The following is a 72,089-nucleotide window of genomic DNA, read 5'->3' as shown; positions in this document are numbered from 1 at the left end:
TCAGATATATGACCACAAGTTTTATTGTACCTGTGACCTAAATATTCCATAAGTGACATAGTTACAAGATCACATTTGCGAGATAAAGTGTGCATGTAATGTGTTATTTGGGTGTATCTAAATTGTTCAGAGTTCGGCATTTGGTGTTTGTCTATTAAGGTTTGTTTAGACATCATTCCCCTGTGATCGCATAGGTCTGCGATGCGCAGGAAGCCCTTGTTGGACCACCATTCAACTACCAAAGGGGTGAGGCCCGGGGTGAAATCCTTGTTTCGCAACAAGGGAGCCAATAGACTATGTGGCAATTTGAAATGAGGCTTAGACAATCTGTCCCATATACTAAATGATAATGATAGTGGGTGGGCACAAGATCGGTGGGCAGTCTTTTGTTGGCAATTACATAGCATGGGAAATTGGACTATTCTTCCGTAAATATAACTTCACCGACAGCCACAATGGATAATGCTGCTGAGAATGGAATTTTAGTGAGCTGAGAAAACTCCCAAGCCCTCCTTCTGTTTTGGGGTAAACCGTATTGGTTTATTCACCCTAGGCCTCTTGTCTCTCCAAATAAATTGAAGTTTTTTTAATACATTTAGATCAGATCTAACCAATGCCACTGGTATTGTATGAAAAAGTATTAAAGTCTTGGTAGGACATTCATTTTTACCGAATGTAGTCTGCCTAACCACGACGGAGGGTGTCAATCCTATCTAGCCATGTCCGCCGTTAGGCGTTTATACAGTGCAGGATAGTTCTGAGAATATAGGTTGTTTAAAGAGTGTTAAGTGGATGCCTAGGTATGGGAGAACATCTGATTCCCAGCGAAATCTACAAGATCGTTCAAGGGCCATTTTAGTGCTATCCTGTAGAGATCTGTTAAGTGCTCGGGATTTGTTCTGGTTAATAGTAAAAGGCCTGAGATTCTAGAGGAAGGCCGTAGGATTGCATAATAGTTAGGAAGGTTGGTGATGGTCGACGAGATGACCATCAGGATGTCATCTGCGAATAACATACATTTGTGCTTCCTATCCCCGCAATCTATTCCCTTCACATCTGGGCAATTGTTAGTATTTTGAATTTAATTTTCTGGGTGAGTGGCAACCAATAGGGGGATTGGCATAGAGGGGTAGCGGACGCTGAGCGGTTTGTAAGGTGGATGAGTCTGGCAGCAGCATTCATGATGAACTGAATAGGGGATAGGCTATTTTAAAGGTAATCCAATGAGGAGGGAGTTGCAGTAGTCGAGGTGAGAGATGACCAGGGAGTGAATTGGGAGCACAGAATACATGGTACACATCTGTGCCTTTATTTTAATTGTTCCACAGCACATAAAACTTATATCCACTAGAGAGGACTATGAACTGAAAAGGATAAGTCCAATAGGCTGTAGAAAAGCCCAGCACACTCGGTGCAGCTCAATAGCACTTCATGCCTTTGATCCCTTGGTCTTTCTATGTGTCACGTACCTGGTGATAGAGCCTGACGTGCAGAGAGCGGCTCCTCTTGCTTCTCTGACTCCGGAGCCCCTGGTAGTGTGGACAGGGAGCTCAAGAGTACAAAGTCGCACAAGCGCCTGGCAGGAACGCTGTGCTGGAGCTGAGGTGGACTCCTGTAGACTCCAGGGAGATGTCAGCGGTGCCGGGGATAGCAGGACAACAGACAGCTGGAACTTGGTGCAGGAAGCCGGGATCAGCAACAGGAGGGAGGTGTGCTGTAGTACAGGCACAAGCAGGGTCAGGCAGGCCGGGTTAGACACTGGCGGGCGGATCAGGTACAGGGTAGAAGCAGGAGCAAAGTCGTAGTTCAGGCCAGATCAGCAACAGGCGGGCAGCAGTCAGATTAGAGGAGCAGGCAGAGACAAGGTCAGACAAGCCAGAGGTCAGAACAGGCGGAGGTCAAGGATGATCAGAGGCAAGCCGGGTCGCAGGAACTGTAGACAATCAGGTAACGTGTGTCAGGTGGGTAACAGGAGGCGCTGAAGACCGAACAGCAAGAGGACGCAGGATCAGCTCCATTAAATAGCCTGGTTTGTCGCCAAAATGGCGTCAGCACGTGCCCGCTCGTGCGCGCCAAAGTGCCGCAATTGCGCGTGCGCGCCGATGCACTGCTAGCGCAATCTAGTGGTCTACTTTGTCCATGACACTATGCAATCAGGGGTGGGAAAGCAGAAACTGCAGATCTGCTCTGTGCTTAAAAAAAAAAAAAAACACACGTGGAAAAATTATAAAAATCTGAAACTTGGTTTATTTTAAAATAAAATCACGCATGTTCAGAAAATACTAGTTATTACATCTAACATAAAAGTCAAAGACCAAAGGACTTGGAGAGAAGTTGAGGCCATCTGTACAGCCTTGGGGTCCCCCTCCCTCACTAGACACCACAAGCAAGTAGTGGCGCCTTCAGTTTAAAAACAATATTTGCTTCTACATTGTGAACAAAACGGGTCCACTTTAAAAATGGGACTACCAGTACTTTTAAGGTTTTAAAGGGTTTATTTCTTAGTGTTGGCAGAATCAAAGCAGAATGAGCTGAATGTTTCTCCAGGAAATGTGGCTGACCACACACAGTATCTTCTTGTTACATGTATAATTTCCTGATGGAAAGTACCGTTGCTTGTGGTTTTTCGAAAGTTCTGCAGCTGTATGCATTTCTTTATCACAATAATCCCTGCACCAGCAATAATTATGACAAGAACGTTTAAACCAATAAATAAAAAAGAAAGCAAAATAATTTAACAAGCATGGCCCTCTGATTTCTCCTGTATTGTAAGTGTACTGTCTGCCCCTATGTTGTAAAGCGCTGCGCAAACTGTTGGCGCTATATAAATCCTGCATAATAATAATATAGAAAATATGCAAAACAAGCAACTCTACAGTTTATAGTATAAAGAACAAAAAGTCCAAAGAGCACACCCTAATCATGGTTACAAATCCCAAGTCCAAATAATGTCCAGACCACTTGAATATAAGGAAGTACCCCATTCATATCTATAGAATTATTTAGAAAATGGACTTTACAAGACACTACTTCATCTTAGTGGGCTTTAAATTGTTTCCACAACCAACAGAAAAAAAAGATGATCATAAAGAATAAGTTCACTTAAAGTGGAGTTCCACCCATAAATATAACATTACATCAGTAGTTTTAAAAAAAATTCATTAGTCCTTTACGAAAAACATTTTTTTTTTTTAGATGCCTTCAAAGTGTTGTTGCTAGGCAGAATAGTTAATCTTCCCACTTCCTGCACCTAGGTGCTTAATGCTTCCTAACCTACACCGCACAGACTCCTGGGAATGTAGTGGGTGTAACTTTCCAGGAGTCTGTGCACTCCCCAGTGGACAGCACAGGTGCTGAAACCTGATCTGACACTGCCTGTTGCAGCACTGAGCATGTGCGAGATCTGCAAGGCTGGAATCCAGGAAGTCATACAGTCTGGCTTCATGATGCCCACACTTAAGATGGCCCCAGTCAATTTCTATTTTATAAAGTGTCTAAATGCTGTAACAACTTAACAAAACGGACCTTAGTTTACAGACTAACTTTACTAGAATACATTAAGCTTGTGTATTACAGGGGTATTTATATTTAAAAAGTGAAATTGTGGCCGGAACTCCGCTTTAAAAAAACATTTTGTAGCTAAAAAATGTGCATCAATTTATTTTTCTCTTAGTGCTTGTCGTTTTTTTGAGAACTACAAGCTGCCGAGGCGCCAGATTGAATTTTGTAATTCATGCATTCATAGTTCTCTATGAATGAATGGTGTGGGTGGAGCACAGCCGCACTGCTTTTAAATTGTGACAGTGAATGTGGGGAGAGGATCCCCACCTAAGGTAACAATGGGGGGGGGGGGCTGCGGGCAGGTGCTTTAGTTACATGTTACGTGTTAAACCCTAAATACGGGTGTAACATATTACTAAAAGTGAACTTATCTTTTAACATACCTGCAGCTAATAGGTAATATATCTAATAGCTTTAATGCAAGTCGACTAGGGTTCAATGTTGTTTGTCCACCCTCTGCAGCTATAACAGCTTCTGGGAAGGCTGTCCACAAGCCTGAAATATCCGCACATAATTTACATAGAACAATCTGGGTTCCTGCTAGAAGTGTTGGATATGTGCACTCTCATTGGTACTGGAGGGTGCAGTGTGTGTACAAACCTTTGGGGTATAGAGCCTAAAGTGAACCCGGGTTTTGCCCATTTGTAACAAGTGTGAAATCTCCATTTGGGAGACGTTGCTGTAGTGTGGATGGGTACAAGTATACCTTGCTGGGGGGGGGGGGGGGGGGAAGCTGTCCCTTTGTCCTGAAGTGCTCTGCTAGCCCTCCAAAGGGTGAATAAAAGAAATAAGGAACAATATTGGGCAGGGAGACTTTAGGGAGACATGAGGCCAAAACGGTTTCATAATAAGGACTAATCAAAGTCCTTTGGTAATGGTCAGTTCCTTTTTTGGCATTATGGAATTATTGTGGTCACTGATCTTTTTCACTGAACATTGCCAAGGTTGTTCTTGATATTCCCTCAATAATCCTTGACCTTAATCCCTACATGGAATTATTTTTTCTCTTGTAGATGGAAATGCAGATTCTGATCTCCGGTCCACACTGACAGCAGCAGTGATTGGTGTAGCTGTGCCTCTTGGTGAGTAATTCCTCTGTGAAATGATTGAAATGGGCAGCTTTACCGCTTTTTGCTTTTGGGAAGAGTATGGAATGGTTATCAGTCCTCCGCTTTTTTTTTTTTTTCCCCTCTATGGCCTCACTGAAGAGGTCAACCCTTTTCCATTTGTCCTGGAAACCATTGTCACAAGAACTGAAAGTGAGGGAAATGCAGCATTTTAAGTTGTCACTGGAACAGGACCCAAAAATCAACTTTCTGCAGTTAGATCCAGCATACTGCTGACATCTGCAGTATGCTGGTCTTTTTTTTTTTTTTCTTTTGGTACTTATCGTTTTAGCAGTATTTCTTCTATGGCTCCGAGCGGGGAATCCTGCGGGGAATGGGCGTTCCAGAAGGCAAGCAAGTTGATTGACGGCCTTCGATAGCGCGTCACGGCTTCCGAAAATAGCCGAGGTGACACTTGGCTGTTTACAGTGCCTGCGCCTGCCGTGTAGAGCTGACTGCGCAGGCGCCGTAAATTGCAGAGTGTCACTCGTGTGTATTTTCGGAAGCCGTGACGCGCTATCGAAGGCTGTCAATCAACTTGCTTGTCTTCGGGAACACCTATACCAGGAAGTAATCCCCGCTCGGAGCCATAGAAGAAATACTGCTAAAACGATAAGTACCAAAAAAAATGGATCTAACTGCAGAAAGTTGATTTTTGGGTGAACTCCCGCTTTAATAGAATCTTGCAGCAGGGAATGCTGGAGTATTTTCTTGACACTCCTCCGAACTGGAAAAGTGGCTTGGAGAACCTGCAAACATTTCCAAATACAGTAATATTATGGAGCACAAAATTCCTGAACTCTTCACCTTCCCAATAGAGGGCAGTTTAAATATGTGTGAGAACCTCAAGTAAAAGAGTGCACATTAAAAAGTTCATAAAATCCCATATGTATGGCTATGTTATTGCTGGCAGCTCCACCTGGGACAGGAACAAGTCTCCTGAAAGAGCAGAAAAAGAACACAAGGGGATACCAGCTAAGTGTAACATAAGTAAATATTTTACCGGTACTAAATGGCCAAATGCAGACTCACATGACAATAGAATCCACTTGCTTATCTGCAGCCATCTGTTAAAAGTTGAGGCCCATATGCCTGGGGAACCACATGTAGCTGCTAACAGGGTGCAGCCAGTGGATAGATGAATGGAGAGCAGAGTCCCAACAATCCCGGAAGTGAAGGGAAACCACCCTGGAGCGCAGAAATCGATATGACGTCACACCTGGGCGGAACTGTATTTTTTGGTAAAGCTCTGTTGGCTTATTTGTCAAATCAATGGCTAGATAGTCAAACCAATGGCTACATAGAGTACATAAGGATCCAATAGATTCTACTTTGGAAGAATTTTTATGACTTTTTTTTGATACTACTTGAATTTATCACTATTTTTAGCATCCCAAAACTGGACTGTAAATGTTGCACATTTTTTGTTATTGTATTATTTGTAGCGCAGCACTGTGTTGGAAATTGGTAATAACTGGCATATTCAAGACTTTGGATATCTTTTTATATCCTTTTCCATCTTTATAAAGTTTCATTACCTTGTTACGCAGGTCTTTTGACTGTTCTTTTCTAGCTCCTCATGGCTCAGTGTCTAACTGCTTAGTGCATCCGTGTGAGAGCTAACAAACTCATTGACTATTTATACACAGACACTAATTGTGATTTAAAAAGCCACAAATGTGGGAAATTAACCTTTTAATTGCCATTTTAACCTGTGTGTGCCACCTTCTGTGTCTGTACCAAGGCCAAACATTCCGGGGTATGTAAACTTTTTATCACAGCCATTCCTAGCAATGGACTTTTACCTTTCACTCTGCTATTGATGTTTTTCCATAGCGGTCCTCACTCTCCTCTGTCTGTCGGGTTATCTCATCTGGAGGAACTGGAAGCGAAAGAATACGAAGAGTATGAACTTTGATAATCCCGTCTATCGAAAAACTACTGAAGAGGAGGAGGAGGAAGAAGAAGAGATTCACATTGGCCGAACAATGCAGATCGGCCATGTCTACCCAGCTGTAAGTATTGGAGAGCAGCCTGCAAACATAAAATGTTGAAGACAAGAGGACTATTGTGGCTTTCGGCTTTAAGAGACATGACTAGTGTTACTTTAGTCTAAGAGGTGTCCCTGTCACAGATTTGGTTTCATTGATGTATAATTCCACAAAATGAATAATGCCGGATCCCTCTATTCATGTTGGTCAACTTGTAATGTAAAACATTTGAAGATTGCTGTTCCACTTAACATGTAAGGTATTCTCTCTGGATTCATGCTACAGGAGATGACAGGAACTGAAATAAAGGTAGGTGGAGCACAGCCAGAGCCAGTTTCTAAAAAACATTAGTACCGTATTTATCGGCGTATACCGCGCACTTTTTTCCCCTTAAAATAAGGGGAAAATCGTGGGTGCGCGATATACGCCGATACCCGCTTCCCGTGCTCAGTTTGAACACCTCCGACGACATATACCGAGCGCAGTACACTCGGGTACATTCGGCCAGGCTCGGCTTTGCTCGTGTTCACGCTCTGTGACGTTTATGCGTGAGAAGCCGAGCGTGGCCGAACGTGCCCGAGTGTACTGTGCTCAGTATATGTCGGCGGAGGCGTTCAAACTGAGCGCAGGAAGCGGGGATTCGACTCGGAGACAGCGCGGGAGAAGCCGGGAGGACACCACCGAGGCCGCAGACGGATGCCGGACCGGACAAGGCCGCCGATGGACGCTGTGCAAGACACCAAAACTGTAAGTAATAAAAAAAAAAATTACAGGAATTTTGGGTCTACATTAGGGATGCGCGCTATACGCCAGAGCGCGCAATACCCCGATAAATACGGTACATCATCAATTTGATGAATCCTTGCATTTGATTAGTTTTTCTTTTTTGGCCATTGCATAGATCAGTTTACTTAAAGCGTAGTTCCACCCTAAAGTGGAACTTCTGCTCATCTGATTCCCCCCCCCCCCTTCCAGAGCCACAATTGGCACCTTTTGGGGGGAGGATACCTGTCTTTGACAGGTTTCCTTTCCCACTTCCGGGAGTGTTTCGTCAGATATGGCGACCCTTTCGAATTGTTAACAGAAGTGACGTTCTGTCGCCGCCATCTTGCTATACCCCACAATCCTCCATAGTAAGGATACACGGAGAAGGGGGAAAGCGGACATGTTGTTACACCCACTGGACTTTTGCATTTTACGCTTATATTTAAAAGTAAATTGAGTTTATATACTGAAATCCAGAACTCGGTCTGACTATGATGTTGAATTTTAAAAGCAGCGGCAAACCTGCTCATCTCACAGGTTTGCTAATCTGACAGAGGTTTGCTGCTAAAATTCAACATCTAACCAGTCGCACAGAGTTCAAAGTACTGTATATCAGTATATAAATTCACTTTCCTGTTAAAAATAAGTGTAAGATGCAAAAGTCCGGTAGGTGTAACAAGATATCCGCTTTCCCCCTTCTCAGTGTATCCTTGCTATGGAGAAGTGCGGGGTGTAGCAAGATGGCAGCGACGGAACGCCACTTCCATTTCTGACGGGTCGCCTAATCTGACGAAAAACGGGCCGTGGCCCGTGACATCACTGCGGGGCTCCCTCCACCTCCCACGGCTGCCGGGCCAATAGGAGAGAGGAGCGGGGCCTCACGCATAAGCAGTAGAGTTCCCAGCGTGAAGCCGAAAGGCTACACTGCCGGGTTCCCTTACCCGCAATGGTGACGGCAGCACCTGACAGCTGATGAATTATGAGTCCCGGATTCACGTAGATGCGCGTAACTTTGTGCGGGCGTAACGTATCCTATTTACGTTACTCCTCCGTATGCGCCGTCCGTGGACATATCCCAGTGTGCATTGCTCCAAATACGCCGCAAGGACGTATTGGTTTCGTCGTGAACATAAATGACGTCCAGCCCTATTCACGGACGACTTGCGCAAACGACGTAAAATTTTCAAAATTCAACGCGGGAACGACGTCCATACTTAATATTGGTACGCCGCATATACGCCTCATATAGCAGGGGTAACTTTACGCCGGGAAAAGCCTAACGTAAACGGCTTATCTGTACTGCGTCGGCCGGGCGTACGTTCGTGAATTCGCATATCTAGCTGATTTACATATTTCTAGGCGTAAATCAGCGTGCACGCCCCTAGCGGCCAGCGTAAATATGCAGTTAACATCCGACGGCGTAAGAGACTTACGCCGATCGGATCTAATACAAATCTATGCGTAACTGATTCTATGAATCAGGCGCATAGATACGACGGCTCAGACTCAGAGATACGACGGCGTATCTGGAGATACGCCGTCGTATCTCCTTTGAGAATCTGGGCCTGAATGTTTATAGTAGAAGAAATCTGCATATAGCATTGGTTGCAGAAATATATCACCGTTAGGCCCCTTTCACACGGATGGATAGAATAGTGCTTTTAGCTGTGGATTTACTAGTATTCTACCGCAGCTAAAAGCACACAATGCTTTCCTATGGCCCCATTCACACACAGCATTTACCTGCGATTTCGTTACATGCGGTTTGGTGCGAATAGAAAAAATAGATTTGAATGCATCCAGGTGCATTTAGCCCAGCTATATGCACATAACCGCAGGTAATCGCAGTCTTTTGTGTCAATTGTGGATAGCAGCGTGAGGAAAAAAAAACAGGAAGCACATCATAATCAAAAAATAAATAAAAAGGGTTTCTATGGGAATGACTACAGCAGCTAAATGCGGCCGCATGTAACCGCACGTAATCGCAATGTACAAATACAGCTAATCGCAGTGCCTGGAGCCTTGAATTTCACAGAACATTTACATGCTTTTAGCTGCGGCAAAACAGCCGTCCGTGTGAAAGGCGCCTAAAGGAACGTTTTTGTTATATAGAAACAACATGTTTTGCATACAATCAGCTGAGTCAAAGAAGCCATCTTTTCTAGCTAAGGATGCTTCATTTATTTTTTATATTAGTCATTTGCATAACACTATTAATAAATGCAGCACTTATACAGGTTTATTATACTCACCGGCGTTTGTTTGTTATATACCCGGGAACCTCGAATACTTGTTTTAGATGTGAGATGGATTTTGGTACTTTTATATTTTCTGGATCTGCCCCACAATGCTATTGGAGTGGTGGATACTGTTAATGTGGTGGGTAACCTTTCCCTCCCGTGGGCTCCTGCTCTGTGATTACTGGGCTTTGTGTAGGGAGTGGTGGCTACTAAACATGAAAGATTATTTGTTATACTCCACTTACTATGCATGGAGAGAAATTATTTTGCAGTCCTCTGTCCCCCCCTACAGTGAGTAGCTGGAAAGCAGCTACCACTGAGATCTTACCTCTCTATGAACTAACCTCTTATTATACAGGACTGGCATTATACTGCCAGTGGGCAGTGTCCTTACATGGTTGACAAGGTTTGAAGTTTTGGGTTCATACACCAGGTATTATTGTTTAATCCCAGTCCCTGCTTGCATGTTTTCGACTGCAGGTTTTCTTAATAGTCCCTCCTGTTATTTTCTTTCACCTTGCTCCCCTCCTCCTCACTTCCCCCCTCATTCTACTGTCCCCCTAGTTTAGTTTATGTTCCTCCCTCCCTTTTTTTTTTTGTTGTGCTTTTTTTTTGTTTTTTTTTCTTTATACTTCTTCTTTCACCCTCCTGTTGGTCAGGGCCGGCCTTTGGGGTGTGCGAGCTGTGCGGATGCACAGGGCGCCATGGGCAACAGGGGCGCCGTGCGGCCATCGCAGCTCGCAAAATGTGAGTCGCAGCAGGGCCGGGCGGTCGGCGCTACCACTAGGCGGATTAGGAAGGCAACCTCCTAGGGCGCACTGCCACCTAGGGGCCCTGCTGACTCTTACCTCACCTCTTCCTCCTCATTGTCACTCCCCAGGCTCCAGGCAGAGGATAGAGGGGCCCCGGACAGCCTCTTTGTGTATGTTTAGGTGACCAGGGGGCAAGGGGTAATGATGGGGGGGGCGCCACAGGATTAGCTCGCACAGGCCGGCCCTGCTGTTGGTGATCGGGACGGTTACTGAGTTCCGATGAATAATGGCCATCGTGTGATACGGGTACCCTATATTAGTATTATTTAGTACTTTATGTCCTAGTTCTTTTGGGAACCTAAGATACCATTTGCTGTTGTAATGTTTATAAGTCTTTCAGTGCTCTCTTTTGTTTTCGTACTTGTACATTTTGCAGATTTTGATAAAAACTTTTACACTATATAGATCAATCACAGTAATACTAATAGAGACATATTTTGTAGATGACATTCAAACAATGCCATGAATTAATAAGCAGAGATTAGCAACCATATTGTGTGTGACAGTCACGGTTGTCAATTGTAGGAGAGCAGGAAGAGACACCAGCTGTGCTACTGATGGATCGTAGAATCTCTTCCTGGATGCTGAAATGTGTTTGAGACTTCCCTTTGTTCTATACCTCCTGACTCCTATGCCCCCATCTTCCTCACTTCATATTCTCATTCTTGTTTTTGCAGCGAGTGGCATTGAGCTTGGAAGATGATGGATTGCCTTGAACACCGAATCGCGGTATGACCGACTCTGCTACACACTGAACACGACAGAAGCCATCACTGGTTTTATGTCTCCCAGCTGGAAACACGTCAAGGATACCGTACTACATGACATTCCACAAGACCCGACAGCTCCGCTACCAACATGGGACCACACAAAATTTGTCACGAGTCGCAGCTCTCGCCTGACACGGGACGACCAAATTCCGCAGGCCCAGGCAACGGAAAACAAAAACGCACACTCTACAAACAGCCCAGACCCTTTCTTTTATTTATTTTGCTGATGGACAACCACAAAAATGTAAAGTTTCAAACATCCAAAGGATGTAAGGGTTTCTATGTATAATCTTTTATACAGATTTTTACTTGATCTTCACCCGAGGCATGCCCTTCTCGCTCTCTGTATATAGCCGCCTTCTGGCACAACCTACAGTTTTTAAAATATTATATTTATAGAAGTTTTTGTTTTCTTTCTTTTTTGTTTTTTTTGTACATAACAAAACTTTGTGGTTCTCCATCAACATATGCATTAAATTAATGAGGAAACTTTAGAATGTTCTTTTTTTTGTAGGATATTTATTAACCTGGGTGTGTTTGGGGCCATCAGGGAGGGAAGGGAGGTGCACACTGTAAATACAAAGGGTGAGAGTATTTATTTTTTTGTATGTTCTGGGTTTATATGTTCGCAGTAGAACTCGCCTTCTGCCTAGGTCCACCTGTTTTGTTAGTCGAAGCGCATTTTCTTGTTTGTTACTGTTTCAATCTAAATGACCTTTCTCAGCCTGCGTCCAGAATAATGTGAAGATTATAATCCAGCAAATGAAAAAGTGACATCGCTAAAGCAGAAAAAATATTTAGAGCATAATTGTGAATGAAACGAAAGTAAAAGGAATCAATTCTATATAATCTTGTGAGCCATAGATTTAACTCGTAATATTGTGGGTCGTAATTAGCAAAGACGCTTGAGGTTTAATGTGTCAGTGTATCCAAAGCTGAGTTATCAGTTATGGTGGGATGAATGAACACTGGCCTATTTCTCAGGGATACCAGCGGGGAGATCGACCAGCAAGAGATTCTTGTCTTTTCCCTTCTTGCCAAGGAGTCTCATGCGTGGCAAGATGACCAGGCTAACCACTGAAGCACCATGGACTTGGATACAGTCCTTCATAAGGCTGCATTCACACCTGAGCGTAGGTCGTTCCGTCGTTTTTTCCGGCGTTTTGTTGCGTGTATTCATGCTTATTTGCGCGTTTGCATACAGCGTCGTCAGGTTTTTGTACTTTGACGTTTTTTATTTTAGCCAATATGAAAAATTATCATCTTTTCATCACTTTTTGCTATGTTGGTAGATTTTTTTTATCTTCTGCCTGGTTGAAATGTTCTATTGATTAAAGCGACAAAAGGCCTGTAGCAAACGCTCGTTGTCGCACTAGTCGCTTGAATCAAGCGTTTCCATTACTTTCTATGGGAAATAGAAACGCTCAAAAACGCCCAAACCGCCCGATTCGCGCAAAAAAGGGTCCGGAACTTGTTTGAGCTTAAGGCGTTCGGCGTCAGGCGTTTTGGAGTGGAAATGTGAACCATCTCCATAGGGAATAATGTATTTTTTCCCCTCTAGCATTTTTGAGCGTCGCGCTTCAAGCGAAAAAAACGCTCAGGTGTGAATGCAGCCTAAGAGAGGAGCCAATAGGTCCTGCATCAGGGAGCAATAAACAGTGGTGGGGTTGCTACAGAAAGCCCAGTCACCAGTCGTGAAATGTACGTTAGCATTTAGGTTTTAAACATGAACTCTGCTCTTTTCAGGACAGTTTTGGTGCCATAAATTCTGCACCTGAATTTTATGGTGTTTATATTTTTTTACTGCATGTGTTATTTACTTAACAGTGCAACAATTTTATGTATCCCACCCTAAAAAGTAATAGTCACAGTCCCTGAACCTCAATATAACCTAAAGTCCTAAGCCCTTGACCTTTAAATTCTAGGTTCACCTTTGAAAAAATAAATGCATGTTTTTGCAGGAAAATAATATGCAGTTATATTTTTTTTTACATGAGCCTGCAAAGCATTGCACCCACGATCAGCGTACCTCTGTATGGGCTGTCTGTGGGAGAGCTGGAGGAAGATTCAATAGATTAATAGTGTGGTGATTACTGCACTATCAGTCCATTGAAAACTACAAGTCCTTCTGGCGCAATGGCAGGTGGGACTTGAAGTTCATTCATTCACAGATCCATCCATTCGGGCAAAGCCCTGCACATCTGTGCCAGCTTTAAAGGAGAAGTACAACCAAAGCTTGTTCTGCACTCCTGTGACCTGTTTTTAACAGACAGCACGCTGTCGGCTAATGTAAAAAAAAAAACAGTCCTGGCTGTGGAAAGATTGCGACCATATGGTATGGATCCACCCAAATGCCTGGACTGGGACCCGGCTCAGGCCCCGTACACACGACCGAGGAACTCGACATGCCAAACACATCGAGTTCCTCGTCGAGTTCAGTGTTGAAGCCGCAGAGGATCTCGGCGGGCCGACTTTTCCCATTGACTAACGAGAAAATAGAGAACATGTTCTCTTTTCGGCCCGACGAGTTCCTCGCTGAAAAGTGTACACACGACCGAGTTTCGTTGTCGTGTGTACGGGGCCTAAGCCTCTTGGCGAGCTGCTGAGAGCCTGAACCAGCCACTCCACAGCCCAGTGCTCAAGTGAGCGGGGGGGGGGGGGCGAGCAGAAAGCCAGTGACTGACAGTTACCAGCTCTTTGCTAAGGGAGCCCTGAGACCGGAGTAATCTGTGGTGTTCGATCGCTCGGTTCTCAGTCTTGGAGTTGGCGGGGGACAGGTGAAACATCGGACCGATGCTGCATTCACTTAGATAAGTATTCCAAAATTAACAACATTCCCATACTTCTCTTTTAAACGTGACAGTGGCTGTGGGGGAGAAAACCCCCTGCCAAGTGTCATGGAGGGGGAGGGGGGGGGCATTTACACCATGTTACATTTTAAATATGGATTAACATGATGCAAAAGGTGACCTTTAGCCTTTAACTTTTTTATTATGAACCTAACTCCTAAAGTTAACTCTGACTTGAAGTTTATACTACCTACAAATCATAAATTTCATATTATCATAGTGATAGTATTTATTAAAGTAATACCAGTAGTAATTACACTGTCATGCCAAACATGAAACATTTGGCATCTGTATTTTCAAAGCAGAAATACGTGTTCCCAAGTCAAATCATCCACCAATTCTTCAGGTGCTCGTCTATATGGACCAATTGACTTCAGTGATGTGACAGTAACATCAGACAGGAGATGGATAGGTCATATGGGGCGATATGTAGCCCAGAGTGGACGGCTTATGAAACGTTAAGCAAAGATGCTTGAATTTGACACCACTAAATGTAGGAGTAGAACCCCCTCAGCTACTTTTTTTTTTTTAAGGATCCCCATTTGTGTCCATGCATTTGCCATAATGTAAAATCAATGAAAGATCAGAGAACTAGAGAATCATTTACAAAAGTCGAACAGGTGGGCTGGGAACTTCGGTGTAGTGATCTCCCCTCCAGTGTCCATGAGCAATCTAAGAAGCTGGTGGGTATTGCACCTGAGAGAGATCCGTTTTGGATGGACTGACATTGAAAACCTTATTGGAGACATTTGAGTAGTTTAATATTTGTGGATTAAATAGGGACCCGTAAAAGGGTCACAAATTGTAATTTGTAGTTTTGAGGGAGTGGATGTCTGTTTTGAGAGTTATGATTATACTTGAAATTGGCTGCAGATCCTAATGATCACTTTCCTTTAGAGACTGTTTAACAGACACTTGCTGACACTGATTTTGGAAGTTATGTCTGTACCATCATCTGGCTATTATGGTCCATATTTAAGTTTGTGTAAGAAAACCTCTAGTCCTTAGCAACCATTCATATTGACTTTTTTGAGTGCAGGACAGACAGGGATAACCTGATTACTATGGGCAACTCCGACTCCGGAACTCATTCATCACACAAGTTGTATCATCTGCTTTACCAATGCGAGGCCTTTTTTAGTGATGTAAAACATTATACTGAAAATCAGTGCTAGACAAGTAGGCCAACATAAAACACAAGCATTGGCCGCCATAAAACACAAGCATTGGCCGCCATAAAACACAAGCATTGGCCGTCATTAAACACAAGCATTGGCCGCCACAAAACACAAGCATTGGCTGCCACAAAACACAAGCATTGGCCGCCATAAAACACAAGCATTGGCCGCCATAAAACACAAGCATTGGCCGCCATAAAACACAAGCATTGGCCGCCACAAAACACAAGCATTGGCCGCCATAAAACACAAGCATTGGCCGCCATAAAACACAAGCATTGGCCGCCATAGAACACAAGCATTGGCCGCCATAAAACACAAGCATTGGCCGCCATAAAACACAAGCATTGGCCGCCATAAAACACAAGCATTGGCCGCCATAAAACACAAGCATTGTCCACCATAAAACACAAGCATTGGTCGCCATTTTTGGGAAGTTTTTGAATTCTCTTGGGTTTTACTTAGGTCTGTTTTATGCAGTTTGGTTTGGAGGACGCATCAAAATAAGCAGTAGTATTTCAACTACTTTGAACATTCTGTTTCCTAACGGTTTGTTATCCGTAGACATTTATCGCTGTGTACACAGACCTCCAGACTTCAATCATAGGACTGATATCCTGGTATCATTTATGCTGGCAGTAATAATATATTGTACAAGATTTATGTGGGGGAAAAAGGCTTCAGAAAGACACCACAGACTCTGGAAGTAAGTGAGACAAGACTCCATGCAGTCTGTTCATTCTGTTTTTAATTCTGAATGTATCCTATACTGAAGTGCACTCCAATCCACTTCATCCCAACTGCCTTGTGCAAAAACAACATAGCCCAATGGCATAAATTGCTAAAACAATTCTCCAATTTAATAAAAAGTAATTTGCACTGAGGATCTGTATACCGCAATGTTCAATTCATATGACTAAGTGCAAAAACAGACAGACAGCAGCATGTTAGAGTGCATAATAATACTGAATGACACCCTATATCAGTGATGGCGAACCTTTTTGACCCCTAGTGCCCAAACCGTGACACAAAACCAACTTATTTATTTCAAAGTGCCAACACAGATATAAACCCAACAGCGGCTCTGTACAGAGGATGGGACTGATTATCCTTCTTAATGACGAAGGGACCAAAAACGTACGATTCTGCCAGATTCGCTCAGAATACAGGGTTTAGGAATGCGTTGTGCTCAGAATGCACTGTGCAACATGCACTAACCTACGTGACGCATGCACTAACCTACGTGACGCGTGCACTCACCTACCTGACGCGTGCACTAACCTACCTGACGCGTGCACTAACCTACCTGACGCGTGCACTAACCTACCTGACGCGTGCACTAACCTACCTGACGCGTGCACTAACCTACCTGACGCGTGCACTAACCTACCTGACGCGTGCACTAACCTACCTGACGCATGCACTAACCTACCTGACGCAAGCACTAACCTACCTGACGCAAGCACTAACCTACCTGACGCAAGCACTAACCTACCTGACGCAAGCACTAACCTACCTGACTCATGCACTAACCTACCTGACTCATGCACTAACCTACCTGACTCATGCACTAACCTACCTGACTCATGCACTAACCTACCTGACTCATGCACTAACCTACCTGACTCATGCACTAACCTACCTGACTCATGCACTAACCTACCTGACTCATGCACTAACCTACCTGACTCATGCACTAACCTACCTGACTCATGCACTAACCTACCTGACTCATGCACTAACCTACCTGACTCATGCACTAACCTACCTGACTCATGCACTAACCTACCTGACTCATGCACTAACCTACCTGACTCATGCACTAACCTACCTGACTCATGCACTAACCTACCTGACTCATGCACTAACCTACCTGACGCAAGCACTAACCTACCTGACATATTACACTTCCCTACCTGACATATTACACTTCCCTACCTGACATATTACACTTCCCTACCTGACATATTACACTTCCCTACCTGACATATTACACTTCCCTACCTGACATATTACACTCCCCTACCTGACATATTACACTCCCCTACCTGACATATTACACTTCCCTACCTGACATATTACACTCCCCTACCTGACATATTACACTCCCCTACCTGACATATTACACTCCCCTACCTGACATATTACACTCCCCTACCTGACATATTACACTCCCCTACCTGACATATTACACTCCCCTACCTGACATATTACACTCACCTACCTGACATATTACACTCACCTACCTGACACATGCACTAACCGAATTAACACCTTTTATTGTGCAAAATTTAGTAAAATCTGTAACTGTACTGTATATGTCCACTCCACATTGATCTTGCCTGTCTCCAGTCTCTCTGGCAGCTCATTCCTACCCGCAAGTCTCCTCTGATCCCAGCCACGTGTTCTCCCAGTCACGCCCAGCACGTCACCGCTGATTTGTTTGATGGTGGGTGCGGTGTGGATGAGACAACTTCTACGATTTGATTAGCGTGCGCATACACACGTCACCCCCGGGCGCTTATTCTTTGTCACGCCCACTCGGACACATCACCGCTAGCCTACAGAACTGTGGGAGATGTAGTTCACAGTGCGGTGTGGAAGATTCGATTTTTCACTTTGTGCTTTTCTTATTTCATGGCGTGCCCACAGAGAGGGCTTGGCGTGCCATGGGGTTCGCCATCACTGCCCTATATAATACTGAACAAACCTTCAAAAAGTCTCTTTTGTAAGCATGAAGTTTAAAAGCAGCAGCCCTAAACCACCACCCTTTAAATAGTCCCAACAGAATCGCCAACAACGAGTCATAACTAAAACAAATCCCTGCATCCAATCATGAGAGCGGATAGGGGGTCCTAAAATACCACATGGACATGTAGGCCTGATGGGAAACTGCATTGAATATCATAAATTATCAACACTAAACCCTAGCCAGGTTTAGCCATGCATTCAAATCCCTTCACATGGTGGAGCCTCCCTCCTTGTGTGGTCTACATGAGCTAAGGATCAAGTCGATCCTGTAGGATACAGTCATATGATGGCAAGGCACTGACCCAGTCGGCTGCAAACATGGAATTTCCCGCCACACGTAATAAAGGGGTGGGGTTGCTGCTGACATTATTGACCCAATATGGGCACACAGTATTTGGTCAAGGTCATTGTCCAGATATGGTCATATATTCTCAATGATGCAACCAATATCCCCACCCTTTTGTTACATGTAGCTGTGAGGAATTACACATTCGCAGTTAATTGAGCCGGCAGCTCAGATTCTGGCTGAACTGAGTTTGGTCCTTACCTTAGAACATCCCTGTTCTGCGTGTGAATGTAGAATTTTAGGTCCTCTCATAATCTCATGATGACTGCTGTAGGACTTTGTTTTTGTTATGTCTGGTTGTTGGTGATATGGTTTGCACTGTTTAAAACAGGGGTGGCCAACCAGTGGCCCGTGGAGTCCTCTGATGTGGCCCGCGACCTCCTGCTCTGGAATGGCGAGCTGGCAAGCCCAGATCGTGGGTTGCCAACCCTCCATACCACAGCATCCGTGTTGTGAATAAAGCTGGTGGTAGAGGAAGAAAGCAGCTGCGGAGCAGAGCCCCATAAGCCGATGCTTCCTCTACAGCCCCAACTTTTGCCACAGGCGGAGTCTATGGCAAAGTTCTGCTTACCCACAGGACCGACACAGGTGCACTACACTGCACCCATGGTATGGGTAAACTGCAGCACATCAGTGTGAAAGCAGTCTTGGGCCCTTTTCACGGGATCAGCCCGACCAAATGGGACCCTCAATTCACCTCTACAGAGCGGCAGATATAAACAGACTTGTGTCCGTTTACGCCCACCTACCTCCAATCCGATCCACTAAAAAAGAAAACAGAAGGGAATTTGTCCTCCTTCCATCTGGACGGATCGGATCGGAGGGCCTATTGAGTAGCTTTCAACCTATTATCCGCCTGCTCAGCTCATTCTGGCCCGCAACTGGGTACCAAGTTGCTTAAGTGGCCCTCGCTTTTCAAATGGTTGGGCACCCCTGGTTTAAAAGGGGATTTAGGGCTGCTGCTTTTGTACCCTATGCACTCCATGGGGGATTGTGCATTTGCCTCTGTCTGCTTGTTTTTTCACTTTTAACAAAGAGTTTCATAGTTTAAATATTCAGACATACAAGTCCTTAGTACAGACAACTTTTTTCTACAGTAGAGTTTAGAATTGAACTCATTAACCCACAATGTAAGACATGATAGGGACCACAGCAAGTTGACACCATTTCCTGTTCCCATCAGGACATCGATAAACTACTCTTTTGCTTGTACGATTATACCAATGCCCAATGTAATATAAAATCCTAATGATGTATTCAGCCTATTACAACCCTCATAAATTGGGGGGGTTCAGTATATGTTGTCCGTAAGTGTTTCTGCTGCAACAAATGTCTGCTCTTCATGTCACATTGCCATTTGTATATTGTGATCAGGATTTATCTCCACCACCACCACCTCCTGAGCGTTTCAGTCCTGGTAGTTTCCACAATGGTTTGTGCTCGACATCCTTTGCTGGTAACAGTTCTTAAAAGCCATATGTATGTAAAAACCAGAAGATGGGATACCTTTGCCCATTGTACCCTCATAGACCTTCCAGTAGGCCTGGTCAACATGGTGCATCTGGGGACTAAGCTCAGGGCAGAAATAAACAAGAATGTTTTATGTCTTCTTCCAGTAGACACTCTTATAAATCTCGCTGCTCACAAGTCTATCTGACTTTTTCCAGTCAGTTGGATATTCATAGTTTGCGGTACAGGTTTCAGTGAGTCAGGACAAAATGGCCGAACCTTTGCTAACTGTATGTTGATGGCTATGAAATGGCCAAACCTTTTCTAATTGTAGAATGTCAGACGTGATTGATGTCAAACTCCTTTAAGTAACTCAGAGCACAGATAGAATTCCAACTACTGCATGTTGGCGTATGTATATTTATCTACCTTTTGTGTGTGTATGATTGTGTGCGTGTGTGTATATGTATGTATATATAGGTACACACAGCACATATCGTGCAAGTCTGTGAGTGGATGCATTGCAGGCTGGCCTAGCATTGTATAAGGGCACTTTACATTAAATCTAACCAACATAGATACAGATCAACCAAAGCTGTTCATATTTTTTAAATAAGGGTTGAATTTCTTAAATCAGATTTGTGTTTTATGTTCTTTTTTTATGATATAAATATATAAATACTGTTAGCCTGAACTTTGGCTCATGACTTAAACTTGTACTCTTGGTATTAAGACACTGCAAGGTTTTCTTTCATGGAGTTATGATGTGCAGTAACCCATGGCAACATGACTTTAGGCATATAGTCATACTCCTAGATGGCTTACATCTGGTTGTCGTGGGTTGCTGCACTTTGCGGCCTAGAATGTAAACTAAAGTGGACCTGAAGGATAAAAATGTACTTTAGGTACAACTTTTATCATTGCTACTCCCATGAAAAATACGTGGATGTGGTCTGGTTTCCCATGAAAAATACGTGGATGTGGTCTGGTTTCCTCCAGCCACTTATTGTCCAATATCTGTGGTTCTGCACCCCAGCTGAAGAGCAGGTCCATTTTCAAGCAAAGGAACTCTCAAAAAACAAACCCGCTCTCAGTCCTAGCACAGAAGTGGATAAAGAGATGAGCATCCTCGGGTCAGATCCTGATGATGGTACCAGCTCCAGCAAATGGCACAGTGTTCAGCACCATAACTTCTTTTTTGATGGAAGTAGCAAAAGAGGGAGCAATGAACTTTAGGTCTGCATTATAGGGCAGTTCCACCCAAACTGAAATTTCACTTCTCGAGCGACAAAAGTGACAGAAGTGTTGGGATGTCCCCTTTGTGTCTTGGTGTCTGCCCCCCACTCCCACAAGGTGCCACTCTTCTGCAATTGTTTTTTCCTTAATTATAGATGATCAAGCAGGAGAGTGTCACGTGATCATATGTGTGGAGTTGGGCTTCTACGTAGGGATATCTCATCATTCATCATATGTAGAGAAATTTCAATTGGACAGCCAACAATGCAAATCTTAAATAATAGTTTTAGGTGGAATTGGCCTTGAGGTCTGGCTGTTGGCCTGGCATGAGCCATGGTTTGGGGTGTTTTGGTTTAGGAAAGACATCTGTATATAAATGCCATGTCTTAACCCATATTTTTAACTTGTTGTACAATTCTGACCTGTTTCTACATAGACAAAATAAACTTTTTCTACCCTATGCTTGTGTTGTAATTACTTGTGTTCCCTGCACTGACTTAGGCCTCTTTCACACTGGGGCGGGAGCCGCGGTGGCGGTATAGCCCCGCTAAAAATAGCGGTGATACCGTCAGATTTGCCGCGGGATTCGGCCGCTAGCGGGGTGGTATTAACCCCCGCTAGCGGCCTATAAAGGGTTAATACCGCCCGCAATGCGCCTCTGCAGAGGCGGATTGCGGGCGGTATTGCCGCGGTTTCCCATTGTTTTAAATGGGAAGGAGCGGTATAAACGCCGCTCCTCTCACCGCTCCAATGATGCTGCTGACAGGAGATTTTTTTCTCTCCTGCCAGCGCATCGCCTCAGTGTGAAAGCCCTCCCGCTTTTACATTGAGGTTTCTGGGCAGGAGTTTTTCAGGCGGTATAGCAGCGCTATTTTTAGCGCTGTACCGCCTGAAAAACTCCTCAGTATGAAAGGGGTCTTAAGGTTAACCGTACACTCTAGTCAAAAAAATATATATACCCACTGAGGTGACTGGCCTCAGGTGATACACAGAGATTAAATAAATCCCCCCACATAAGTTGTAACTGTTTATCTGCAGTAATCCCTCCTCTACGGCTTAGGAACTTGTGCATAATTGTACGTGTTTCTGACCCAAACCTGATGCAAAGGCCTTTTTACAGGCAGGGACCACAGGCCCCTTTGGTGTTTAAAAAAAAAAAGTCCAGTGCCCAGCTACATTCCTGTGGCTACTGATCCCAGCACCAACTCTTTAGGCACTGTCAGCCCACCTGGCTGCAGCTGCACCTTTCACTAGCCCTCCTGGCTACTTCCCACAGTTCTCCCAGACTGCCACACTCACCAGCCACCAGGATGTGCTAGCTGGCTCCTGCTGTCCTCACTCTTGTTCCCGTGCCTCTGGACAGGACTCCTCCTAGTGTTGTTAGAGGATCTCTCCAAGACCCGAGCCCCAGGACCAAGGTAACCCCCTCCAGACTAGAGGGCTACCCTCAAGGGCCTCCGACAGCCTCCTCTGCACTCCATATCCAGCTTCCACCTGAACTCCACTCTGCCACTGCTGGCCTGACTCTTGAGTATTTAGGAGGCGCCCGTTCCATGCGAGCCCATTTGGCGAGGGATTGGCTGGGGGCCTTATCAATGCTCCAGGCAGCTCCTCCTAGCCTCCCTCCCGTTCTTCTGGAAACTTCTCCAAGGTTTCAGCAAATAGGGGGAGGCACCAGAGAGTCATTCAACCTCCCTGGATCACTCACCCTGACCTAGATTAAACACAGCCAGGCCTAAATTTACCTGTGCTACAAAAAAACGATGTACATCCTAATCTAGCACACTGGAGGGTGCTACATATGATACAATTGAAAATGTTCTTGTTTAAAAGTTGGTCCATATCAAAATGATAAAAATGCACAAAATACAACTGTAGAGCTTAGTGGACCAATGTTTTTGCATACATCCAGTGCTTCAGGAGCCACATGCTCTCTATATCAAAATATGGATACAATATCTACAATACAAGGAAAATAATTCCAAAATACTACAACACATTAATACATATTACAATTGTACATTAAAAAAAAAAACATTGTGGAGAGGTACCAAGCCACAGATGAAGAAAAGGAGAAAACAAAACACCGCCCAAAACAATCATTGTACTATGTTGCTAACTGAGCAGCCCTCGCACCCTGAGTTTTTGTGACAGCGGGGCGGGGATCTTCTCCCCACACCCTCTGTCACAATTTTAAAAACCTGTTGCTGGCGGGGCTCCACCCACCCAGCCGCATCATTCATTCACAGAGTTCTGTGAATGGGAGAATTACAACTACCATCAGCCATTGCGGCTGATAGCTTGTAGTTCTCAATGAACTACCAGGGCACTGTTGAGTGCTCTAGGTAGTTAAGTGATCCTTCCTGTTATTCAGTAACTGTCTACCCATGTGAGGTACTGGCAGAGAGCTACACTGACAGTCTGCAAGGGCCTGAGATTGCACATGTGATCTGCTGATTACAGGTGCAATACTTTACGGCTCCTAATAAAGATTTTTTTTAAATGCAAATTTTTTTACCTGCAAAAAATGTACATTTATACATTTTTTTAAGAAGGTGAACTTTTTTAAATACACTGGTGTGAACGAGATCTAAGCATTCAAACTTTCTGCATTTTTTTTTTATGTTTGTTTTATATTGTCATCCAATAGTTTGGCAATAGTAAGGCCTCATGCACACTAGACGCTTTTTTTCCTGCCTCTAAACACCCCTCCACGTTGGCCTATGTGTCCATGCACACACAGGCCCGGATTCAGAAAGGAGTTACGACGGCGTATCTCCGGATACGCTGTTGTAACTCTGAGTTGCGGGGTCGTATCTATGCGACTGATTCATAGAATCAGTTACGCATAGATTTCCCTAAGATTCAACCCGTGTAAGTGTCTTACACCGTCGTATCTTAGGCTGCATATTTATGCTGGCCGCTAGGTGGTGCTTCCGTATATTTACGCAAGGATTATGCTAATTAGGTAGATACGCCGATTCAGAAACGTACGTCCGCCGGGCGCATTTTTTACGTTCGGCTTTTTCCTGTGTAAAGTTACCCCTGCTATGTTAAGTATGGACGTCGTTCCCGCTTCGAATTTAGAAAATTTTACGTCGTTTGCGTAAGTCGTTCGCGAATAGACTGTACGTAAGTTACGTTCACGTCTAAAGCCATGAAGATTTGCGGCGTAATTTCGAGCATGCGCACTGGGATTCTTTCACGAACGGCGCATGCGCCATTCTAAAAAAACGTAAAATACGTGGGGTCACATGAAATTTAAATAAAACACGCCCACATCATCCAGAATTGGATTAAGCGGGCTTACGCCGGACCACATACGTTACGCCGCCGTAACTTAGGGCGCAAGTTCTTTCTGAATACGGAACTTGCGCCCTAATTTACGGCGGCGTAACGTATCTGAGATGCGCTACGCCCACCAATAGATACACCAATGTATCTGAATCCGGGCCATAGACTTTTAGCAGCGTTTAGTGGCAGGGGCTCATAGAGCCAGGAAAAAATAAACTGCCAGTGTGCCTAGGAACCGTGGCGTTCGGGCAGAAAAAAACGCTTGACGCTGCTAAACGCAAGCATTAATTCATTTTAATGGCTAGAATAAATTATTTATTCTGGCCAATGAAATTGCCACCCAAAAGCTTGACGCCTGTAAAAGCTTTAGACACTTTTTACAAGTGTAATGCCCCGTACACACGATCGGTTTTCCTGTTGGAAAAAGTCTGAGAGCTTTTGGTTGGGAATCCCAACCGTGTGTATGCTCCATCAGACTTTTTCCAACAGAAAAACTGCTGGAAAAAGATAGGGCCAGATTCTCAAAGAGATACGACGGTGTATCCCCTGTATCTATGCGACTGATTCATAGACTGATTACACCGTCGGATCTTAACTGCAATGTAAAAATGGCCGCTGGGGGCGTTCTCGCTGATTTACGCTGAGAATATGTAAATCAGCGAGATACGCCAATTCACGAACGTACACGGGCCCGACGCAGTGTTTTTACGACGTTTACGTAAGGGTTTTCCCGGCGCATAGTTACCCCTGCTTCTATGAGGCGCAGCCAATGTTAAGTATAGCCATCGTTCCCGCGTCCAAAAATTTTTTTTTTACGTTGTTTGCGTACGTCGATTCACAAAAGCGCTGGACGCAAGTTATGCTCACGCCGAAACCAATGACGTCCTAGCGACGTCATTGGGAGTAATGCACGCCGGGAAAATTTGCGGACGGCGCATGCGCATTTAAATCGGCGCGGGGACGCGCCTGATTTAAATACTACACTCCCCCTAGCTGCGGAATTTTAATTCCGCCGGGGGATTTACGATCCGCCACCGCAAGTTTGGAGGTAAGTGTTTTGTAAATTACCCACTTGCCTCTAAAACTTGCGGCAGCGGATCTTAAAGCAGATAGATTACGCGGATCTAAAGATCCGCTGATCTATCTGAATCTGGGCCATAGAGAGCAGGATCTATTTTTTTATTTTTTTTCCGTCATGAAAAAAACTGATCGGAATTTCCAATAGTGTGTACAAATCTCAACGCGCAAAATTCCTACAAATGTTCGGAAACAATGACGCATGCTCAGAAGTACTGAACTTCATTTTCTTGGCTCGTCATAGTCTATTACATCACCGCATTCTTGGCAGTCAAAAGTTCACTGAACTTTTGTGTGACCGTGTGTATACAAGGCAGGCTTAAAGGGTCACTAAAGGAAAAAAAATGTTTTGCTGAAATGACTGTTTACAGGGTATAGAGACATAAAAGTTAACTGATTCCTTTTAAAAATGATTAAAAATAGATTAAATTCAATCATATAATGTGCCTGCAGTTTCACTTTCGTTTTTAAACTGGTTTCATGTTTCTGTGAAGTAAAGAGACCCACAGAACAAAAACAAACAAATCCAGGACAGTGTTTTGTTTTTAAAATGAATCTGATTGGTTCTGAGGAGTTTTAGACACACAGCTTGGACCACAGTGAGAAGCTCCCATGAGTTTTTTCATAAGGAGCCAGACAAGCAGGAAGTGTGGAGATCACAGCAGAATTACAGCAACTTCAAAGCAAAAACAAACAATGAGGACATGAAACCAGTACTGCAGTAAGGTAAAGGAAGCTATTTAGCTAAAAAAAAATATCCTTTAGTGATCCTTTAAGAGGAATTCCGTCGGAAAAAACATCCAACTTTTTTCAGACGGGAAAACCGATCGTGTGTACAAGGCATAAGGCATTTTTTTTTCTGCAAAAACGCTGCTGGTTTCTAGAAGAGCTAAAAAAAAAAAAAAAAAAAAATCCTGTCCCTTAAGTACCCCTCCCGCAGCATGCACAGCGGGACAATCACTCCCACTGATTCACTGCCGAGGAGGACACCCAATACACCCTGACTCTGCTGCTGCCACCCTTGGCCTGGAATGGTAATAACACCCCCAGGCGAACAATGGTGGTTACTCCCAGCACAGCCATGGCTGGAACAGAGGCTAAATTGCCCATAATTACACTTGTCTGAGCCAAATAACGACTCGGGCCCCCTCTAAATTTACAGCAGTGCCTGTTCAACAGGAGAAGGGTGCTACATATACAACACATATACATATATATACAGTTGAGGTAAAATCTATAATTCTATGGTTGTCACTGAAACAGCAACAGAGGGAAAATCTTCCATTGGGGGCACTTGCTGATGACAACTAAAATATCTCCCAACTTTGGAGACATTTTCCCTCTCCTCGGTTGAAGTAAATGCAAATCTGTCAAAATAAACAGATTTAGGCTGCTTTTACACTGAGGCAATTTGCAGGCGCTATATCGCTAAAAATAGCGCCTGCAAAGTGCACTGAAAGAGCCTCACCCGAGGGCTTTCACACTGGAGCGGTGCGCTGGAAGGACGGTAAAAAAAAGTCCTGCTAGTCGCATCTTAGCAGCGCTGCAGGAGCGGTGTATACACCGCTCCTACAGTGCACCTGCCCATTGAAATCAATGGGCAGAGCCGGCAAAGCACTAAAAATAGTGGCGCTTTACCGCCAACGCCCGGCGCTGCTTAGTGTGAAAGCAGCCATTAACTTAAGGCCCTTTCACACGGGTGTTCCGATTATATCCACCTGTCGGTTTTTAAGGTGGACCCGACAGGGACGCGAGCGCACCGCCGGTGGTACGCGTGCAACCACACGGCAGTAAATTAAAGGAAATGTATATATACGCCCATTTGCGCAGCCGTGCCATTCTGTCGCCATAAAAACTTCAGCAGTCGGCAAGTGGTTAAAGTTTGCCGCAGCATGCGTACTGGCGTGATTGGCTGAATGTTCGTGCTCAGGCGGGTGGTTGGGGCGCACTAAAACCACAGCTCAGCCACCCTCCTGACCTCCCACCCTGTGTGAATGAGGCCAAACGCAACCACAGAGCTGCTTACATTGTACAATGCGAGAATGAGTCTATAGCAAATAACAAGGGGGCACTGAGCAACACATCTCTAGAAATGCAGGTTTCTGGAAATGACTCAAATTCGCAAATAACCAATTAGCGCCCGCCCTGCGCCTCGTTAGAGCCAAACTCCTCCCATTTGGCGCCTATGATACGCCAAATTAGCCCCTATTGGGTGACTGCCCTATGCCTAACTCCTCCCATATAGGCGCCTAGTTAGAGCCTAGTTGCTTCCATTTGGCACCTATGATACTCCCAATCAGTGCCTATTGGTCGCACGTCCTACGCCTAACTCCTCCCATATAGCGCCTATCCACACCTCATTACAGTCGGACGCCTCCCATTTGGCACCTATCTTACACCCATTTAGCGCCTAACTCCTCTAGGGTTGCCACCTATCCGGGATTCACCCGGACAGTCCAGATTTTGAATCATGTGACAATCTTCCACAAGAATGTGGCTCAGAACAGGGCCCGACAGGAGGGTGAGAGGGGGCACTATTCTCTTTAAAGTGCCCAAATACTGTATTTCACAATATAAGCTCAGTTTAGTGGTAAAATAACTGTAAAATGCAAGACTTCAGTGGGTGTAAAAAGATGTCCGCTTGGCAACTTCAAACTGTAGTGTTACTGTGGCCAAGTGCGGGGTGCACCAAGATGGCCTTGGTGGAACATTACTTCCGTTACAAAATCTGACGGTCGTCTAATCTGACGGAACAGGGGCAATTGGATAGACATAGCACTGCCCATCCCCTCTAATTGAAAAATCTCTTCCAGTGTAAACCTATCAGCCTCACTTGCGTTTTATAGATGTACCCGCTGGTTTTGTGACTTCTCCTATATGGCATCCGTCCTGTGCCTCTTTATCATACCTTCCAACTTTTTGCGATGGGAATGAGGGACACCTGTTAGCAAAAGTATGTAGGCATAGGACACACACCCTGCCATGCCCTCTTTTAGGCTCCATTGACACCATGGCGTTCCATTTTGCATGTAGAAACGCTGCGATTCTGCCCGCGATTAAGAAACGCTGAAAATCGCGGTACGCCCTTAGATTCCTGTTACTTTGGTACCAAATCGTGTCATGATTCTGCCACGATTGTCACCGGCTTCTGTCAGAGGGAGATCTGTGCCCTCCAGTGCCACCTGCCTTTGTCCAGCAGTGCCACCTATTAATGCCCACCAGTACTGCCACCTATCAGTACCCACCAGTGCCACCTACCTTTGCCCAACAGTGCCACCTATCAATGCCCACCAGTACTGCCAATCAATGCCCATCAGTGACTCATCATCAGTGCTGCCTATCAGTGTCACCTACCAGTGCCCATCAGTGCCCTTTAGTGACAACCATGAGTGTCCATAAGTGCAGCCGCTTCAGCGCACATCAATGAAAGAGAAAAATTACCTGATTTCAAAATTGTATAGTAAACTATGAAAAATGTAAACTGTGGTAAATCATCCCACAAGACAGGAGGGGCGGTGCTAGGAATATCTGATTCAGCGATCTGTCAGAATTTGTAACGAAAGTGACCTTTCATCGCCGCCATCTTGCTACACCCCGCACTCCTCCACATTAAGAATACACCAAGAAGGAGGAAAGTGGACATCTTGTTACACCCACCTGAGTTTTGCATTTCACACTTAATGTTAACAGTAAACTGAGTTTATAAAGTGAAATACAGTATTTAGAAATCCGAGGGAGTGTTTAGATGTTCAATTTTAAAAGCAGCGGCAAACCTGCTCATCTCACAGGTTTGCTAATCTGACAGAACACCGCTGTTTTTATAATAAAACATGTAAACCGTCAGACAGATTTCTAAATACTGTATTTCATCATATAAGCTCCGTTTACTGTTAAAAATAAGTGTGAAATGCAAAACTCCGGTGGGTGTAACCAGATGTCCGCTTACCCCTGTGTTGTCACATTCGACTCCCCACCACAGATTGCTCCGGAAGTGACATTTCGCCACCGCCATCTTTCTACACCCCATTGCACAGTAATGATAGTGTGAAGGGGGCAAGCGGACATCTTCTTACACCCACCGGAGTTTTAGATTTCACAGTTATTTTCAACACAAAACGGAGCTTATATGCTTAAGAGCCGGTTCACACTAGGGCGGCACGACTTTGGGGGCGACTCGGCAGGCGATTAGCAAAATGACTTCTGTATAGAAGTCAATGCAAATCGTCCGAGTCGCCCCCAAAGTCGTACAAGAACCTTTTTCTAAGTCGGAGCGACTTGCGTCGATCCTATTAGAACGGTTCTGGTGAATAGAATGGGACGCGACTTGTCAGGCGGCTGACGAGTCGCCCCAGTGTGAACTGGCTCTTATTACACTATTTGGAAATCCGACGGACTGTTTACATGTTACATTTTTAAAGCAGCAGCAAACCTGCTGACCTTACATGCTTGCTAATGTGACAGAACACCTCTGATTTTCACATTTAACATGTAAACAGGTAGTCGGATTTACAAATACTGTATTTAAACATATAAGCTCCATTTTGTGTTAAAAATAACTGTGAAATCTAAAACTCTGGTGGGTGTAACAAGATGTCCGCTTGCCCTCTTCAGACTCATTACTGTGCAATGGTGTGGGGTGTAGCAAGATGGCGGCAATGGAACGTCACTTCCGGAGCAATCTGTTAAAGGAAGCGGAATGTGACACTACACCCCCTTCTCAGTTCATCCTTTCCGTGGAAGAATGCGGGGTGTAGCAAGATGGCGACGACGGAACGTCACTTCCGTTACAAATTCTGATGGGTCGCCAAATCTGATATTCCTAGCACCGCCCCTCCCATCTTATTGAACGATCTACTCCAGTTTGAGCCTATCACTCTCTCGTGCGTTTTCGCTGGTTTTCTGACCTCATCCCTGTGCGCCTCTACACGTGCTGTCGTCATTTGAGAGCGCTAGAGCGGCAACGCCATGGGAAGCGACTTCTACCTCCGGTATTATGTGGGACACAAGGGAAAGTTCGGGCACGAGTTCTTGGAGTTCGAATTCCGGCCGGACGGTAAGTAGTGGTGGCGGGGAAGGTTCTATGACCGGGGGAGTGTGGAGGAGCGGCGCGGGCCTGCTGGGATGGCTCACCCAGCCACACTCCGGGCACCAGTCACATGTCCCATGCTGGATGTATACGATTTCCTTTCTTATCCGAGGGCTCCGTGTACACCTCGTCCTGAGGGCGGCCATACACTACAACCAACCGTACCTCTGTATAAGCCTACCTCAAATATCCCATCCACCTGTATACCCTCTGCCTTTTCCAACCCCCGTATACCGTCTGCATATATCCCCCCCCCCTGTATACCCCTCTGCGTATCTCCTCTCCCCCCCCTGTATGCCCTCTGCGTATCTCCTCCCCCCCCGTATACCCTCTGCGTATCTCCCCCCCCCGTATACCCTCTGCATATATCCCCCCCCCCGTATACCCTCTGCATATATCCCCCCCCGTATACCCTCTGCATATATCCCCCCCCCTGTATACCCTCTGCATATATCCCCCCCCCCGTATACCCTCTGTGTATCTCCCCCCCCCTGTATACCCTCTGCGTATCTCCCCCCCCCTGTATACCCTCTGCGTATCTCCCCCCCCCTGTATACCCTCTGCGTATCTCCCCCCCTGTATACCCTCTGTGTTTCTCCCCCCCTGTATACCCTCTGTGTTTCTCCCCCCCTGTATACCCTCTGTGTTTCTCCCCCCCCCCTGTATACCCTCTGCGTATCTCCCCCCCCCCCCCCCTGTATACCCTCTGCGTATCTCCCCCCCCCCCCCTGTATACCCTCTGCGTCCCCCCCCCTCGTATACCCTCTGCGTGTCCCCCCCCCCCCTCGTATACCCTCTGCGTATCCCCGCCCCCCGTATACCCTCTGGGTCACAAATCAGGAAATGCTCTGCTATTTTTGTGGAATTCTACTGTGGGTAATATTTTCTTGGCACCGCTTAGGCACAAATATCATTTCCAAGTGTTCCTGATAACAGCAGATCTTTACCTTTTGAGTAAATGTCCCCTTCAAAGAGTTAACAGACAACATGTCTTTATAGGAAGTACAAATACTGACTTTTTTCTTTCTTTTAACAGGTAAACTTCGATATGCCAACAACAGTAACTACAAGAATGATGTTATGATCAGAAAAGAGGTATGATTTGTTATATCTTGTTCATGGCTCTCTATAAAATAGGCTGTCAATGTGTACAGAATAGGCAGAATCTGTGTCTCTTTAGTTGGGGCTTCTAGTTTTTACTTCTTTTCTTTAGCAAGCTTCTAATCCTCAGATTTATGTGTTTTAGGTTCAATAAGTATTCTAAATTTTTAGACAGGTATAACTGACATAATGGAAGAAATCATATCAAGCACCCAACAAATGGTGACCCGATCAGTAAAAGTGGAAACAAAAAAGACTTTCATTGCCATACCAAATAGACAAAAAGGTACAAACAAATGTTATGTAGGCACTTTGGTGATACAAACAGAAATATACAATGCAGACCAGCGTCGGGCAGAAACTACCCGTGGCCTGGACGCCCCTTTGGGAGCCTGCTGCGGCCAGGAACCAGGGCAGTTATAACGTCATAAATAAAGTCAGGGCTGGGATGCAGGGAGCAATTAGACAGCATGGGAAACGTACCGTAACCCGAAGGTTCGGCTAGTGTACCAGTCTAGAGGGAAGCTAATGAAACGACAGCATGGTCAGATTGAATGGCCCTGGGGAAGGGCCCAGATTTATGTGTTTTACAAAAGTATTCCTTTTGATGTAGTTTTAACGTTCTATTTTTTTTCTTCCTATTTTGTGGCCCAGGCTTATGTACACAAGAGTGTGATGGAGGAACTGAAACGAATCATAGATGACAGTGAAATCACAAAGGAAGATGATGCACTGTGGCCCCCACCTGACAGAGTTGGTCGACAGGTGTGTGTTGTGTCCTCTCTAGTCATTAATGAACACATTTAAAAACAGTGATCGGGTAAATTGATTAGCTGGCAATTTTGATAATCTGCTTAGACTGTGGATTTCTGGGTTTGTTGACATGCTGACTTTCAAACAGGGCTATGAAACGCACTGTCTGCGCTTTCCTAGCAAAGTGACTGTCTGTATCAAGCCTCTCAAGCAATCCCTTAAAGCGGTTGTAAACCTGCATCAAAATGTTTTATTTTTTTTCTCCTGCAAGGCAAAAGTCATAATGAGCTAATATGCACCGCATATTAGCTCATTATGAAATACTTGCCTCGGAACGAGGTGTGTAGAACTTACCTGGTCCACGCCGAGCGAGATGTCCTCTTGCCTGGCGTGTCTTCCGGGTATCGCCGCTCCAGCGCTGTGATTGACGTCACTCGTGCGCGCGGGAGATTTAAATTCGGCAAGGTCTGGTGGCTACCGGTCCTTTCGCCGTAGATCCCCCCCCCTTGCGCATGTGCCGCGGCGCATTGCGAGGGGAATATCTCCTAAACCGTGCAGGTTTAGGAGATATTCTCCTTACCTACAGGTAAGCCTTATTATAGGCTTACTTGTAGGTAAAAGTCAAAGTGGGTTTACAACCACTTTAAAGTGGGAGTAAACGCCCATCTCTGACTTTTACCTATAGGTAAGACTTATACTCTTGCCTATAGGTACTGTAAATATCTCCTAAATGTGCACTGTTTAGGAGATATTTATTGTGCATGCTCTCTGAAGGAACGGCCACCCGGGCTGTTCCTTTAGAGAGTCCTGTGCCGTAAACGGAGGCTCCTGCGCACTTGCCTTGGAGTGACGCCGTCGCAGCTCTGTCCATTCACACAGCCGGAGTCATCTGACCCAGAAGACTGGGTGAAGATGGAAGAGCCTGCAGGGGTAACGGCTCCGTGCTGGAAGACTTTGTTTTCAGTTGTTTAACATAATGTGCTGGTATGGCCTGCACTAGTGTGAATCAGGCATCAGACTGATGCTTGGTCCTTAGTCCTAAGTTAGATGTGAGGACTCCCAGGAACAGTCAACTGCCAGAGCATGAAGAAGCATCATCTTCCATGGGAGAATCGGGTAAGTAAGTTTCTGTTTTCGCCTAGACTAAACAAGCATTTAACCCTTGCAGTGTGAGCATGTCCCTGCTGCAAGGGAGAATTTTTGGGTTTCCTATAGCTGGGGTTTAAGTTGGCCACACATACTTGCCTGAGCCCCTTCTCTCTACAGCAATGTCCACGAGTATCTTGGCTGTCCAGGACTCTCCTCCTGATTTATCTGAGACAGAGCAGCGGCTCCATTGGGTCCTGCAGCTGTCACTCAAAGTCAGTTAGCCAATCAGGAGAGAGGGGGCGGGTCAGGGTTCCATGTCTGAATGAACACAGGAAGCTGTGACTCTGCTCGGGTGCTCCCATAGCAAGCTACTGGCTGTGGGGGCACTTGACAGGAGGGAAGGGCCAGGCGCACTAAAGAGGGATAAAAGAAGGATCCAGGCTGCTCTTTGCAAAACTTATCTGCACAGAGGAGGTAAGTATAATATGTTTTGTGTTTTTTTTTTTTTTTTTTTTATATGAAACTTTACAACCACTTTAACATTTTGATATTTCGTAATTACAATTTTTCCAGCATTTATACACAGCAAATGTAAAGTCTCCATGCTTGATTTTACTGAGAAATTATTTTGAAAAACACCCCCTGGCAGTTGACATTGGCCATCTTGAGTAAGGGCAGATGATTCATGTAGCATACCCTCCTGGGATGTATGATTTGCCTAGGCATGGAAACCTGGAAGTAACTGAAGAAATAAAAAAAATAAAACAATTAAGTTTAAAACCAGTAAATAAGATATTTTCTTATCTGTTTACTAATGCTAGAAGCATTAAAGCGGATGTGCCACTAAAAAAATATATTAAAAGCCAGCAGCTACAAATACTGCAGCTGCTGACTTTTAATATAAGGACACTTGCCTGTCCTGGAGTCCAGCGCCGATCGCAGCAGATGACGAGCCGATCGCTCATCACCCTGCTGCTCCCCCCTCCATCCACGGTGAGGGAACCAGGAAGTGAAGCGCTCCGGCTTCACTGCCCGGTTCCCTACGGCGCATGCGCGAGTCGCGCTGCGCCCGCCGATTGGCTCCCGCTGTGTGCTGGGAGCCGAGTGTTCCCAGCATACAACGGGGGACGGACGGGAAGCAAGGAAAAAACCCGTCTTTTGCCCGTATCGTAGGGCCGGAAGTGGGTGCAGATACCTGTCTGTAGACAGGTATCTGCACCCCCCTCCCCCCTAAAAGGTGTCAAATGTGACACCGGAGGGGGGAGGGTGCCGATCAGCGCGACTTCACTTTAGAGTGGAGATCCGCTTTAAGGTTTAGAAATAGTTCATGTTGATTGAGAGTGAAGTTCCACCTTAAAGAGTCTATGCAAGTAACATCCATTCAGATAGAAACTCGCACAATACAGTTGTCCATACAATTTGTTGCGCTTAACAATCGTATATGAAACCATCATTGTGCTTTGTGTGGCCATTATATGAAGTTTTGTGCAACCTTTATGGAAAACTAAACCAAACCTATGCATGTACATTGATGAATATAAATATATTTACTTGCAGGAGCTGGAGATCGTGATAGGAGATGAGCATATATCCTTTACCACTTCCAAAATCGGTTCCCTTATAGATGTGAACCAGTCCAAGTAAGTACTTGCTTTCAGTGTTTTTTTTTTTTTTTTTCTGGGCTTTTAATGAGTTTCTAGCTGTCGGTGTTGAAGATGGTGATTTGGGGTTCCCAGTCATAGGAACAATTTTGAATAGTATATAATCCTAATTTAGGTTTTACCTTTTTGGATTGTTCTTGGCTTCCTCCAAATTCCTTTGTTTTTGCTACTTGGATCTGACTTTCTGTTAGAGGTTGGCAATGTTCACTCTCCGTGGTCCCAATGTGTGTATGAATGTAGCCACTCTTTCTTACTCTTCACACTTCAACTCCGGAAGGATTTACCCCCTTAATGACCAGGCAATTTTTGCGATACGGCACTGTTACTTTGACAATTGTGCGGTCATGCGACGTTGTACCCAAATACAATTTTAGTCCTTTTATTTCCCTCAAATTGTCAGTTTTTGTTAATAAAAAAAACAATTTTTATTTTCTATAATAAAACATATCCGATTAAAAATGTAAAAAATCTAATTTCGTCATCAGTTTAGGCAAATATGTATTCTAAAGTCCCAGTATGTCGTGCTAAACAGAAATACGAATGACATTGATGGTGACTGAAAAGTTCATATGTTGACCATAAGAGTGATTGATAGAAATACGAATGAACTTTAGATGGCAACAAATAAAAGTTCATATGTTGGCCATGGGAGGGATAGATGAATGCTCCACACCAGCTTCAGTGCAATTAGAAGTGCACAGAACACCACTGTGTTTCCAGCAAGTCCCCTTACCAGAAGAGTTGAACCCTCAAATTAGAGTGGTCAATGTAAGCATATACAAGGTATCCACGACTCGGCGCTGTGCATCTGGGGAAGCGGCTCCTACAATGAGCGGTGTGCGGATCCAAAAAAGATGGCCTTACTAACCTACATCAGCTCCCCACTCTCATCAGGCTTGGTGGAATAATGGACAAAAATGAATCCCATGGTGAAGTATGTAGAAATCCAAAAAGGCTTTATTGAAATGTACTTGCAATCAAGATATATAAAAAAGCATCCAAACAGATCGCTCAAGATGGCCAGTGGCACGCTTGTGTCAAACATCAGAACCTGACCAATGACGCAAGCATGCTACTAGATGCGATCTGTTTGGATGCTTATTTTTATCTTCATTGTAAGTACATTTCAATAAAGCCTTTTAGATTTATTATGAAGCAATACAGTGTGTAAAAATGGCTTTTTACACATGTAGTGTTTAGAGTGTAACTGGCCGTGTTCTGCTTCTAGGATACAGGTCGCTCTTACTGCTTAGTGTCCTTCCACTGCTAGTGGGCAGCCCAAGCATTTTTTTAAAGGGAGTTTAGTGTTGCTTTTGGTTCTTGATGGTTCCAGATGGCATTAAAAACCCAACAGGGGGTGGAGGGTGTTCTAACTTGTTCTAGATACAGTGGCAGATCCACAATAAAGTACGCTGGCGGCCGTCGCATTTTCGAACGTCTGTAGTCGGCTTTTTCTGGCGTATAGTTAAAGCTGGTATTTTGCGGCGTATAGGTAGACTTGCCATGTTGAGTATGGCCGTCGTTCCCGCGTCGAAATTTGAAAAAAAAATTGCGCAAGTCGTCCGTGAATAGGGATGGACTATTAACTGACGTCTAAGTTCAAAAAATGACGTTGTTGCAACGTCATTTTGCGCAAAGCACGGCAGGAAATTTCGCAACGACGCATTCGCAGTTCATTCGGCGCGGGGACGCACTTCATTTAAATGAATAGCGCCCCCTACCCGCCGATTTGAATTACGCGCCGAGAGATACACTACGCCACCGTAACTTTCGGCGCGCAAGCTTTCAGGATTCGAACCAAAGCCGGAAAAGTTACGTGGCGTATCGTATCTCTGATACGCGGCGCAGGTGTAAAGGTATGTGGATCTGGCCCTTAGTGCTTTTTAAATTTTGCTGAGAAATGTTATCGGTGAACACTAATAGATTGTAGTGATGTTCATATTCTGCTTTTTTCTTTTTCAGGGACCCCGAAGGATTAAGAGTTTTCTATTACCTTGTTCAAGACCTAAAGTGTCTGGTCTTCAGCTTGATTGGACTTCACTTTAAAATCAAGCCTATTTAGTTCTCTGAGAGGACAGTGCAATTTTATTTTATTTACATTGGATGTGGATCTAGGGTTTTTTATGTGTCGTTCTTTTGTTTTTACTGATATGACTTTAATAAAAATGTTTACAAAATTCTTTTAAGATGTGATTATTTCCCCAAGTTTCACTGAATATGATCTGCTCCATGACCATATATTAGGGAATTTACACACACCATTTCTTCAGCCTATAAGCATTAACAGGATCAAACTATGTGGACTCGTTAATTTGGCTCTGATTTATAAAGCACATCAGATGTTTTTTCTGGAATCACAAAGGGGATGTTGCAGGCTGCTAATGATTGTGAAGTCTTGTCTTAGCCATATTTAAATTTTTATGTTAAACATAATTATAGCCTTCAACTGTAGATCTGTTTGTCCAGCCAGGTACTGAGTATGTATATTCCCAATTAAAATGGGGTTTTTGCAAGAGGACCCAAAAGTGATATTGTAGTAGCCTTATGTCCTGAGTCAGAAACTCTGGATTCTTGGGCCCCTTTCTCACTGAGGAGTTTTTCAGGTGGTATAGCGCCTAAATACCGCCTGAAAAACTCCTGCCCAGCATTCTCAATGTGAAAGCCCGAGGCGATGCGCTGGTGGGAGAGAAAAAAATCTCCTGCAAGCAGCATGTTTGGACTGGTGAGAGGAGCGGGAATGGGAAACTGCGGTAATACTGCTTATTAACCCTTTTTCTCACGTCGTCTTCCAACACAGCCTCTGAGACCTTGGGCTCCTCCCTCTGGGACAGGAAACACACACACCCCCACTTCTTTAAAGCGGTCCTCCAGGCCTCCATCTTCAGTTATTTGTGTTTCCTACCGGATGGGAAGGAGCACGCACGTAAGGAACATGGGGTGCTCTAGGTCTCAGGACTGTCCTGTGAAGAGCACCTGGCATGATTCTCCTCAGCCTGGGCACCCCTCTGACCAATTCCGGGTAGAGCACGGTTGCCGGACCTATTGCTGCCCGTTGCTCAGAGAGAGCAGGACCTTCGATGGCGCTAGCCCTGACCCCCCCCCCCCCTTACCTTAAATCGGCATGCTGGCAGCGGCGGGGGACGCTGACCTGGCCAGTATCGTTCCTCCACGCTCGAGAGCGGAACTTCCGGAAAGCCGAGGGGCGGGGTATGCGTTCCAAAGGGCGGAAGTGACGGGACTTCCGCCGGAAACGACGTCATCGAAGGGCGCCGCGGAGACGCGTTCCGGTCTCCTTAAGCGGCACAGCAGTAGAGTACAGGCCCGGAGCAGGGTGATTCTCGGCCAGGCCGTGTGTATACCCAGGCAGCATGGAGGAAGCAAGCCAGGCTACAGATCCATGCGCAGCAGGCTCCGGTACCTCTCAGGTAAGGTGGTGAAGGAAGACTACTCTTACACTGGGAGGTTGGCACTTTACTTTCACTTCACTCTCCTAAGGTGGGGAACCTATGGTGGAGGGTTAGGCACACTCGTTCCTTCCTGCACAGAGGTGTTGGGTAAGGGGAGTATTCTAACAGCTTCCTGGTCTGTTGTTTCAGGTCAAAGTGCCTCCTGTACAGGCTCCCAGGAAGAAGTGTGCCGTGTGTGGGGCAAAAATGAGTACTAATTGGAAAAAGCCATTATGCCCAGACTGTGTCAGCGACCTAGTTAAGGACGTTTCAGCAGCAGAGTGCCGAAAGATCCTGTCTTCCGTTAAGGATGAATTGGCGTCCACTTTTTCATCATTCAGAGGAATGATGGATAGGGTACAAGCTCCATCCCCTCTGCCCAGGGCAGACCCGGCAAATAGACTTCCAGCACACGAGGAGGAGCCGGAAAGAGAGACAGTGGATGGACTTATTCAGGCCCAGCCTCATCCCAGGCAGATTCTGCTTCGGGGTCTGAGGATGGGGAAGATTCCTCCAGGGGATCTAGCTATAGGCTGACCCTAGATGACGTGGGAGATCTGCTAAAAGCGATCTATGACACGTTAGAAATTCGTGAGGAGCAAGTCATACTTTCTAAGCATGACCAGATGTATTTAGGGTCTAATGCGCAGAAAGCCAGGGTCTTCCCTGTACATAAATCACTCATTGAATTGATTTTGCTGTAATGGGAGCATCCAGAAAGAAGACCATTCTTCTCGGGTAGCCTCAAGAGAAGGTTTCCGTTTGAATCTGACGTTTCCCAGCCATGGAATAAAATTCCAAAATTGGATGCACCATTAGCCAAAGTGTCTAAAAATACAGATTTAGCCTTTGATGATCTAGGCGCACTGAAGGATCCCATGGATAAGAGGGGAGATGTGCTGCTAAAAAGGGCCTGGGATGCCACGTCCATTGGGTTAAAACCAGCATTGGCGGCTACTTGTGTAGCAAGGAATCTTGAATGCTGGCTTACACAATTAGTCACATATTTCAGCAGGTACCTCTAGGCAGCAACTACTGAGCTTGTTTCCCTTACTGTTTAAAGCAGTGGGTTTTCTAGCGGATGCCTCAGCTGAGTCGGTCAGACTAGCAGCCAGGTTGGCGGCATTAGTCAACGCCGCTAGACGGGCAGTATGGCTTAAGACTTGGCCAGGTGATTCTGGTTCCAAACTTAAGCTTTGCGGGTTGCCTTTTTCAGGCGACCATTTATTTGGGCCCGGTCTGCAGAAAGCGCTAAAAAGAACCCAGGATCGAAAGAAATCCTTTCCTGAGAAGAAAAGAAACGATAACAAGCGTTTCTTTCGTGGCTTCAAGCAGCAGGGTACCAAAGAGAGGGATGGTCCTCCCAAAAAGCACTGCTCAGGGAAAGGGCGCGGGAGAGGAGGCATCATATTTAATCCTCCTCAATCCACTCCTAAACCCCAGCGATGCCTCCGTCCCTGTGGGAGGAAGATTGGGGGAGTTCCTTCCACAGTGGATTCAATCCACGCTAAGCCCGTTCGTTCTAGATATCATCAGGAACGGTTACAGGCTGTAATTCTATTCCCCCCCCCCCCCCCCCCCCTATGTTTCTACTGACCAGGTTACCAAAAGACCGAGAAAAGGCGGAAGTTTCAAAAAAAATTGAGATTAGCAGTGCAGAGAGGCTCGGAGGTGATCCATTACCAATTCAGGGCGCTACCCTTCGGTCTATCCTCCTCCCCGAGGATCTTTACAAAGGTTCTAGCCGAAGCCCTGGCACCTTTAAGGATCAAAGCGGTCACTGTAATACCCTACCTGGACGATCTGCTTTTCATTTCCTCCTCCGGTCCCCAGCTGGAAAAGGACCTAGAGGAATCCCAGGGTCTCCTACGCTCCCTGGGCTGGCTGGTCAACAGAGACAAGTCCCAGTTGACTCCGTCACAGGAAGTCCTGTACCTGGGGTACAAGATATCCTCGGTGGAAATGAAGGTTTTTCTTCCGGAGGAGAAAATTCAGAAAGTAATGCAGGCAGTGGCTCGGATACAAACCAATCAGGTCACCCAAGTCAGAGACGTAATGAGAGTTCTGGGGCTTATGTCGGCCTGTTTCCCGGCGGTGCCTTGGGCCAGGACCAACGCCTGTTACAGAACACGGTGCTAAGACATTGGGATGGCAGGAGAGAGAGTCCTTCCCATGCACATTTCAGCCAAAGTAAAAAGAACCTTATGGTGGTGGCGGAACCATCACAACTTAGAAAGGGTTGTCCTGGAATCCGCCCACGGCCATAGTAGTGAATACGGATGCCAGCGCACTGGGGTGGGGAGCCCACCTGGAAGGCAACTTGGCTCAGGGTTCCTGGTCTCCGATGGATGCCCATCGGTCATCAAACCAGAAGGAACTTCTCGCGATCCTAAGGGACATAGAAACCTTCCGACTCTTGATCTCAGGGCGACATCTTCAGGTGAGGACGGACAACGCGGCTACCGTCGCATATTTAAACAAGCAGGGGGGCACAAGGAGTCCTCCCCTTCAGGCTATAGCAGACAGGATAATGAGCTGGGCAGAAATAAACCTATCTTTCCTGTCTGCGGTTCCCCTAAGGGTTCCCACAATATCCTAGCAGACTTTCTAAGTCGGCAGCCAAGTGAGCCAGGACGAATGGTCCCTCAATGTGGAAGTATTCAGACAGATAGTGTCCCACTGGGGTGAACCGGAAGTGGACCTCACCCGCGGGACCAAGCCATAGGAGTAGACGCCTTTGCCAATCCCTGGCGCTTCAGACTGGCTTACGCCTTTCCTCCGATAAGGCTGATCGCCAGAGTCCTCCAGAAGTTTCTGGTCGAGTCCACAGACCTAATCATAGTCACGCCATTCTGGCCCAAGAGGCCCAAGTTTGCCAATCTGAGGAAGTTGGCCGTGGGTCCTCCCTGGACCCTTCCAGCAAGGGAACACCTAATTTCTCTAGGTCCGATTCTTCACCCACAGATAGGGAATTTAAAACTGACAGCGTGGTATCTGAGGAACAACTGTTGATATCCCATGGGTTCTGAGATAGAGTAGTCAAAACACTCTTAGAATGCCGCAAGCCTGTAACCAGGGCCATTTATACTAAGGTATGGAAGAAATTTATTTCCTGGCTGGCGGAACGAGGAATTGATCTTCCCAGCATTCCGGTAGTCCTGGACTTCCTTCAGGCAGGTTTCGACATAGGTCTATCCACCAGTACTCTAAAGGTGCAGACGGCGGCCTTGAGCGTGTTTCTTGAGGTTCCTCTCCAGAAAAATCAATTCGTTAAGAGTTTTTTCAAGGCCTTAGCAAGATCCAAGCCAGTGAAAGTAAGAGCTTGCCCTTCCTGGGACCTGTCAATTCAGGAGCCTTTTCTGTTAATTTTGGAGGACAAGATAATCCTTAAAACAGACCCTTCCTTTCTACCCAAAGTGTCTTCCACGTTTCATAGGACACAAGACATTATCCTACCTACTTTTTGTTCCACTTCAGAAGGTGATGAGGGGGAATCTGTAAGTTTATTAGATGTCAAAAGATGTCTTTAGCGCCGCTATACCACCACTGCACCTCGCGCCTTAGTGTGAAAGGGGCCTTGGTCTTGGATACTCTAAACAAGATCTTCCTGCTATAATTCCATACACTTTTTTTTTTTCCCCGCCCAGGATTTTGGATGCTCTGCCTACATTGTCATACGCAAATTCTTCCTGTTTCCTTATAATGAAAAGTCCAGATTTATGTGAACCCAGGAAATTAAATGCAGAGATGGAGAAAGTCTCATGCCTTATGATGTAAACACACCACTCACCCAGTATAAACGAATGGCACAGTATCCCGCCCCCTAGTGTTAACCCCTTCCCTGCCAGTGGCATTTTTATAGTAATCCAATGCATTTTTATAGCACTGATCGCTATAAAAATGCCACTGGCTGCACCCTGTTAGCAGCTACATGTGGTTCCCCAGGCATATGGGCCTCAACTTTTAACAGATAAGCAAGTGGATTCTATTGTCATGTGAGTCTGCATTTGGCCATTTAGTACAGGTAAAATATTTAGCTGGCATCCCCTGCTCTTTCAGGAGACCTGTTCCTGTCCCAGGTGGAGCTGCCAGCAATAACATAGCCATACATATGGGATTTTATGAACTTTTTAATGTGGACTCCTTTACTTGAGGTTAAACTGCCCTCTATTGGGCAGTGAAGAGTAAAAAAAAAAAAAAAAAATAAAATAATAAAAAAAAAAATAATAATAATAAATAAAAAAAATAATAAAAGAAATAATAAAAGAATAAAATAAATAAATAAATAATAAAATAAATAAAAAGGTAATAATAAAATAAAATAAATAATAAAATAATTAATAAAAAAATAAATAAATAAAAAAATCATAATAATTAAATAATAAAAAAAATAATAAAAATAAAAAAAAAAAAAAAAAAAATTAAATAATAAAATAATAAAATAAAATAATAAATAAATTAAATAATAATAAAAAAAAAAATAATAAAATAAATAATAAAATAAATAATAAAATAAAATAAATAATAAAATAAATAATAAAATAAAATAATTAATAAAAAAATAAATAAAAATAAAAAATAAATAAAAAATCATAATAATTAAATAATAAAATAAATAATACAAATAAAAAAATAAAATAATAAATAAATAATACAATAAATTAAAAAAATAATAAAATAAATAATGAAATAAAAAAATAAAATAATAAAATATTAAAATAAAAAAAATAATAAATAAATTAAATAAAAAAATAATAAAATAAAATAAAATAATAAATAAAAAAATAAATAAAAAAAATAATAAAATAAATAAAAAAATAAATAATAATATTTTATTTATTTTATTATTTTATTAAAAATAAAAAAGAAATAAAATAAAAATAAAATTAAAATAAATAATAAAATAAATTATAAAATAATAAAATAATAAAATAAATAATAAAATAAATAAAACAGTAATAATAAAATAAATAATAAAATAAATAAAAATAAATTAAATAAAAAAATAAATTAAATAAATAAAATAAATAAATAAAAAAAAAAAATAATAAAATAAAATAAATAATAAAATAAATAATAAAATAAAAATAATAATAAATAAATAAATAAATTAAATAATAAAATAAAATAAATAATAAAATAATTAATAAAAAAATAAATAAAAATAAAAAATAAAATAATAATAACTTTAAATTTATTTTATTATTTTTTATTTATTTTTATTTTATTTAAAAATAAAAATAAAAAAAATTAAATAAAAAAAAAATAATAAAAAAAAAAATTAATTAAATACAAAAATGAATAAATTAAATAAAAAAAATTAAATAAATAATAAATTAAAAAAAAAATTAAATAAGAAATAAATAAATTAAAAAATAAATTAAATTAAAAAATAAATTAAATTAAAAAATAAATTAAATGAATGATTTATTTTTTTATTTATTTTATTATTTATTTTATTATTTAATAAATAATAAAACAAAACAAATAATAAAATAAAATAAAATTAATTAATTAATTAATTAAATTAAAAAATAAATTAAAAAATGAATTAAAAAATAAATTAAATTAATAAATGTATAATAAAATAAATAAAATATTATTTTATTATTTATTTTTGTATTAATTTTTTATTTTTATTTATTTTTTTATTAATTATTTTATTATTTATTTTATTATATTATTTATTTTATTATTTATTTTGTTTTATTTTATTTTATATAATAAAATAAATAATAAAATAAAATAAATAATAAAATAAAAAATAAATGAATAAATAAAACAAATAACAAAATAAAATAAAATTAAATAAATTAATTAATTAAATTAAAAAATAAATTAAATAAATTAAAAAATAAATTAAATAAATTAAAAAATAAATTAAATTAATAAATGTATAATAAAATAAATAAAATATTATTTATTTTATTATTATTATTTTTTTTTATTTTTTTTTATTAATTATTTTATTTATTTATTTATTTTTGTATTTAATTTATTTATTTTTTATTTAATTTATTTATTTATTTTATTTCAAAATTTATTATTTATTTAATTTATTTTTTATTTAATTTATTCATTTTTGTATTTAATTAATTTTTTTTTTATTTTTTTTTATTTTTTTATTTAATTTTTTTTTTATTTAATTTTTTTTTATTTAATTAATCATGCAGATGGAGAGACAGTGAGCAGGGCAGGGAGCTTTTTTTTGGCACCCCCCCCCCCCCCCAGCGCTGGCGCCGTAAGGCAAGTGCCCATGTTGCCTTGCGCTAGCACCGGCCCCGAGTCCAGTGCAGGAACGCACTGGCACTGCAAGCACCGGTGTGAACGATGCCATTGAAAACCATATAACCTACAGTACTTTCCATGCGTTTTTGATGCAGAAAAAAAAACGCACTAGACTGCACGTGGTGTGAATTGGCCCGGAAGTGCATCAAAACCGCATCCGGAATGGGTCTGGAGTACGTTTTTGTGGTGTGAAGTGTGAACCAGCTCTTGTAAAAATTGTAATTATTGGGTTTATAAAGCAAAATGAAAGTTGTAGATTTTCTTCTCTCTCTGCTGGAGATGGGTGACTGTTCCCAGATATCGCCACTAGATGGCGATCTCCCCTAACACTTGCTGTGTTTAGAGCTGTGCAGCTCAGACACGTGACTCTGCTATTCCCAGTATAGAGCTGACTGTGCGACGTGCTGTAAAGGAAGTGATCAGTGACGTCATGGTGGTAAGTTCTCGAGCAGTCCTGCCTTAGAAAGTAATGATTGCATGCTGGCAGTGACATTGCACACTATTCTTCTGCCCAGTAAATGTATAATAGAGCAGACAATGGTGTGCATTGCTCACAGCTTTGACTATTGGAGTCAGTGACAACACACTGCCTGACATGCATGGGGTTCTGTTAGTTGCAGTGCAGGAAGACAGCCAGGCAATGATAATAGTAGTAGTTCTAGTAGTATTAGTAGTATTAGTAGGCATATAAATTGCATTGACAGTTTTCACAGCACTTCACATAATATGTAATCACACCAGTCCCTGCCCCCAGGAGCTTACAATCTAAGGTCCTATCTTGCATACACATTCTAGGGGCACTTTGATAGGAGACAACCTGCTATCATGTGTAGCGCCTGGCTATTTTCAGAGCCGGTGCTATGGGAAATTTAGGGGAAGTTCAGAGATGTAGTTGGCTCTGAACCTGTTACATTGAGGGCCTCTGCTCCAGTTTTGGCTGTACTGTTTGTGCATACTGTCGTTGTCTCTCGGGTGAGTGGCGCCCCAGGCCGAAAGGTGGCAGCAGTATGGTCAAGTGCAATTGAATATCTCCTCCCAGCAGCCTATCAGGAGGGTTGGTCGCCTCGCTATGCATGCTGGGAGGGGTATTTAAAGGGCAGATGCCATTGGTTCAAGGTCGCTGTGTTCCTGCCCTTGAGCTGGGTGGCTCTCCTGACCGGGGTGTGTGCGCGCGCGTCGCAGTGTCACAGTGTTCCTGGCTCCGGGACCACGTTGGTCTGAAGCGCATTCATCTGTTTGGTGGATCCAGTGAGTCGACTGGGTCCCTAATTCGCCACATGGTCCTGGGCTGTCCGTCCAATGTGAGGAAGCCGCCTGATGAGGCTGGTGTTTCAGGAGAGGCCTGTCTATTCATCAGAGGACAACTTTGGTTCTGAAAGGCTGGACGCAGGTCGCCTAACAGTTGCTGATTTAACCGAAGCCATTTGAAGGAGAACCGGGTGCTGAATCCAGTTAAAGGGGTTGTAAAGGTAAAAGTCTTTTTACCTTAATGCATCCTATGCATTAAGGTAAAAAAACGGCCGATAGCCGATTTTTTTTGGGCCGATTTTTTTGGGCCGATATGTTAGGCCGATCCCCCCCCCCCCCCCCCCCTTCATCTCATAAAATCTAACAGTTAGACCCCTTTCACACTGGGGCGTTTTTCAGGCGCTTTGTGGGCTAAAAATAGCACCTGTAAATTGCCTGCAAAACTGCTCCCCTGCAGTCTCAGTCTGAAAGCCAGAGTGCTTTCACATTGAGGCGGTGCGCTGGCAGGACGTTAAAAAAGTCCTGCAAGCAGCATCTTTGGAGCGGTGTATACCGCTCCGCCACCATTCCTGCCCATTGAGATGAACGCCTGCAAAGCGCTTCTGCAGTGGCGCTACATGGGAACATTTAACCCCTTAATCGGCCGCTAGCTGGGATATAAGCGCCCCGCTAGCAGCCAAATAGCGCTGCTAGAATGATGGTCCAGTGTTTAGGCAGCAGAGTTCTGCGGAAAAAAAATTAAAAGTCAAGAGCTACAAATACTGCAGCTGTTGACTTTTAATATATGGACACTTGCCTGTCCTGGGTGCCCGCAATGCTGGCACCCAAAGCCGATCTCTCCCTCGGGTGCTGCCGCCACCATCTTCGGTAAGGGAATCAGGAAGTGAAGCCTTGCGGCCTCACTTCCTGGTTCCCTACTGTGCATGCGCGAGTCGTGCTGTCTTCTGGGACCTGTGCATCTCCCAGAAGAAAGCTGGGGGCGGATTAAGATGTGGTGTAGGTCACCAAAGTCACTGCAGTGATCTATGCCCCCCTCCCCCCTGAAAGGTACCAAATATGACACCAGAGGGGGGACGATTCGGAAAAGCCGAAGTTCCATTATTACTCTGCTAATTAATACAGAAAATTTCTTACATTTAGGCTCCATTCACACCTAGGCAGACAAATTTGCGCGTTTTGTCGCCGCAAATCGCGGTACAAATAGCGGCGTTTTGTACCGCGATTTGCGGCGACAAAACGCCGGTATTGTCCACCTAGATGTGCCCCAGATTGACCCCCTCTATGGAAATGCTTCCCATCTCCTAGCCGAACGCCGAAAGCCGCCTGAAAAAAAGGTCCGGGACCTTTTTTCAGGCGGCAGGCATCAGGCGTTCGGCGTGGAGATGTGAACCATCTCCATAGAGGGAAATGTGTTTCCAGCCCTCTGGCGGCAGCGGCGTAGCACTACAGGCGTAAAAACGCCTACATGTGAATGGGGGCTTAAACACAACAAGCCTCCAATCAGTGCACTTGTATGTGTGTGTGTGTGTGTGTGTGTGTGTGTGTGTGTGTGTGTGTATATATAATATATATATATACACACACAAACAGGTAATGAAAACTTTTGGGCAAAAAAAAAAAAATATGGGCCAACTTTACTGTTTAGTTTTTTTTTATTTGTTAAAGCATATTTTTTCCAAAAAAAATGTATTTGAATGACCGCTGTGCAAATACCGTGTAACATTAAATATTGCAGCAATCACTATTTTATCTCCTAGGGTCCCTGCTAAAAAAAAATATATAATGTTTGGGGGTTCCAAGTGATTTTCTAGCAGAAAATACAGGATTTTTACATGTAAGCAACAAGTGTCAAAAAAGATTTAGCTTTTAAATGGTTAAACTGAGAACTCTCCTACACGTTCAGTTCATTGATAAGTAGCAACATTGTATATCTTTTCTCAAAACTTGGCAGGCTGCCCAGGAGAGAGAGAAGACTTCTACAGGAAACTTCAAGCGGATGTGCGGCCAAACAAAAATATTAAAAGCCAGCAGCTACAAATACTGCAGCTGCTGACTTTTAATATTAGGACCTGGAGTCCAGCGCCATCCGCAGCAGAGGACTAGCGATCGCTCGTCACTGTGCTGCCCCCCCGCCATCCACTGTGAGGGAACCAGGAAGTGAAGGTTTCAGCAGAACCATAACAGCTCATTCACATAATTTTTATGAAAGAATAAAAGATGTGAAAACAAATCTAGTGTAATGATGTAAAATATCAACTGGTGTATCTTGAGGTGAAGAAAAGTGAAATGAACACTCACCAGATAGGATGGCTGCCATTGCAGCAGCAAATACGCATTCAGTAAGTATTGATCATCCAGTGAAATAAGCTGTCCAGCAACACTCCTTACCAGGATAAGTTGATAACGTCCTATTGGACGAAACACATTGGGAAGGAGATTCTAGTGCTGACATCATGCCGTTGTCCGATTCCTGGTTGGCAGCAGCATTGAATGTAAAAATAGTTTGTTACATTCTTGCTTTTAATGTGGATGCAACTGAAATAAAGCTACTACACTATGCAAATTGTATCTGGCTCCTGGTGAGCTTTATTTATCTTCCACTTTAAAAGCAAGAATGTAACAAACAATTCTTACATTCAATGCTGCTGCCAACCAGGAATCGGACAGCGGCGTGATGTCAGCACTAGAATCTCCTTCCCAATGTGTTTCGTCCAATAGGACGTTATCAACTTATCCTGGTGAGGAGTGTCGCTGGACAGCCTATTTCACTAGATGACCGATACTTACTGAATGCGTATTTGCTGCTGTAACGGCAGCCATCCTATCTGGTGAGTGTTCATTTCACTGGGGTGTGGTGGCTGATCTCTGAGCACTTTAGTTCCTGGGAAGTGGTCATCAGAATTAGAACTCTCCAGCATCTATTAAAGATGGAAATTGCCTCAGCTGTGTCTATGCAAATACCGTCATACTTTCTTTATCTTTCTCCTTCATGCAGAAATTTGCACTACAGCTCAAGGCCAATCTTGAGAACATCACCCAGCTTCATCCAGTAGGAGATGACTTCCGCTGGTTTCTGAAGGTGAGAGAATATAGATGTTGGTGTCGCCTATCTAGAAATGTAATACAGTATTGCATCACCGGGCCAAATTCCTGGAGGTCAGATTTCATGAATGGGATTTACATCCACTTTAAATAAAGTTACAATGCAACCTCAAAACCAATAACTATCAATTATAAAGTGCACCTGTCAAGGAACAAACCTTTTCTTTTTAAAACTTAAAATAAACACGTGCAAAAAAGAGATCTAAATCTACTTCAATATGAATCCTACATGGACCTTCAATAGTGAATAAAGTGACGGTGCAAAAAATGTATGTGTTACTTTCACCTGGTAATTTTGTGAATATCATACTTCATGTACTAGAGCAGTGATGGTGAACCTTGGCACCCCAGGTGTTTTGGAACTACATTTCCCATGATGCTCATCTACACTGCAGAGTGCATAATCATCATGGGAAATGTAGTTCCAAAACATCTGGGGTGCCAAGGTTCACCATCACTGTACTAGGGTAACAACGCTCACTTACTTCACTGTATCTGTGGAGGGAGTCATGGTTGCCACACCAGGACAGGACTGCCAACATAAAATATTGATTGGTGGCTGGATCGACCGAAATAGCTTACATAGAGGTATTATGAATAAATCTACATATCGTTCAATGTACCTATCCAGATTTCATCTACATAGAGGACTATGCTAATGCAGTTCTGATGGCCGAAGACCTCTAACAAAAAAAAATCAGAGAATAGAGTTCTCTGAAAGAAGACCAAAACAGAACACTGTGGATGGTACAATGAACTTTAATTATAGAAAAAACACACAGCAATAATTAATCAAAAAGGAAAGTGGCAGATGGATGGAGCGGTCACACAATTAAAAAAAGAAGACAACGTTGTCTACTTAATTAAAAAAAACAAGGGAATCGCAGCTGCGCATATCACATTCATAACGCAATCAAGCAATCAACATATTCAGGGCTGCCAACACGTCTGTCTCCCTTTATCTTCATTACCTGGGGATAGTTTGCAGGTGTACAGAAGATAGCTTGAAATTAAAAATAAAATTGTTTGATATATTATTTCAGCCCATGGGAAGAAACGGGGACCCCGCATTTCTGGCAAGCGCAATAGGTATCTTCTGTACTTGCTGAAAATGTGCTTAGCATGAAAAGTAAAAATGAATGCAGCCACTACATCTAAAGACTGGTAAGCTGCAGTATAATACATACTGTGTTTGTTTTTGGGATTAGATTTGCGTTGATTTTTATTGTTTTATTTTTTGGGGTCAGCCACTAGAGGCTGCCCTATCTTCGCTTCCAGATAGACTACCGTATTTACCGGCGTAAAAGGCGACCCCCTAATTTTCCAGCTAAAATGTTGGTTTTGGGATATACTCGCCGCATAAGATGACCCCTTCCTACTAGTCATGCCTCACTGTGCCACCATTACATGCCAGACACTGCCACCATTACATGCCAGACACTGCCACCATTACATGCCAGACACTGCCACCATTACATGCCAGACACTGCCACCATTACATGCCAGACACTGCCACCATTACATGCCAGACACTGCCACCATATGCCTCACTGTGCCATTACATGCCAGACTCACTGTGCCACTACATGCCAGACTCACTGTGCCCCATTACATGCCTCACTGTGCCATAACATGCCAGACTCACTGTGCCCCATTACATGCCTCACTGTGCCACTACATGCCAGACTCACTGTGCCCCATTACATGCCTCACTGTGTCACTGCATGTCTTGACGATCCCTTACCTTATCCTAAGACATGCAGTATCTGTCAGACACGGCCGTCCATTTTTTTTCAAAAGCCGCACCTCCTCCTTCTGCTGTTCCATGATAGGCGGAACAGTCAGCTTCCCAGGAGACACTGGCCCAGATTCAGGTAGCCTTGCACTTTTTTTTACGTAGGTGCAGGGCACCGTTTTTGCCCTGCGCCCCCGCAAATTTACTGCGCTACCCGCGATTCACGGAGCAGTAGCTCCGGCAAAATGCCCGGCGTAAGCGTGCGCAATTTAAATGATCCCGTAGGGGGCGGGAATCATTTAAATTAGGCGCGTTCCCGCGCCGAACGTAGAGCGCATGCTCCGTCGGGAAACTTTCCCGACGTGCATTGCGGTAAATGACGTCGCAAGGACGTCATTTGATTCAAAGTGAACGTGAATGGCGTCCAGCGCCATTCACGATTCACTTACGCAAACTACGTAAATTTCAAATTTCGCGACGCGGGAACGACGGGAATACGTAACATTGGCTGCCCCTGCTAATAGCAGGGGCAGCCTTACGCGAAAACCGCCGTACGCAAACAACGTAAACTGCGTACGCAGGGCTCGCGTAACGTTGTGAATCGGCGTTAGTATGCAATTTGCATACTATACGCTGAGCACAACAGGAACGCCACCTAGCGGCCATCGCAAGAATGCAGCCTAAGATATGCGGGCATAAGAGCCTTATGCCACGCATATCTTAGGCTGCACTCGGCGTAACGAGGTTCCTGAATCAGGAGCATTCGTTACGCCGGGGGAAGTAAGCAATTGCGCTGCGTAACTATGGTTACGCAGGCGCAATTGCTCTTTGAATCTGGGCCACTGTGTTCAGTGTTCGTCTATCACGTCATCCTCGGTCTCGGACAACAGGGCCTCCGTGATAGGCGGAACACTGAACACAGTGTCTCCTGGGAAGCTGAATTAGGAGTTAAATATGGAAAATGGAACAAGATGTCTCCTCCGTTGGTACAGCACCAAAGGCGGGGCAAGTAGCTAAAGATAGCTTAGACTAGCGCAGTGTTTCTCAACTCCAGTCCTCAAGGCGCCCCAACAGGTCTCTACTCTACATTTGCATTCCTTGTAACCACTTGCTTGCATCCACAGGGGTCAGTTCATCAGAAATTTTTGAAGTCAGAGACGAACAAGGCACTACCACTCTTACCACTGTAGGTCTATCACAGAGGTTGCTAGGGCTTCCTTAAGCCAGTGTTTCTCAACTCCAGTCCTCAAGGCACCCCAACAAGTCATGTTTTCAGGATTTCCCTCAGTTGAAACAGCGTTGGTAATTACTAAGGCAGTAAAACTGATTAAATCACCTGTGCAAAATAATAGAAAGCCTGAAAACATGACCTGTTGAGGTGCCCCCTAAGGACTGGAGTTGAGAAACACTGGCTTAAGGAAGCCCTAGCAACCTCTGGACTAGAGGGACTCAAGAAGGTAAGGGCCATTATCCCTGGTTGCCAAATCTTGTGAAATCAAAGCTGGCAATGAACAGTTTTTTTGTTCAGCCACATTCCCCATTGCTGCTATTGTATTCTGACAGCTGGCACCAGTTGCTGCCAGAATACTCAAAGGCTGCATCTGATTGGATACAGCTGCTGTTTTTTGGCAATTTACTTCAATGGACGAATGTTGGGTGGGAGGTTGGTGACAGGGCCACTCATGAAGCAGATTTGCATAGTGTATGGTCACTGTTCACCTGCAAGTCCTTTGAGGGTGCTAGAGGTTTTTAATTATTTTTAAATTTGTGGGCAGCACAGTAGCACTTCCGCCTGGCAGCACCAAGGTCACAGGTTCAAATTCCAACCATGGCACACCCTGCCTGGAGTTTGCATGTTCTCCCTGTGCAGGTTTCCTCTGGTTACTTTAGTTTCCCCCCCACACCCCAAAGACATGCTTGTAAGTTAATAGGCTCCTGTCTAAATTGGTGCTAATATGTGTATGTATGAATGTGAGATGGGGACCTTAGATTGTAAACTCTGATGCAAATGTACAATAATGTAAATATGTAAAGTTCTGTGTAAATCGTTGGCACTATGGGCCAGATCCACAGCCAGCCGCCGTAACTTAAAAATTCCCATTTAAGTTACACAGCCGCAAAATTTCTACCTAAGTTCCCGATCCACAAAGCACTTACCTAGAAATTTTCTGCTGTGTAACTTAAATCCGGCCGGCGCAAGGCGTTCCTATTCAAATGGGGTGAGTCCCATTTAAATTAGGCGCGCTCCCGCGCCGGCCGTACTGCGCATGCTCACGACGTCATTTTCCCGACGTGCATTGCGCGGTTTTACGTTACGCTGAGTTTTGTGAATCGCGCCGGGTTAAAAAAAGTTGCGTCGGGGAAAAAAAAAAGATACGGCGGGGAAAAAAAAAATTAAAAAATAAAAAATAACAGCGTCGCGGGAAAGAAGGGTCTACTTTTACAAGGTGTACTAACTTTACACTTTGTAAAAGCAGCCCTAATTTTGCGTTTGCAAACTAATACTTACGGAGAAAAAACTAAGCTGAAAAGCTTCGTGGATCTCCGTAAGTGCTAATTTGCATACCCGACGCAGCATTTCGACTCGAAATGCCCCCAGCGGCGGATGCGGTACTGCATCCTAAGATCCGGCAGTGTAAGTCCCTTACACATGTCGGATCTTCTGCCTATCTATTGGAAAACTGATTCTGTGGATCAGTTCCAAAGATAGAAACAGGGATACGACGGCGTATCAGTAGATACGCCGGCGTATCCCTTTTGAGGATCTGGCCCTATATAAGTAATAAAAAAAACAAAGATTTATTATTTCAAACACTGACCAGGTTTTTATTTTATTTTATTGCTACAAAAGCCCATTTACGCGGAATCCTTTTATTTATTCTTTTCTCTGATTCTTGTATAAGTAATAATCACAGACTCTGCATTGAAACTTGCCATCTGCTGATGAAAACATTTCTTTTTTTTCTTTCCTCTCGTAGCTGAAGTGTGGGAACTGTGCAGAGGTGTCAGACAAATGGCAATACATAACACTAATGGTGAGTTATACAGCTTACACATGACTAATAATTGTTCAGGGACAGCTACATACACAGTTAGGGCCAGATCCTCAAAAGAGATATGCAGGCGGATCTGCTGTTCCGCCTGCGTATCCCTGTTTCTATCTTTGGAACTGATCCACAGAATCAGTTTCCAAGAGATAGACAGAAGATCCGGCATGTGTAATAGTTTTACACATGATGTGACGTCATCAAAAAATGACGTCACGTCGCGCAAAGCACGTCGGGAAATTTGCGTCACAAGCATGCGCAGTACGTCCGGCGCGGGAGCGCGCCTAATTTAAATGGGACTCGCCCCATTAGATTAGGAACGCCTTGCGCCGAACGGATTTGAGTTACACCGCCGCAAATTTCCAGGTAAGTGTGTTGTGGATCGATACCTAACTTAGGAAATTTGCGGCAGTGTAACTTAAATCTGTTAAGTTACGTTGCGCTGCGGGGCTGTGGATCTGGGCCTTTCTTCTCTGCAGATGATCTGTCAGTGATTGCCGGTCACATTCTGAGAATGAGGGAAGAGCACCATCAGCCTCCCGCCAATGTAGACAATATATTTGCATACATGGAGCACATTTTTTTACGTTCCATAAGGCTCGGCTCGCACTAGTCTGCACAATATAACAACATTTTCCACAGTGCAGACTAGTGTAGGGTGGGCTCCAATAGGGGGCGGCGTTATCATCTTTATTTGAAGCGTCCCACTTCATTCATCTCACTGCATAGCAGCACATTGACATGCGGTGTGGAAAAATGCAGACATGTTGCATTTTCAAATAGAGCTTTCTTTTAGTGGTATTTGATCATCTCTGCGGTTTTTATTTTACGTGCTATATTTTTATCAGGACTGCGATTTTACGGTGGACACATGGGACACTTGACACATTTTTGGGACCATTCACATTTATACAGCGAACAGTGCTATAAATATGCACTGTTTACTGTATAAATGTGACTGGCAGGGAAGGAGTGAACACCAGGCGGCGATCAAGGGGTTAAATGTGTTCCCTGCTAGTTGATTCTTACTGTGGGGGGAAGGGACTGACTGGGGGAGGTGACCGATGGTTGTCCCTATGTACAAGGGACACCGCATTGGTCTCCTCTCCCTGACAGGACACTGCCGATCGCGGGTACCTGCGGCGGGAGGCCAGAGGCCGTATATTGATGGCCTCCCGGCATTGTAGAGCCACCTTGTGGCCGTCAATAGTCGATGGCCGTATAGGAAGTGGTTAAAGGGGTTGTAAAGGTTCATGTTTTTTCACCTTTAATGCATCCTATGCATTAAAATGAAAAGACGTGATGATTACCAGCCCCCCGGTTTACTTACCTGAGCCCTCGAAAGTCCCGCGTCGAGAACGCGCTTGATCTTGGCCCAGTCTGCTCTTTATTGGATAGATTGATAGCAGTGCAGCCATTGGCTTGCGCTGCTGTCAATGAACTCCAATGATGCGATCGTCGGGGCCGAGTTCTGTAGTCGGCTATGGACACTGAATACAGGACTCTGGAGCACGCCCGCAAGGTAACCCCCTTGGGAGAGAGCTTCCCAGGGGGGTTACCAGAAGCGGGGAGGAGCCGAGACAGCCGCTGAGGGACCCCAGAAGATGAGGATCGGGGGCCACGCTGTGCAAAACAAACTGCACAGTGGAGGTAAGTGACATGTTTGTTATTTAAAAAAAATAATAATTGAAGCTTTATTTATCACTGATTTTTATAGGACATTACTTTGCTGGTGTTAATGAGACTTTTCATGCTGTCACCTGCAGGACAGTACCCCTCTGAAAGGAGGCAGAGGTAGTGCCAGCATGGTACAGAAGTGTAAGCTGTGCTCCCGGGAAAACTCTATAGGTGAGTTATAACACACTGCATCCTAAGAACTGGGGGGAGGGGAGAAGTGTCTTAAATGGAAGAGAGTGAATTTTTATGAGATAAATTTGAGTTATTTTAACATTTAGAAGGAAGGTATTTTGGGGTGAGTTTGTTGTTATTATTATATGCTTGTCTTACAAATGTCCATCATTTTCCCCTTATTGTCAGTGCAATTACCATGCAATTACTGCTGACTTAAAGTGATTTTAAATCAAAAATAACAAACATGTTGTACTTGCCTGCTCTGTGTAGTGGATTTGCACAGAGTGGCCTTGATCCTCCTCTTCTCAGGTCCCTCTTCGGTGCTCCTGGCCCCTCCCACCTGGTAAATGCCCCCACAGCAAGCAGCCTGATATGGGGGCATCCGAGCCGAGTCACAGCTCCCTGTGGTCATTCAGACACAGGGCTGCAGCCCAGCCCCACCTCCTTTCTATTTTCATTGGCTGACTAACTTTGACAGCAGCAGGAGCCAGTGGCGCTGCACTGCTGTCTCAGCCAATAAGAAGGGGATTCCCGGATGGCAGAGACAATCCTGCAACATCGCTGGAGCTAGAGGGACCTCAGGTAAGTATGAGGTGGGCTGCTGCACACAGAAGGCTTTTTATCTCTTCTGCCTTTACAACCCCTTTTAAATTTTAAAGTGGTTCTAAAGGCTCAAGTTTTAAAAGATAAATAACCTTCTGTGTGCAGCAGCCCCCCCAATACTTGCCCTGTCTCGGTTCGGCGATGTCCACAAGAGCAGCAGTTCTCCTGGGTCTCTTCTCTTCCTCCTCATTGGCTGAGATAGCAGTGAGTGCCGTTGGGTCCCACTAATGGCAATCGCAGCCAGTGAGGAGAGAACAGGGATGGGACAGAGCCGCGATCTATGTGTGAATGGATGCACAAAGCAGCAGCTCAGGAGCGAGCAGGAGGTAGATGCAGCATTGGATCAAAGCTGCATCCACCTAGGTGAGCATGGATATTTGTTTTTGTTTTTTTCAAAACCTATATTTTTCTTTTAAGTCTACAGCTACAGAAATTAGGTACTTGCCAGTGTCTGGGGTCCAGTGCTGTCTTCCTGCAGCCAGTTCCTCTCGCCACTATGGTTTCCAGTTCCACCATCTTGGATATGGGAGCTGGTTGCAGCTTCTTAAGGAATCGCACCCGTCTCCCCACTGCAAATGCACGAGCCACTGTGATGCTTTGTGAACGGTCCTGCAGTCTCCTGTAACGCGTGACATCACCATTTCCAGGAGACTGCGGGAGGTCTGGGAAATGGACATCAGCCTCGGCAAGGATTGCAGAAAATAAAAACACCTTTTACCTACAGGTGAAAGTAACCTTTTAGGTAAAAGTCGGCTGACGCCGATGCGCGTGCCCGGCAGGCACGATCACCGCCGGGCACCCGCGATCGCTAGTTAGAGCGAGAACTGGGAGCTGTGTGTGTAAACACACAGCTCCCAGACCTGTCAGGGGGAGAAATGCCTGACAATGTATGAACAGCGATCAGTCCTTTCCCCTAGTGAGGCCACCCCCCCTACAGTTAGAACACACTCGGGGAACATAATTAACCCCTTCCTCGCCCCCCTAGTGTTAACCCCTTCCCTGCCAGTGGCATTTTTATAGCACTGATCGCTATAAAGATGCCAATGGTCCCAAAAATGTGTCAAAAGTGTCCGCCATAATGTTGCAGTACCGCTGCCAATGATCGCCGCCATTACTAGTAAAAAAAAAAAATATTAATAAAAATGCCATAAAACTATCCCCTATTTTGTAAACGCTATAACTTTTGCGCAAACCAATCAATAAATGCTTATTGCGTTTTTTTTTTTTATTTACGAAAAATATGTAGAAGAATACGTATCGGCCTAAACCGAGGAAAAAAAATATTTTTTTTATATATATTTTTTGGGGATATTTATTATAGCAAAAAGTAAAAAATATTAATTTTTTTTCAAAATTGTCGCTCTATTTTTGTTTATAGCACAAAAACTAAAAACCGCAGGAGGTGATCAAATACCACCAAAAGAAAGCTCTATTTGTGGGAAAAAAAGGACGCCAATTTTGTTTGGTAGCCACGTCGCATGACTGCGCAATTGTCAGTTAAAACGACGCAGTGCCGAATCGCAAAAAGTGGCCGGTCATTGACCAGCAATATGGTCTGGGGCTTAAGTGGTTAAAGCGGTTGTATAGCCGATGAACTTTTTTTTCCATAGAACCATGTAAGTCAAAAGGCATAATGAGCTAGTATGCACGGCATACTAGCTTATTATAAAATACTTACCTTAGAACGAGGCGTCGGTAACTTACCTGGTCCTTGCCAAGGTTGCTTCGGCATGTCTTCCGGGTATCGTGGCTCCAGCGATGTAAGTGGCTGGAGCCGCGATATCGTCACTCCTGTGAATGCGTGCGGGAGACTTCTTTCCTGGCAAGGTCCGGCGTCTGCCGGGCTTTCAGCCGAGAATCCCCTTTGCGCATGTGCCGCTGCAGTCAGTGACTCATTGCGAGGGGAATATCTCCTAAACCATAAAGGTTTAGGAGATATTTTTTTACCTGCAGGTAAGCCTTATTATAGGCTGCCTGTGGGTAAAAGTTAACAAAATGACTATACAACCACTTTAAGAGTTGATATGCGCACAGTGGTAACAGGTACAGTTATCACCAGGGATATGCCTTGGATGTATTTTTTGGAGTTAATTCAGCGCATTTAGTTTCACTTTAAAATACAGCTAGTATAGGTAGCTGGCTTTGTCCTTACACCAGCCTCCTGAATTACTGTGCCTAAGCAGTGCTCTGATTGTGAGACTGAGGAGCAGCACTAGGAAGCAAGTGGCCACTGACAGGGAAGGGGTTAACACTAGGGGGCGGGGACGGGGTTAAGTATGTTCCCTGGGTGTGTTCTAACTGTAGGGGGGTAGCCTCACTAGGGGAAATCCGCACTAGGAATCAAGCAGACTGTGCTTACCCGAAACATGGTGACACATGGAAAGAAAAGGGAGCAGAGGGATTACCTCATCAGTCTGCTGCTGCTCCTTTCTTCATCCAGTCAACAAGCTAGGGGTGTGTTCTCGATCAAGCTGTCCTGCTGCTGCAGTGGTGGTTGAGGACCAGACCTCCTTGTAAGCAGTTCCCATTATGTGTTTCAACTCTGTATTTAGAAGCTGGTGTTCAGACACGTGCAAAACTTTAACGAGACTCAAATTCCCTTTTTGTTTTTCTTTTTTTAATGCAGATATACTGAGCACTTCCATGCAGCCGTACAATGTAAGTACCCGAGGTCAGGATGTTGCTGTCCTATCTCAGTTTGGGTTGGGTACCCCTATTTGCTGAACTCTACTTTCATTCTGTTGTTTTGGGTTTTGCTCAGGCTGAAGACAACGAAAAATTTAAGACTATAGTGGAGTTCGAGTGTCGAGGACTGGAACCTATAGACTTTCAGCCACAGGTAACTGAAACAGATAGAGAATTCAAAGTATATATTGTCCCATTATTATTAATATCCCTGACATCAGACCCCCACGAATTTGGGGAAGATGGCAGTGGGGATCTGCACCAAAATACCTGCTTTAACCACTTGATGACCGCCCTATAGCAGTGTTACTTCTACAGAGCGACAGCTGTGCACCAGATTATGTATACATGCGTGATTCCAGACTTCTGGGTAGGGGGCGCACATGCCCGCTGCTATCGTGCTTCTGCTTTGATTACACACAGTGTAAGCCAATCGGTGGGTGCCAGGTACTCAATATCCTCCGGCTACCGCCAGTGATCAGGCAGAGAGACAGAACTGCGATCTGCATATGTAAACAAGGCAGATCACAGTTCTGACAGGGAGGAAAGGATGGAGTTTGTGTTCCTGCAAAGCAGGGAATACATTTCATCTTTTACTCTAGTAGACAGTGTAGAGCAGGGGTGTCAAACTGGCGGCCCTCCAGCTGTTCCGAAACTACAAGTCCCATCATGCCTCTGTCTGTGGGAGTCATGCTTGTAACTGTTAGCCTTGCAATGCCTCATGGGACTTGTAGTTTTGCAAGAGCTGGAGGGCCGCCAGTTTGACACCCCTGGTGTAGAAAAACACTGGCTAGGCACACAGTTAACCCTTTGATCGCCCCCGATATTAAACCCTTCCCAGCCAGTGTCATTAGTACAGTGACGGTGCATATTTTTAGCACTGATCACTGTATTAGTGTCACTGGTTCCCAAAAAGTGTCAGACTGGCACCGCAATATCGCAGTCCCGCTGTAAGTCGCTGATCACCACTATTACTAGTAAAAAAATAAATAAAAATATCCCATAGTTTGTAGATGCTATAAACTTGTGTGCAAACCAATCAGTATACGCTTATTGTGATTTTTTTTTTTTTTTTACCAAAAATATGTAGCGGAATACATATTGGCCTAAATTGATGAAGAAATTATATTTTTATTGGATATGTTTTATAGTAGAAAGTAAAAAAAATATTTATATTTTTTTGTTTTCAAACTTTGTTTATAGCACATAAAAATAAAAACTGCAGGGGTGATCAAATAGCAACAAAAGAAACCTCCTATTTGTGGGAAGAAAATTACCTAAATTTTATATTGGTACAGCGTGCAAGTGATAGTTAAAAGAGACATACAGCCAAAGCTTGACCTTTGACCCGTTTTCAGCTGACAGCAAGCTGAAGCCATAGAGCCGGTCCAAAGATTGCGACCATATGGTTGGAATCCGCCCACATGCCTGGACCGTTACCCGGCTCATCCTCTCATTGAGCCGCTGAGAGCCTTAGCCGGCTGCTCCCACCCTCTCCACAGCTAAGCGGTCCAGTGAGTGTGGAGGGGCAGAACAGGGAGCCAGTGACTGACAGGTACCAGCTCTCTGCTCAGGGAGCTCTGAAAACTGAGCGATCTGCGGTGTTTGATCACTCGGTTCTCAACCTTAGAGCTGGCAGGAGACAGATGCTGCATCCACCTGGGTAGGTTTGATTCTAAAATTTTAAAAAATCTCATGCTTCTCTTTTAACCACTTAACCCCCGGACCAGAGCACTTTTTGCGATTTGGCACTGCATCGCTTTAACTGACAATTGCGACGTGGCTCCCAAACAAAATTGCCGTCCTTTTTTCCCCACAAATAGAGCTTTCTTTTGGTTGTATTTGATCACCTCTGCGGTTTTTAGTTTTTGCGCTATAAACAAAAATAGAGCGACAATTTAAAAAAAAAAAATATTTTTTACTTTTTGCTATAATAAATATCCCCCAAAAAATATATAAAAACATTTTTTTCCTCAGTTTAGGCAGATACGTATTCTTCTACATATTTTTCGTAAAAAAAAAATCGCAATTAGCGTTAATTGATTGGTTTGCGCAAAAGTTATAGCGTTTACAAAATAGGGGGTAGTTTTATGGCATTTTTATTAATTATTTTTTTTTTTACTAGTAATGGCGGCGATCAGCGTTTTTTTTTTTCCCGGTACTGCGACATTATGGCGGACACTGGTGGCGTTTCCAGGCACAACAAACATCAGCGTCTGAAATGAGAACTGTCTGTGCTGCCCCTAGCAATGAATTGCATACCTCCATATACATTTCTATGATGGGTTAGGAGATACAATGGAGAATTATTGAATGCAAAGACATTACATACTGGATTCCCAGCGTCTTTTAGGCGTCTTTCATCAGATTGGTCGCTCAGCGCTTTGTAGTCTTTTGCATCGACTCATTCACAGGCCAGTGTTGTGAAGAACACAGGGGGCTGCTTCTGTGCACCTTTAGCTGATCCTCCAGAAAGTGGCCTAATCTCTTTAGTAGATTACTGATTAGTCACTCTTCCATCACCATGTCACACTGATGTAACCAATTATTGTCCATTATGTAAAGTGGGGATTGTGGAAAACAAGTGAGAAATATATTGGCTTACACAGTGCTGGTGTTCGTTCTGTGACATATGTCACCCATGTGCGCTGCATGCCACAGTTAGAGTCAGGCAAACAAATCAGCTAAGGGTTATAGTTTATCTATAGAGTGTATACAGTGCTTGAGAGGCATGGGGGAAAAATATGTCAGTGCAGTGCTGACCGGTCTGTAAGACCCCTTTCACATTGAGGTGTTTTTCATGCGGTACAGCGCTAAAAATAGCGCTGCTATACCGCATGAAAAATCATGCCCCTTCGGGCTTTCACATTGAAGCGGTGCGGTAGCAGGAGCGCTCCAAAAGTCCTGCTAGCCGCATCTTTGGAGCGGTATAGGAGCGGGGTGTTTACTGCTCCTATACCGCGCCTTCCCATTGAAATCAATGGGAAACCGCGGTAATACCGCCCGCATTAACCCTTTTTCGGCCGCTAGCGGGGGTTAAAACCTCACCGCTAGCGCCCAAATATCGCGGTAAATACGACGGTATAGCGGCGCTACAAATAGCGCGGCTATACCGTCACCGCGGCTCCACCACCCAATGTGAAAGCAGCCTTAGGGTCATATACAACATCCAGCCCTCTGACCATTATAGAGATATTCTAGACAGGAGCTCCAAGTATAATGACCCTGATGCTTTGTACTATGTGCAGTACCAGATATATTTTGTAATAATGCTATTAGTTCTTAACCACTTAAGACCCGGACCAAAATGCAGGTAAAGGACCCGGACAGTTTTTGCGATTCGGCACTGCGTCGCTTTAACTGACAATTGCGCGACGTGGCTCCCAAACAAAATTGGCGTCCTTTTTTCCCCACAAATACAGCTTTCTTTTGGTGGTATTTGATCACCTCTGCGGTTTTTATTTTTTGCACTATATACAAAAATAGAGCGACAATTTTGAAAAAAATGCAATATTTTTTCCTTTTTGCTATAATAAATATCCCCCAAAAATAGATAAAAAAAATGTTTTTCCTCGGTTTAGGCCGATACGTATTCTTCTACCTATTTTTGGTAAAAAAAAAATCGCAATAAGCGTTTATCGATTGGTTTGCGCAAAATTTATAGTGTTTACAAAATAGGGGATAGTTTTATTGCATTTTTATAAAAAAAAAAAATTCTACTAATGGCGGCGATCATTTTTTTTTTTTTCAGTGACCGCGACATTATGGTGGACACATTGGACAATTTTGACACATTTTTGGGACAATTGTCATTTTCACAGCAAAAAATGCTATAAAAATGCATTGTTTACTGTTAAAATGACAATTGCAGTTTGGGAATTAACCACAAGGGGGCGCTGAAGGGGTTAAGTGTGACCTCATATGTGTTTCTAAGTTTTGGACCAGGCTGCGGGCCCACGACCCACGGCTGGGCACTTAGAGGACGTACAGGTACGTGCTGGTGCCCAACCGTGCCATTCTGCCGACGTATATGTGCAGGAGGCAGTCCTTAAGTGGTTAATGACCCTTTGGTATTCCTTTATACTACCTCATCTAACAGAAACTATGCACAGAGGATGTTGTAAGCACTATAGCTCTCTTTTTCATATCACAGCACTCCTAGGTAGCAGCTGTGAAGCTCTGTGTAAAAATCCACTTTACCTTTACAAGTTTAATGTCCATGCATTTAGCACTGGTAGTAGATTTGTTACCAGTACATGTGTGTAGAGGGCAAAAAATCTATTTCTAAAATTAAAAATGAAATATATCCCTTTGCAGCGATAAAGGCTCTTAAGAGCGCTGGCTACTGTAGCACCACTTTGTGTCTCAAACAACCACTAAACAAGTGCACCACTAGAGAAGTCAACCAAGTAATAATGCCGATGGCATTTGCAGTTCTTCTCCCTCTGCATGGGTCTCCAAACTATGGCCCTCCAGTTGTTCAGGAACTACAATTCCCATCATGCCTGTGAATGTCAGAGTTTTAAGATGCTTCATGGGATGTGTAGTTCCGCAACAGCTGGAGGGCCGTAGTTTGGAGACCCTTGCATCTAATGTGATGATAGACGGGCTCTGCCTTAGCAGACAAGGCTGATGTTTATGTGTTTTGTATAGTGCAGCAATATGAGGGCATATAAGGGAGACATTGTTCTAGGATAAGCATTTTACTGATTATTTTATGTGAGTATATGTTTAACTTATCTTCAATAAATACTGGTAAATGGAGAGCATTACACGGTCCTCCTTTTGTTTCATTGAAGAACACATATGTGAGGAACCCTTGTCCTCAACAGGACTATTTCCGCCGTAAATGCTTTCTCTGTCCGGTATCGCACGATCCAAGATCTTTTAGCCCACCCAGTCACCAGCCGTAACACAGTGTAGAGTGGCAAACAACAAACTGATTTATTATCAGAAAAAAATGGGAAGTCAACTGCGCTAATATGTTAAGTGATAGAAAATAAATGATGATGTGTGACAATCAAATGTGATAAAGTGAAGCTGCACCTTACTGGGTATATATAAACAGTGAAAACATAAAGAAAAAACAAGATGCGCTACACATAATAAAAATACATAAATGTGTCCAAAAACGAATAAAGTAAATCATCCGTGAAAAATATGATGAATATAAATGAACAACAAATTATAAGAAAAAAGTCCTTAATGGAAACAAAAAAGTCCTTTCACCAGTGAATATGAAAAGAAAAGTCCATGTTGGTAAGTGACAATCCAAAAAAAGAAGAAGAAGAGACCTCCACCAAACGAGTAATGAATCTGCTTACCAGATTCCCGGTGGTCTCTTAGTTAAAAGAAGACCCCAGGTAGCATGAAGATTTTACTCGTGTGTACCTACTGGGGTGAGCAAAACCATATCAAAAACGGTAGCTCTGGCTATACCCGTATACTTTGTCTATATATCAATCTGTTGGCTAAAGAGACTGAACCTTTCCTATCTCTGTACCTGTGTTAGAAGACAAGCCTGTAGTTTCTGCTGTTTGTTTTGCTGAAGCCGTGAATAAAAAAGTCATCGTATCCTCTAACACGGGAGTGCAACCGAGATCGTTATCTGGATTGTCCATACAAGCCTTTACTCCGTAGAGTTTAAAATCTTCATGCTACCTGGGGTCTTCTTTTAACTAAGAGACCACCGGGAATCTGGTAAGCAGATTCATTACTCGTTTGGTGGAGGTCTCTTCTTCTTCTTTTTTTGGATTGTCACTTACCAACATGGACTTTTCTTTTCATATTCACTGGTGAAAGGACTTTTTTGTTTCCATTAAGGACTTTTTTCTTATAATTTGTTGTTCATTTATATTCATCATATTTTTCACGGATGATTTACTTTATTCGTTTTTGGACACATTTATGTATTTTTATTATGTGTAGCGCATCTTGATTTATTATCACACATGGACACAACAGATATCCCACTCAGGACCTTCACCCCCCCCTTTTGGAATTCAGGGCGGGGTAAACTGTTCAATCAGCAAGGAGAGCTGTTGGAGGAATCCCTCCCCCACAGCCAGGGCAGACAGAGACAATAAAATAATGGAATACAACCACACCCCAAACTATCTCAGCAAAGGAGTCCAACATACAATATATACAAGGTTCCAGTGTGTCTAAAGAGAGTCCGACTAGTACAGATCATAATGGAGTTCTCGGCCCCCCACCCAAAGTGACTCCTGTCACAACATATATTAAGCTTCTCTGGAGAGGGCCGCAGTGGTCCTGGCTGGATGACTATTCCAGAAAGACAGATCCTGTGTTCTGTGAAGGGGCATTAACTATCGATGGATCCAATAGACCACGGCATCTTCTCACCTTCTATAAAAATTGCCCGATTCCCCCAATTTTTATAGGGGGTCAGAAGATGCCCGTGGTCTATTAATTAGATCTAGCACAGCCATTGTGTTCTGCTAAGGATGCCCCCCTCCCACCAGGAGAACAGAATGGCTCTAGCAGCTAGCAATAATCACATGTAAAATGCCAGAGGCTAGTTGTACCCAAGTTGATTGATCGATCAGTTATCAGTGGGTACAGTTACTCTGCTCATACATGGTTCGAATCTTGGCTGAACCGGGTGAGATTTGAACGGTCTATGGCCGGCTTTACTATTATGCGCAGGCAGGTAACACAATATGGTACTAAAATAGAAAGTTTTGGTATTTTTATACACTTGGAAATTTTTTTTTTTTAATTTTGCATTGAAATGGTAATATGAAATCGTGTTTTCATCAAAGACTTAATATGCACTAAAGCATTTACCGTATTTATCGGGGTATTGCGCGCTCCGGCGTATAGTGAGCACCCCTAATGTGGACACGCAATTCCTGTAAAAAAATGTTTTAGTACTTACAGTTTTGTTGTCTTGCGTGGCGGCCTCGTCGGGTCTGGCATCCGTCTGCGGCTTGGGTGGTGTCCTCCTGGCTTCTCCCGCGCTGTCTCCCCGTCGAATCGCCGCTTTCCGCGCTCAGTTTGAATGCCTGAGCCGACATATACCGAGTGCAGTACACTCGGCTGCATTCGGCCAGGCTCGGCTTCGCTCGTGCTCACGCTCTGTGACGTTTATGCGTAAGCACGAGCGAAGCCGAGCCAGGCCGAATGTAGCCGAGTGTACTGCACACGGTATATGTCAGCGCAGGCATTCAAACTGAGCACGGGAAGCGGGTATCGGCGTATATCGCGCACCCACGATTTTACCCTTATTTTAAGGGGAAAAAAGTGTGGTATACGCCGATAAATACGGTACATTAAAATAAATAGAAAGTTATGGTGCCTGGCTGTACGGTATGGCAATGATGTTTGGATCAACAGAGCTTCAAATTCATTGGCAGGTAAATGAGTTCAAATATACTGGATGCACACCAATGGCATGTGTTGTTTTCTAAAGTTCCACTTCAAAGGTGAAGAGTAGAATTGAGATATATACATGGAGCTTTCTTTTCCAATATATATATAATTATGCTTTAGCTAATAGTAGCCAGTCGCATTCAAATCGACATGTTCTGTAATGGTAAAGAGGTTTCGGCTCTTATCCAAGCCACTTCTTCATTTCTCAGACATATTGTTCTGTATTTGTCTTTCTACAGGCAGGCTTTGCTGCTGAAGGTGCAGAGACTGGAACACCCTTCAATGAAATTAACTTGCAAGAAAAGGTAGGTGTGTCCTGTCATATTTATCATTATCCCACCAATGAGGGTGTTTAAAAGAAAATGCTAATCCTTAGTCATACAGTAAAGAATACATAATCTTAGATCTTTATCTATGTGTTATATGCTACCATCTGGTACCTTCTGGTGATTGAACACTGGCAAAAAAAGGCTGCAGAGACATCCTCTATATAACCCTTCGCACTCCCTCATGCTATTGTGTGTAGGTGATGGAACTCTCCTCTCTACTAAGAGAAGCTTACCTCTTTCCTATGATGATTCTCCCATAGCTGTACCATAGTCACCAAGGCTCCTTCTGCAGCTTCCGGGTGGGTTGACTCCTTGGTTGCGCCATGGCGGACCATACCCGAGCCAAGCTTGGATTAAGATGCAGAGCTGGCCTGTAATGTTGCTTTGGCACTGGACCCTGCATGGAGAGCTCATCTTGTCATGTTGTGCATTACATAGTTAGCCACAGGTTGCCATACCGGTGCAGGTGGGCCTCTAGTACCCTCTGTTTGGATAGTTGCCCCCAGACTGATCCCTGCCTTCTTTTGGGCCCTCCGCTTCCCCTTCTGACACTCGGTCATCTTCCTACTCATCTAGGAAGGATTGATTTTTTTGTCAGTGTCTGACTTCATGGGCAGAATTTTGGTCCTTTTAGTGGCCATAGCAAAGTAGGTTCACAAGCGAGGCCCTTTTAGTCTCCCCTCCTGGGACAGTCTCTGACTTTGCCTTGGCTGCAGACGCATTGGTCTAGGTCAGGGATCCTCAAACTACGGCCCTCCAGCTGTTGTAGAACTACACATCCCATGAGGCATTGTAACACACTGACATTCACAGACATGACTAGGCATGATGTGAATTGTAGTTCCTGAACAACTGGAGGGCCGTAGTTTGAAGACCCATGGTCTAGGTAGATGAGGAAGATTTCCCTTCTCCTTCTGAAGAATCTGATCAGGATGAGATGATTTCAGATGATTTAACCAAGTTTAGGATACCATTGCCACCCTTATTGATGCCGTATGCTATTGTTTAGCGTTAAAGCAACCCGAGTCTTCTCACTGCAATGTCTCCAATTTGGGGGTCTCTGCAACTGCCCAAAACTTGTTAAGGCTATCCCAGTCCACTCACTCATTAGGGTCTCTTCCGTCATAAATACCCTTCCTCTCTGTATTTTATTTAAAAAAAAAAAAATTCAATTTTAATACCACTTTAATTGGAAGCTGAACTCCAGACAAATGCAAATAAACACAATTATTCATTAATGAATAAATCCGTTTTTTACAGCCTCTTGCATGCCCCTGTACTACATAGCTTAGACTGAAAGAGGGAGAAGCCCAAGATGTCAGTTATGTTGCAGTGCTTATGTTCTAACAGGGAACATGCATTGAGCAGAGTGACAGAGACGACCTCGTCAGTCATCTGCTTCTCTTTTCGCTATCCAGTCATATGGGGCAGGGGTGTTGTGGGTGAAAAGATCTGTTATTCCTCGTACACAGACAGGCTTTTTTTCTCGGAAAGTCCGGCCGTGTGTAGCCTCCATCGGACATTTTTTGTCGGAAGTCCGACGGACCTTGGAGAACCTGTTCTCTATCATTCCGTTGGACTTCCAGCGGACTCACGGCAGACTTTTGCATGGTCAAAAGTCCGACCGTATGTATGAGGTATAAGCATTACTTTAATACTTGCCTGGACTTCAGCTTTAGTTTATATTATGCAGCCAAATAAATCGGGCTTCTCACAAGGCCTGTGAGTGGTTCGGTGCTGTGCAGCCTCTCTTTACTGATCCAATGTGTGTGAATGAGGCTAAAGTGAACATGGATGTTGAAGAGGCTGGAAACGAAATAAAGGGGAAATCCATTAGTAACAAACAAATCTGCCTAATTTGGGTTCCCTTTGAGATCTCATGCCGCGTACACATGATAATTTTTCGGCATAAAAAAAAACGTAGTTTTTCAAAAATGTCATTTAAAATGATCGTGTGTGGGCTTCACATGATTTTTCAGGTTCTGAAAAACAACAAAAAAAAATTCGAACATGCTGCATTTTTTTTAACGTCGTTTTAAACAATGTAGTTTTTCGGGTTGTAAAAAATGATCGCGTGTGGGCTAAAACGACGTAAAAAACCTGCGCATGCTCAGAAGCAAGTTATGAGACGGGAGCGCTCGTTCTGGTAAAACTCCCGTTCATAATGGAGTCAATACATTCATCACGCTGTAACAGACAGAAAATCGTGAATCGTCTTTTACTAACACGGAATCAGCTAAAGCAGCTCAAATGCGAATGGAACTTCCCCTTTATATTGCCGTTGTACGTCACCGCGCTTTTCTAGATCATTTTTTAAAAACGATGGTGTGTGGGCAACATCGTTTTAATGATGAAGTTGGGAAAACGTTGTTTTTTCGACTCGCTGAAAAACGATTTTTTCTTTTCATGCTGAAAAATGATCATGTACGCGGCATCATTGTAACAGTCACCGTGTTCTGTGAATGGAAAAACAAAAAGGTCTGACAGCCTTTGCGGCTGTCAGCTTGTAGTTCTTAATGAACTGCCACGGCGTTGTGGTAGTTCATTAAGGCTGCATTCACACCTGAGCGTTTTAAATTCAAGCGTTTTTACCGCGATTTTGTTCAGGTTACCAATGTAAAAGGCAGAAAAACAGGTGCCATTGAATGGGGTTTTGCTTGTTGGGCATTTTTCAGGCGTTTTGTGAGCCGAAAGCACTCGGCTGTGAATGCAGCCTAAGTCCAACGCCGTATCGGAGGTATAGACAGCCTGCAGGACCCTGGCCTTACACTCACGGCTGCCGATAGTGGGTGCAATGCTTTACAGGTTCATTACAAAAATAATAATAAATGCATATTTTTTACCTGCAAAAAAATGTGCATTTATTTTTTGTAAAGGTGAAATTTTCCTTTAACCACTTGACAACCGGGCCTATTTTGGCACTTCTCTCCTTCATGTAAAAATCAAAATTTTTTTGCTAGAAAATTTGCCGAACCCCCAAACATTATATTTATATTTATATATATATATATATATATATATATATATATATATATATATATATATATATATATAAAAATTTTAGCAGGCACCCTAGGGAATAAAATGGCGGTCATTGCAACTTTTTTTTCTCACACGGTATTTGCGCAATAATTTTTCAAACGCCTTTTTTTAGGGATTCATGAATTAAAAAATAACAAAACAGTAAAGTTAGCCCAATTTTTTTGCATAATGTGAAAGATGATGTTATGCCGAGTAAATAGATACCCAACATGTCACGCTTTAAAATTGCGCACACTGGAATGGCGCCAAACTTCGGTACTTAAAAATCTCCATAGGCGACGATTTAAATTTTTTTGCAGGTTACTTTTTTCGAGTTACAGAGTAGCTCTAGTGATAGAATTGTTGCACACGCTCTAACGCACGCGACGATACCTCACATGTGGGGTTTGAACAGCGTTTACATGTGGGCGGGACTTGCATGTGTGTTCGCTTCTGCGCGTGAGCTACCGGGGACAGGGGCGTTAAATAAAAATAATTTTTTTTTTTTTTAGATTTTACTTCATTTTTTATTTTTTTACATTTTTATTTATTTTTTGATCACTTTTATTCCTATTACAAGGAATGTAAACATCCCTTGTAATAGGAATCACTGTGACAGGTCCTCTTTATGGAGAGATGTGGGGTCAATAAGACCCCACATCTCTCCTCCAGGCCTACAAGCATGAAATCGGTGATAAAAAAAAATCACTGATCACATGCTGACAGCCGCGATTGCGGCTTGGTTTACTTCCGGGTACTGGGCGTGACGTCATAAGGTCGCGCCCGGGCCTCTGACGGTCATAGAGATGACTGGTGACCATCTGGTCACCAGTCATCTCTATGCTTTCCAGGCAGCGCCGGACGATTCGCTCTACGGGCCCCCGATGGCACGGGAGAGCCCGGAGAAGCACTGGATGGCGGCGGTAGAGGGGGGACGTCCCCTCCTGCTGCCTATAAGAACGATCAAGCGGCGGAACTGCCGCTTTGATCATTCTTATTGTGCACAGAATCGGCGTCTGATATCTCGATGCCTGTAGCTGCAGGCATCATTCAGATATCACCGCACAAAGCCGAGGACGTCATATGACGTTCAGCAGTGTAAAGTGGTTAAAGATTACAGAATACTGTACCTGCAAATGGCAATAATGATAGCATTGCATGAAAAGACCTGAACATTGTTTTATTATTCCTATAGGACTGGACAGATTATGATGAAAAGGCCAAAGAATCTGTGGGGATCTATGAGGTGACACATCAATTTAAAAAATGTTGAATGAAATCAGAATATTTGTATGTTAATGTTTACAGCGTGGTCTGCCACACGTGGAAATATCTGAGATATAATACCAGACCATGTGCCACAGACAGGGAACAATGACTTGCCAGTACAGATCTTTCACTTTCCATCCTACAAGGCTCCAGTACAATCTGAAAGGTCACATGATTCCAAACAGCGGAATGAAGCTGCGGGATCTCCCACTTGTGTATGCGTGGTTAAATGTTATCAATAAGTTACAAAGGTTTTCTTGGATACCCTAATGCCAGACCATTGATTTCAATAAAAATCTTCCCATATTATATGTGTATTCATGTCGTTTATTTGTGTTATTTACCTGTAAAAGCCTCCCTTGTGTAGATGTCGAAAAGCCCTGAGATTGTTGCTGAGTGCCGCCATCTTGGATGTGATGTCAGTCGCCCCAGAGCTGTCACTGTGTTGTATTCCTCTTTTCTTTCTCATATGGTAGCTACATAAAAAGTGGTGGAGGAGCTGGGTCAGCACAGAGAGTAAGTAGACATTCCCAGAAAAAGTGAGCACTGTGATTTGTAATGAGGGATTGGACAGTGCTAGGGTATGGACAACTCCACATTTTCTAGCAAGTTCAGAGGCACGATGTAAGTAAATAAAAAAATAATTTATTGAAAGCAAAAAACACTGCAGGTAAGCCTTTAAAATATTCGTGTTTTTTTTTTTTTTGCATTTATCTGCAATTGTTTTACAATGTACATTGATTGGGGGGATCTTTTTAACCACTTCAGCCCTGGACCATTAGGCTGCCCAAAGACCAGAGCACTTTTTGCGATTCGGCACTGCGTTGCTTTAACTGACAATTGCGCGGTCGTGCAAACAACAAAATTGACGTCCTTTTTTTATACCACAAATAGCTTTTTTTTTCGTGGTATTTGATCACCTCTGCGTTTTTTATTTTTTGTGCTATGAACAATA

General features: G+C 43.7%; 3 protein-coding genes across 4 annotated transcripts in view; all 3 read left to right on the top strand.

The window, feature by feature from the left end:
- LRP8 (LDL receptor related protein 8) overlaps positions 1–11,739 on the top strand; it is a 310,709-nt gene extending 298,970 nt beyond the window's left edge. For both annotated transcript variants that reach the window (XM_040360464.1, XM_040360463.1), the window contains 3 exons: positions 4,575–4,643; positions 6,504–6,682; positions 11,153–11,739. In XM_040360464.1, coding sequence (XP_040216398.1) covers positions 4,575–4,643; positions 6,504–6,682; positions 11,153–11,191 — 287 coding nt within the window. In that variant the 3' untranslated portion in view covers positions 11,192–11,739. The remainder of the gene's footprint in view (positions 1–4,574; positions 4,644–6,503; positions 6,683–11,152) is intronic.
- Positions 11,740–30,198: 18,459 nt separating this feature from the next.
- On the top strand, positions 30,199–37,295 carry MAGOH (mago homolog, exon junction complex subunit). The gene is made up of 5 exons (XM_040360461.1): positions 30,199–30,478; positions 31,548–31,606; positions 32,267–32,377; positions 35,012–35,094; positions 37,078–37,295. The coding sequence occupies exons 1-5, from the start codon at positions 30,391–30,393 to the stop codon at positions 37,175–37,177; spliced, it is 441 nt and encodes a 146-aa protein (XP_040216395.1). The 5' UTR covers positions 30,199–30,390; the 3' UTR covers positions 37,178–37,295.
- A 7,905-nt stretch (positions 37,296–45,200) lies between these two features.
- On the top strand, positions 45,201–71,444 carry CZIB (CXXC motif containing zinc binding protein). The gene is made up of 8 exons (XM_040360460.1): positions 45,201–45,285; positions 49,093–49,176; positions 53,913–53,969; positions 55,748–55,829; positions 59,062–59,093; positions 59,197–59,274; positions 66,755–66,820; positions 71,061–71,444. The coding sequence occupies exons 1-8, from the start codon at positions 45,280–45,282 to the stop codon at positions 71,136–71,138; spliced, it is 483 nt and encodes a 160-aa protein (XP_040216394.1). The 5' UTR covers positions 45,201–45,279; the 3' UTR covers positions 71,139–71,444.
- The last annotated feature ends 645 nt before the right edge of the window (positions 71,445–72,089 follow it).

This window comes from Rana temporaria, chromosome 7, assembly GCF_905171775.1.
Source record: "Rana temporaria chromosome 7, aRanTem1.1, whole genome shotgun sequence".
NCBI lineage: Eukaryota > Metazoa > Chordata > Amphibia > Anura > Ranidae > Rana > Rana temporaria.
This window is presented reverse-complemented; position numbering and strand designations above follow the sequence as displayed.

Excerpts from the sequence above, each read along its gene's own strand:
- MAGOH (XM_040360461.1), top strand. The coding sequence starts at position 30,391 with ATGGGAAGCGACTTCTACCTCCGGTATTATGTGGGACACAAGGGAAAG. Across the intron at positions 30,479-31,547 it reads GTTCGAATTCCGGCCGGACG|GTAAACTTCGATATGCCAAC; the intron begins GTAAGTAGTGGT and ends TTCTTTTAACAG. Across the intron at positions 31,607-32,266 it reads ATGTTATGATCAGAAAAGAG|GCTTATGTACACAAGAGTGT; the intron begins GTATGATTTGTT and ends TTTGTGGCCCAG.
- CZIB (XM_040360460.1), top strand. Across the intron at positions 49,177-53,912 it reads ACTTCCGCTGGTTTCTGAAG|CTGAAGTGTGGGAACTGTGC; the intron begins GTGAGAGAATAT and ends TTCCTCTCGTAG. Across the intron at positions 53,970-55,747 it reads GGCAATACATAACACTAATG|GACAGTACCCCTCTGAAAGG; the intron begins GTGAGTTATACA and ends TGTCACCTGCAG.